Raw genomic sequence first — 65,080 nt, 5'->3', positions numbered from 1 at the left:
TATAATCGCTGTAGCAATCATCTTCAGTCAGCATGAGGATTTGCCCACTTTACAAACGAGCTCATTGCATACAAAACCGAAGCAACTTGACCAACGTCACACACTGGTAAATGACAGAATCTGCATAGAACCTACATAGACCAGCTTCTAGCCAGCCTTGGCTCTTTATCCCTCATTCTGTCTTGCTTATTTAAATACTTATAAACATGCATGCTCATACATACAAGATGAGGATTTTTATTCTTGCAAAAGCAGTGTCCCTTTCTCTACCTTGGCAACAGTGGATGCTCCTCCTCCTCCTCCACAGTTGGGGACTAACAAGTCTTGGGTTTTCCTCTTCCTCTCTGGTCACGCCCCTTTGCATACCTCATTTGTGTTTCATTTCTTCAGACTTTGTAGGCTGGTTGTGTTCTCTTGGTAGTGACCATTCTATTTTGCAAGCAAAAAGTAGTTAAAAAAAAAAACCTTTGTCCTTCAGGGCTGTGGCCCCTAGAGGTTGCATACCACCAACAGGGCACCTTTGACATTGGCTATGCTACTATGAGACTCTGGTCCTCTTAAAACCCATCAGCGACCTTCTCTACTGTAACAAATAGCTATAAAATCTATTAGTTAAATGGGTTTGAATAGTTTTCTCCTACAGAGGAGCTGCTCCCAATCCCATTCTCCAATGCCCATAACAAACCTAAATTTCCATCTCTGGCCTTTAGGATCACATTTCCAACCCATGGGGTATGAAGACTGTAATTCCCATCCCTTGATGGGAAACTCCCGATGTGTTCTGTTGTGCTCATTCATTTTCCCGTTGGCTGGGATTCAGGCACATGGCTACATCTTGGAGCTAAAGACAAACCAGCTTTATTGGAGTGACTGGGTACACAAGAGAAAGCTACTGAGACCCAAGAGGGGGAGGATGAATTTTGAGAATCAAGCAGAAGTCACCAACAGCTGGAGCTACCCAGGAGAAAACAGAGGGATGTGACCTGGATTTGAGGGAAAAGAAAGCCATCACGAGAAAGTGACATTAGGCTGAGATCTGAAACAGAGCCGGAGATGACCAGGGGAGTTCTGCAGAGACCTTTCTTCATAGGAAGAACCAGGGTCACATGACAAATAGACTGCAGAGATGAGTTGGGGGGGTGGGTAAGGCAGAGGGTGGGATGGGCAGATGATATCAGTGCCTCCCACTAAACATTGGAAAGTTTTTAATTCAAAGCAATCTGGTAAAAGATGTTTAGGAGGCGGGGTGTGCTTCTGAGGAGCTCACATGGCTTCTGCAGGCAGGGTGTTCGCTGACTGTGATACAGTTGGAAAGTATTCAGTGGTAAGAAGAAAGGTTCACAGAGGCATGGTCTGCAGAGCGAGTGGAAGGATGGGGAGGGTTCATAGACTCGTGGTCTACAGAGTTAGTGGAAGGATGGGGAGGGTTCATAGACTTGTGGTCTACAGAGTTAGTGGAAGGATGGGGAGGGTTCATAGACTCGTGGTCTACAGAGCTAGTGGAAGGATGGAGAGAGTTCATAGACTCGTGGTCTGCAGAGCGAGTGGAAGGATGGAGAGGGTTCATAGACTCGTGGTCTACAGAGTTAGTGGAAGGATGGGGAGGGTTCATAGACTCGTGGTCTACAGAGTTAGTGGAAGGATGGGGAGGGTTCATAGACTCGTGGTCTACAGAGTTAGTGGAAGGATGGGGAGGGTTCATAGACTCGTGGTCTACAGAGTTAGTGGAAGGATGGGGAGGGTTCATAGACTCGTGGTCTACAGAGTTAGTGGAAGGATGGGGAGGGTTCATAGACTCGTGGTCTACAGAGTTAGTGGAAGGATGGAGAGAGTTCATAGACTCGTGGTCTGCAGAGTTAGTGGAAGGATGGAGAGAATTCATAGACTCGTGGTCTGCAGAGCGAGTGGAAGGATGGAGAGAGTTCATAGACTCGTGGTCTGCAGAGTTAGTGGAAGGATGGAGAGGGTTCATAGACTCCTGGTCTACAGAGTTAGTGGAAGGATGGGGAGGGTTCATAGACTCGTGGTCTATAGAGTTAGTGGAAGGATGGGGAGGGTTCATAGACTTGTGGTCTACAGAGTTAGTGGAAGGATGGGGAGGGTTCATAGACTCGTGGTCTACAGAGCTAGTGGAAGGATGGAGAGAGTTCATAGACTCGTGGTCTGCAGAGCAAGTGGAAGGATGGAGAGGGTTCATAGACTCGTGGTCTACAGAGTTAGTGGAAGGATGGGGAGGGTTCATAGACTCGTGGTCTACAGAGTTAGTGGAAGGATGGGGAGGGTTCATAGACTCGTGGTCTACAGAGTTAGTGGAAGGATGGGGAGGGTTCATAGACTCGTGGTCTACAGAGTTAGTGGAAGGATGGGGAGGGTTCATAGACTCGTGGTCTACAGAGTTAGTGGAAGGATGGGGAGGGTTCATAGACTCGTGGTCTACAGAGTTAGTGGAAGGATGGGGAGGGTTCATAGACTCGTGGTCTACAGAGTTAGTGGAAGGATGGGGAGGGTTCATAGACTCGTGGTCTACAGAGTTAGTGGAAGGATGGAGAGAGTTCATAGACTCGTGGTCTGCAGAGTTAGTGGAAGGATGGAGAGAATTCATAGACTCGTGGTCTGCAGAGTTAGTAGAAGGATGGAGAGAGTTCATAGACTCGTGGTCTACAGAGTTAGTGGAAGGATGGAGAGAGTTCATAGACTCGTGGTCTACAGAGTTAGTGGAAGGATGGGGAGGGTTCATAGACTCGTGGTCTACAGAGTTAGTGGAAGGATGGGGAGGGTTCATAGACTCGTGGTCTACAGAGTTAGTGGAAGGATGGAGAGAGTTCATAGACTCGTGGTCTGCAGAGCGAGTGGAAGGATGGGGAGGGTTCATAGACTTATGGTCTACAGTGTAGTGGAGGAATAGAGAGGGGTTCTCGTGGTCTACAGAGCAAGTGGAGGGTTTGAGAGAGGTTCATAGACACATGCTCTACAGAGCCAGCACAGGAATGGAGAGAAGGCGTTGGATCTGAGACCTGCTGTCTCCGGAGTCCATGGACAGGCTTGGTGACAAACCGGGTGTGGGAGGTGTGAGGTATGACTCAAGTTTCTGGCTGGAACGACTGCATAGATGATGATAACCTTTACTGTGAGAGAAACTCACAGTTGACACAAGCAGTTTGACATGCAGGTGGAGCAGGGAAGTAGGAAATGAACCAGGAGTCCAGAGCTCAGAAGAGAGGGCTAGACTTGGCTGTCATTGGTGCTGAGGTGCCATTCACAACGGTGAAGAGAAGCATTTAGAGAGACTGTATTAGGAGAGCTTGAGGAAGGTCAGCATTCATCAGCTGGCACAGAAGAAGAAACCAAAAATAATCAGTCAGGAAGCAGGAGGACACTTGGAGGGGATGTTGCCGTGGAAGCCTGGAGAAGAGGTACTTTGAGAACTGGTGCTTCTCAGTCCGTGCCCAGATGACGTGTGACACTCATTCCCCTTGTTGTTCCTCGGTGGCGTCATCTGCTTTGCGTTCTCAGTCTCGTGGCTCATGTCAAAGGTCATGTTGTAATAACTTCACTTCCATGCTGAACTGTGAGCAATTCAAAGTTGTTCAACATTTTCAGTTAGCCCAGTAGAGCTTGCTTACAGGGGATTAGTTAGGATAAAAGAATACTTCTCCTTCACATGAAATTAGAGGTAAGTAGATGGTACAGTGGCGTTGGGAACCAAGGGATTTATGCTGCTTTAGTGAATCTTTAGTGTAATGTTTCCATCTCAAAATCACCATCATATCCCTGAAACCCAGGAGCCAACTGATATCACTGGTCGCCTGTTCCTGACGTGTTCAGGGAGTGTGGGAAGAGCATGAGCAAATGTTGTGTAATTGCTGGTTTAAATTCCAAGGCTTTGTTGTATGGTCACATCTACGGTGTGGGACAAATCCGTATTCTGTCAATTTTGTTTTAAATAAACGCTGATTGGCCAGTAGCCAGGCAGAAAGTATAGGCAGAACACCAGACAGGAAGTAGAGGTGGGACAATGAGAACAGAAGTATGCTGGGAAGAAGGAAGCTCTTTCCACAGTCCTGTCCAGACACCAAAGAAGCAGGATGTGACCTGCCCCGCCGGAAAAGGTACTGAGCCATGTGGCTAACATAGATAAGAATAATGGGTTAATATAAGTTATAAGAGCTAATATGAAGCCTGAGCTAATGGGCCAATCAATTTATAACTTATGTAGACCTCTGTGTGATTTTTCTTTGGGATTTACTGGCTGTGGGAACTGGGCAGGACAGAAACCCCCAACAAGCAGGACCTCATGTTACACATCTATCTGCAAGGAAGATGGCAAAATAAAGCTTTTAAGTGAGTAGCCATGAACAGGGCTAAGACTCCTGTACCATGAAAGGAGAGGGGAACAGGCACTAGGTGTGGTGAGCACCCCGTGTGCACTGGATTGCAAGTGTGACTGGGGCTCTCTGGCTTCACAGTGTTTGGCTTCAGAGTCTGAGTGTTGGAGTGTGCTTCTATAGCTGCATAGAAGGGTATGGACAGACAAACAGCAAACTCAGGACACTGGTTGCTTTTGGAGGGAGGAGCTGGGGGGCATGGTGGCAGATATACGAGCATCTGCTGAGTGATGGGTAAATAAATTCATAAATCTAGTGACTGATAAATGAGGCTGTTCCCTGTGGCTCCAGAGTGTGTGCTGCATCCTCCTCACCACTGGCTTCGGGGACTTTGATGGATTCTAAAGACAATGTTAGGTGTGAACAGGAGGGGAAAAGCTAATTTGTCTAAATCTTTTATTCCGATTTATTTTTTTGCTTCGTTGTATTGAGTCTCTAGAAAGACGGTTGTATCACGGAACAGAAAATAACTTGGTACTTCTCAATACTTGTATATGTTTTAGGAAGTCTTATTAAATTAAAAAATCCATTGTAAACTTTCATGACAGTCAGCACTTACTCCTTGTCCCTTGTCATTGTTGATGTGTCCTTTACCACTGCCTATAAGACTGGTGATTGCTTTGACATAGAGAGTTTTCATTGGGCTAATAAAATACCTTGTGTGTAGGTTTAATAAGAGATTTTAAAATGAATAACAGGTTGATGGTATAACTCTCTTTATATATTTTCTAGAACATTTTTCTTATTTACTTCTAATCCGTTTCCATATCACATGGCACTTATTGTCTTCCCTCCATGGTCTTCATAAGTCATAATATCTACTGTAATGGGGTAGAGGGTTAACCATGAAGACAGAAGGAAATATAAAATAATGTTACTTCTCTAAACAGGTTTGTCACTTACAACCGGGGAACATGACTGTCACTAAGTCAATTCTAACTAATATGTGTGTACATATCTCAGCATATGCTACACACATCCACTTCTCAGCTCTTCCAGCACTTTCTTCTCCTTCCTACGAAAAGCTATTAGACCCTTGCGGCTAGAACATGATGTATAAAATCGTTAACCATGTTCAGGGTTTGCTCTTGCTCATCCATACATACACAAATATGCATCCATCTGGCTCCGGGCCCAATGCAACCCTCTTCATGATGGCTACCTTATTTCCAGTCTTACATTTATCCAATGCAGAACAAGACAAGAAAAGTAGATCTTTTTTAAAAAGAGAGAAAGAGAAAGGGAAAAGAAGAGGGGCTGAAGAGACGATTCACCCGGTAGGTTGATAGCCACAAGAATGAGGGCCTGAATTCAAATCTCCAGAACACATGCTAAATGCTGGGCATGATGTCACATAACTGTAACCCAGTTCTGGGGGAGACAGAGCATGGTGTCACACAACCGTAACCTGGTCCTGAGGGAGATAGAAGAACCCCGAAGCATAGTGGCCAGCCAGACTAGCTAAATCAATGAGCTTCAGGTTCAGTGAGAAACACTAAAAAAAAAAAAATGGGGTACAGTAATGGATTAAAGGTACTTGAAGGTGATCTTGGACTTCTAAGTGCATGTATACTCCCATGTGTATTGTATGTACATGTGTGCTCATATATATATACATGTGCTCTCACGTATGTTCACGTGTGTGATCACATGTGTATTGTATGTACGTGTGTGCTCTCATGTATGTGGACAGATATGCTCTTATGTATGTACACGTGTGTAGTCTCATGTATATACACAGCTATGTTCTAATGTATATTCACAGGTATACACACAAAACAAAACTAAAGACAACCAGAAATATTTCAGCTACATTTTTAATTTATTTACATTTGATATCTCTATTGTATATGAATATATTAGTATATATTCATGTCATTTAATATGTAGTTTATATTGATTTCTTTAAAATTTTATTAGATTCTAGAAAGCTTTCAGGAAAGCAGAGATAAGAGTACAATTCAGCCAGGCGCCTTTAATCCCGGCACTCCTGAGGCAGAGGTAGGCGGATCTCTGTGAGTTCGAGGCCAGCCTGGTCTACAAGAGCTAGTTCCAGCACAGCTAGGACTGTTATGCAGGGAAACCCTGTCTCAAACAAACAAACAAACAAACAAACAAAAGAGTACAGTTCAGGGAGCTATAATAAAATACCATGCATGCCACAATAGCAAAAGAGCTAACATTATCAGCATCCAAAACCATCCCTTTGGGGCTGTTCCAAGACAACAATCATCCTGATTTCAAACCTCACGGATCTGTCCTGCTGCTGTGGGAGCACTGTATAAACGGAATCAAAGAATATGAACACTTTTGAGTCCTTAAGGCTCTCTCTCTCTCTCTCTCTCTCTCCTCTCTCTCTCTCTCTCTCTCTCTCTCTCTCTCTCTCTCGGGTGTGTTTTCTTTTAGTTCCCAATACACACTCTTGCATTTTCTGTTGATGAATGCTTAGGTTATTTTCATTTTTTGGCAATCACAAATAATATTGCTGTGAATCCTTGTCTGTATCTTTTGTACCTGTATATAAATTTGTATCACATATACCTGCAAGTATATTTACTATAGTTATATACTATATACATATACTATAAATATACTATATACTATATATAGTATATCCTGTAAGTATACTATATATTATATATAAATATACTATATACAGTATATACTATAAATATACTATGTCAGTATATTTAGTATATTTACTAAATTAGCAGTATATTTACTGTAGTTATATACTATATATATACTATAAATGCACTATATACTATATATAAATATACTATATACAGAGTATACTATAAATACATATCAGTATGTTTAGTATATTTACTGAATTATCAGACATGCATGTTTGCAGCATTATGAGTAAGTACCAAGCAATATCCAACCTGTCTTTGAGAATGAATGCAACCCTCAGACAGACCCATTTGAATGCACAGGATTGTCCTCCAGCATGCTTCCACATGGCACTGCAGCGTCCCTAGTCAGCAACCTGCAGCAGCGCCCCAGTTGTCCCCGACTTTTGTAGCCTTAGATTCATAAAACACCCTGGACAGGCAGCTTGGAGCGTGACCCTTAATTCAAGTTAAACGCTGCTTCTCACTGGTAAGTGGAGGCCATGTCACAAATTGGATGTGTTATTATCAGGGATAGGCACTTCGAGTACCCTACTGTTTTCAGTCTTAATCTCGATCCCCAGGTTAAGCGTCTGTGACCCAAGTGTGTCCACTGTAGTCACAACCACACTTTGAATGCTTTGTGTCTCTTCCCCAATGTCATGTTGAAACAATCCTCAAAGCAACAGCATTAAGAGAAGGCGTTCTAGTGGGTGACGAAGCAAACTGGGGCTCCACCGTCCTGCGCGTGATTGTATCTTACAAGAGGGCTCCTCTCACCCCTCCTGCTTCTCTGCTGTGCAAAGGCTACCTTTCACAGGGTGCCGCCAAACTACTCTCTCCGAGGGAGGCATCCCTTGCCAACCCCCACCCCTGGCAATCAACTGCTGGCATTTGGTTTCAGTAGGTCGTCTTTTCCAGAAAGACACATAAATGGACTCAAGCAAAACGGGTGTGACTGTCTTCACTTACCATCATCTGTTTATGACTTATGGGCACGGCTGTATGTATTACATGTCATAATATTGTAGGACTCAGCCCTCATTCCTCTTTATTGGTCAATAATACTCTTTTGTGGAAATAGAGTCCATTTCTCCATGGCTTCATTTGACGAAGGGCATCTGTGTTTCACCATCGCTTAAACTTCTGGAAACATTTGCAATTGAGAAAAACAAGTTTTCCATTCACGTGGGTAGACGCCTAACGACAGCACTGATGAAGAAGAGGACAGGCAGTGATCTATGTTTAACTCGTGGGAAACACTGAAACGCTCTCAAATGGCTGTAGGGTTTTTGTTATCATTGTTTGGTTGGTTGATTGGTTGGTTGGTTGGTTGGTTGGTTGGTTGATTGATTTTGTTTTGGTTTGCTTTGTTTTGTTTTGTTTTGGGTTTTTTTTTCAGGGTTTTCTCTAAACATTCCTGGAACTCACTTTGTAGACCACTAGCCTTTAACTCACAGAGATCCACCTGCCTCTACCTCCTGAATGCTGGCTTTAAAGGTGTGCACCACTACCACCTGGCAAAATGACCGTAGTATTTTTATCCTTCCGGGAACCTATGGCACTTCCAGTTCCCACCTTTGGCAGCGCTTGTGACACACTGTGCTCTAACTCTGGCACTTTGAGTGGACAGCGTGGCTTATCCTTGTGGCTTTAATTGCTTTTCCCTAAGGACTAAAAACACTGAGCATCTGTCATATATGTTATCTGACACAAATTTCTTTAGTAATGTGTCTGTTAAGATATCTATTCATCTTATGTGGTTGTTTGTTTGTTTGTCTATCCTGGTTTTTCAAGACAGAGTTTTCTCTGTAGCTTTGGAGCCTGTCCTGGGACTAGCTCTTGTAAAACCAGGCTGGCCTCGAACTCACAGAGATCCGCCTGCCTTTGCCTCCTGAGTGCTAGGATTAAAGGCATGCGCCACCACTGCCCAGCTTGGTTGTTTGTGTTTTTATTGTTGCTGAGAGGTGTTTGGACATTCTGGATGTGATTCCTCTTCTAGTCATGTGGTTTCAGCTGCCCCGCGAAGTTCATGGCTTTCCTCCATGTTTCCATGTTGCCTATGCTGTTCAGGTTGGCCTAAGAGTCACAATTCTCCTGCCTCAGTCATTCAGGTGTCTGTTCCCACGTTGCACCCCACATTTTCATGCTCTTAAAAGAGGCACTTTAACAGAGAAAAGGTGTTTCAGTTTTAAAGTTTTTAGTTTGTGTATTTGCCTACATGCACCACATGCAGGTCTGGTGCCTGCAGAGACCGGAAGAGGGAGTAGACTGGAGTGACAGACAGTTATGAGCTGCCATGAGGGGGTTCAGAATGAAATGTGGGTCCTCTGGAAGAGCAGCCAGTGCTCTTAACTATGGAACCATCTCTTTAGTCCAAGTTATTTAATTTATATAAAATTTATCCAAACTTTAAAAATACATGGATTATGCTTTTGATATCACATAATTTTTTGCCAAGTCAATCAAGTTAGAGGCTGTTGCTGTGGGAGAATGCTCTTGTGCCCTGTGAAGATTTGTCACTCATATCGGTTTAATAAAATGCCGATTGGCCAGTAGTCAGGCAGGAAGTATAGGTGGGGCAATCAGTCTAGGAGAATTCTGGGAAGAGGAGAGGCTCAGTCTGCAGTCGCCACCCAGATATAGGGAAGCAAGATGAAAATGCTGCACCGAGAAAAGGTACCAAGCCATGTGGCTAAACATAGACAAGGATTATGGGTTGATTTAAATTGCAAGAGCTAGTTAATAATAAGCCTGAGCTAATAGGCCAAGCAGTTTATACTTAATATAAGCCTCTGTGTGTTTCTTTGGGACTGAACAGCTGCAGGACCAGACAGACAGAAACATCCACTTACAGGCTGTATTTTGAAAAGATTAATAAACCTGGCAAGCCCCTACTTAGATTAGACAGGGAACAGAGAAACTGTCAATAGAAATAAAGGAGAATATCTCTGCCGATCCTCTGGAAGAACATAAGAAGTACATGGATAATTTGGCGGAACTAACTTTATCAAACTAGGTATAATGAGCACATTTTTCTCAGGGATGTAAACCATAAGGGGAAGCTACTGTAACAACATGGAACATCACAAAGGCAGGTGTGTTTCTTAATGAGGTTGTGTTCCCATAAACCTTTGCTCCCCAGGACACCGAGCCCACACGCTCTCCCTGCCAAGTTCTACTCTACTCAGCTATGAAATAATGCCACTTCCTGACACTTGAGAAGGAGGGGCACTTCCAAATTTAGATCTTGCTTCCAGCATTGTTACCCCAGTTCCCAAGCCCAGTGAAGCTATCCTAAGTAAAGAAAATCTTAAGCCAATATCCACAGCATAGATACAAATTATAAACCATTTTTAAGGAAAATATACTTTGCCAATGCATTTAAAAGCACAACACTCGATGGCCTACTGTGTTTGTGCCGCAAATGCAAGTTTGGTTTATCACGAACAATAAGCTGGGTATGGATACACACACACACACACACACACACACACACACACACACACACATGTAATCTGAGCAGTTAGGGTGCAAAAACAAGAGAAATGTAAGAGTTTGGTCTGAACAGGGTATGGCACCCGTGTCTTTAATCCCAGCAGTAAGGAGACAGAGGCAGATGGGTCTCTGAGAGCTTGAGGACAACCTAAACAATACAGTGAATTCCAGGCCAGACAAAGATACACGGCAAGAGAAGAAAGAAAAAGACAGAGAAAGTCAACATAATTCACTAAATGCAGCTTATTGCTTCATCCGATTTCTGTCGCTAAAACGAAATGCTTGAAGCTGGGTTCTTTGTGTAAAAGAAGGCCATGGAACTCACCATTGTAGGGCTAGGAGTATAAACAGCATGGTGCTGATAAAGACCTCACAATGACAGAGTGGGTGTGGAGAGATTACCTGGGAAGACAGGGAGTAAAACAGGGTAGGGACTGATCTTGGTCTTCTATTGCAATCGGCAGTCATGCGGGCTAACTAGGTTTCCCTAAGAGTGGCATTCATCCTGCAGAAGGCAACACCCTCAGTGACTATTACCTCCTATTAGGTCCCATCTCTTAAAGGTCATGCTACTTCCCACATTTACACACTAGGGACCAATCGTCCAATCCACAGATCTGTTCTGAAAACAAAGGAGAAACTTCTCAAGATAGGTGCTGACCTACTGGACAGCCACGTTTAAAAGTGAAATTTGATTACATCTCATATTGTCTACAATTTACTCAAAGTTAGTCCCAATATAGCAACTTGTAGAAAAACATTTTAAACTGATGCATTTTCTTCTTGTTTATTTGTTTGTTGAGATGGTCTCTCTCCATAGCTTTGGCTGTCTGAGAACTCACTATATAGACCAGGCTAGCCTACAGTGCACAGAGATCCACCCGCCTCCTGCCTTCCACATGCTGAGATCAAAGGCATGGACCACCATGCCCAGTGCGGTAAATTTTCTTAAATAGGTTGTAAAAATATAGAACACAGAAGAAAATAATAAACCAGGCCATTAAAAAAGCAAAAAGTTTTGCATTTCAAAACAAAATGGTATAAAAATGAAGAGGCAAGATTGGAGAAAGGATTTTCAACACAGTTCCAGCTTATGGCTTGTACCTAAAATATGATAAGAGCATTTATAATTCAACAGCAAATATAGATTATTGTGTTGGCATTGTTGAAACCTGCCTGGGATGCTAATATTTTTCTATGGAGTAGCACATAGAAAGTATGAAAAAAACCTTTATTCTGTCCTCAGTCAGCAGGATTGGAAAACAGCTCTCTACTGAATTTAGGATCACTAGGGGGCCGGGCTTTAGAGGAAAATAAAACAGAAACAAAGATTTCACCGTTAAATACCAAGCTATCTTTTCATTATTGACGATGAATAAATGATGAAATATCAATAACTGAGTAATTATTTAGGTAATATTTGTTGGTGCTGAGAGTTCTGGTACATCCCTTTAGAAAGAGCGTTGTCACGGGACACGGAAGAAATGGACCATTGTTATCGTCTGCGTCACATCCGGGATCTCCTGGCCAGCCGTATTCAGGCAGAATGCTTAGTCATCCCAGGTGTTAGCATTTCCAGGGTCCCACAGCCACGCATGCGCCATCAGCATTCAGGCAAACTGCCTAGTCACCCTAGGGCCTTATGCCCTATGCAAACTATGTGCATGTAATCTATACACATGCGTGGTGTGGCTGTGTAAGCCCCTATATGAATGTATTTTTAAACGCGGACACACCCGCCCCAATCCCTCTCTCCAGACACATTTCTTCCAGACAGGCCTGTGCACCCCTCCTTTCCCTTCCCCCACCCTTAAAATTGGGCTTCGTTGTATATCTTGTGGTCCATTCTCATGCGTGGTAATACTAACCATGATGGATTGGTTGTGGTAGTTAGGAACTTATACTCTCAACTCTTACAGGTGCAGTTCAGGAACCTACTTGAAGAGAAGTACTTGGCCACATTCACACAGTCCTCTTTAAAATATTCTGCCATAATTTCACACACAATAAGTCTTTGGAGAGAATTAGATATGGAAACAAGATTTAGGTCTTAATGTTTCTATCAAATACTTTGGGATAGGACTCATTTGTTCACTGACTGATTTTCTCATTCAGTCACTCACTCATTCAACCAATACAGAATTTATCAAGCACCTGTTTTTATAACTCACATAGTATGTGTCAGTCACGTCTCTGCTGCTATGATGGAACGCTGTGACCAAGGCAAGAAAGCATTTCTCATGGCTTATGGTTTCCGGGAAAGAAGCATCCATGGTGGCTTGGAAGTGTGGCAGCAAGCAGCAGAGATGGTAGCGGAACAAGAAGCTGAGAACTCACATCTTAACCTGCAAACACAAAGGAGAGAGAGAGAGAACTGAAAATGGCCATGAAACTTTGATCCCTTGAAGCCTGCCCCAAAGGATGCACTTCCTCTAAATCCTGCCCCCCCAGTGATGTACTTCCTCCAAAACCTGCCCTCCAGTGATGCACTTCCTCTAAAACCTGCTCCCCAGTGATGTACTTCCTCCAAAACCTGCCCCCCCCAGTGATGTACTTCCTCTAAAGCTTGCCCCCCAGTGATGCACTTCCTCCAGCAAAGCGACACCTCCCTTAACCTCCTCAAGCAGCACCACCAGCTGGAGATCAAGTGTTCAAAGGCCTGCACCTGTTGGGGGACACTTCTCATTCAAACCACCACAATGGTCTAGGTGCAGGAAACACAGCTGTGTATCAAATAGGCAAAGTCTCCACTCTCATCTGATTCTATCCAGAGGATATGTGTAACTGTAGCCCAAATATTATTACATTTAATGAAATGTTTATCAACTCTCATGTTACTATATTCCCTAGCCATAAAAGTAATTCCTTTTTTAAATGTTTAATACCTTTGATTATGTATGTATACACACACACACACGGATGTTTGCACAGTTGTCTGTGGAGGCAAGAGGAGGGTATCAGATCCCCTGAAGATGGAGTTACAGGTTGTCATGAAGAAGGTCACCCAATGTAGATTCTAGGAACCAAACTCAGGTCCATTACAAGCGCAGTATACCTACATCTTTAACTGCCAGTAATCTCTTCAACTTAGATTATTGATAACAAAAACGATACAACAATGAAGATATCTTTGTAATCCTAACTGTTGGTATATTTACTATGGTAGACATAATTTTAAAGATATTTACTTTTAAAATAATTTAAATTGGATTGTTCCTTGCTTTTTTTCACTTAGCAATACTGTGTACCATGAGAACCTTTTCCTGCCAATGCATTTAGATCCAATTCTTCCCTTGTACTGGTTATAGAATATGCCATTATATGTGGATTACAATTTACTTATTCTTGTGGTGGTCTGTTGCCATACAAAGGAGTTCCACACTAGCCCAGAATGGAGTATAGCAAAAGATTCATTTATCAGGGGGTAAACACACAGAGAGAGTAGTGATCTGCAGTTCTCTGTGTGCACAGGGACCTAGAACCGAATCCAGCAGCCAAAATGGGTAAGGCAGTGATTGGCAGCTCCCGAGGCTGCTGTGTCAGCCATAGGCTCTGGGTCATGCCCACCAACGGTCACATATCCGCAGCTACAGAGCCGGAGCCTGACCCCAAAACTTAAATTTCCCTGAGCCACTATGGGAAAATCCTGGAGGCCTGGATGCCTGTGAGTGGTCAGAACTGGCCGCTGGGGTGTTAGAAGGATGAGTCTAGTGGAAGACAGGAAGTGGAGAGAACTCAAGAATGAGGAGCAAGCTCCAGAGTGCCCTTCCCTCCTAGGAAAGAAAACCTCCAACCAGAAAACTATAAATACTAGAAGAGGCTAATGAAGGGTGGGGGCAGGGACAGGAGAGGAGGATAATGGGGGGGCAGGAACAGGAGAGGAGGGTAATGGGGGGACAGGGACAGGAGAGGAGGCTCTGGGGGAGCAGGGACAGGAGAGGAGGCTCTGGGGGCAGGCAGGGACAGGAGAGGAGGCTCTGGGGGAGCAAGGACAGAAGAGGAGGCTCTGGGGGCAGCCAGGGACAGGAGAGGAGGGTAATGGAGGGTGGGGGCAGGGACAGGAGAAGAGGCTCTGGGGGAGCAGGGACAGGAGAGGAGGCTCTGGGGGCAGGCAGGGACAGGAGAGGAGGCTCTGGGGGAGCAGGGACAGGAGAGGAGGCTAACGGGGGTGGTGTGGAGCAGGGTCAGGAGAAGGAAGATGTTTCCTTTAGGGCCTGTTTAGGCATCCAAGTAGAAATGCCCTGCAGGTAACTGAGACTTTGCCAGCTGAAGAAGGAAACTCAGCAGAGAAAATCTGATTCACCACAACACTAACGGTGGTGGCCGGAGCCCAGAAAGGGCCGTCTGGCTCTTCCCCTTCTCTATGGCTGCAGGACTGATGTGGTTAGAAGGTGCAGTTCTTCCCATATCCCAACAGCTTTTGGAATGGACTTCAAACTTACTTCTCTATCACTTTGTGCAACTGAGTCTACCATAAAAACATGTATCGATTCTGGCCAATAAGACAGCGCGATCCAAGGAACACGTGGGTCTCCCTACTTACCAAGGAGTCCCAGGAGCATGCATCTCGGTCAGAAGAGCAATCGAACGGGACACCAAGCTGGCCTTTCTTTGTCGTGGAAGTAAATGTGTGATGATTCATAAAGGAAGTGGGAAAAGAGGCTCTCAGTTCCTGTCTTCTCTTAGTGACGTCATCTTCCTTTTCTGCTGCTGTCAATAAACGCCCCAGACTTCCACTTCTAAACACCTGAAGTTACAGAGAAGGGTTCAGATACTCATGCATACTCCTCAGGCATACCTGTTACCATATGTCTTTTTTTTTTTTTTAATTTGTAGGGTTGAGGGTAGACTCTACACCAGGTAAGCACCACGCCCCTGAGTTAAAGCTTCAGTTTCTCTCCACCCCTCTGTCATGTTACTTTAAGACAGAGTCTCATTAACTTGCCCAAGCTAGCTTTGAACTTGCAATTCTCCTGCACCCTGCCTCCCAAGAAGCCGAGATGACAGGTCTAGGCCACCCGGCCTGGCTTTATTATGACATTTTAATTGAAATAAAACAATTTGCGTAAAATACATTAAGTGTGAAAACATGCAGCCATTTTTACGAAAGGAATGGTTTACCCTTGCCGTCGAGGAATTTGCAAACACTGCTCTGGCTTTGCAATCTAGGCTCTTAACAACACTAAGATTACTGTGCAATTTAACCTAACAATTAAAAAATACCCGCATTATGGGCAGGAAGATTGACACAGTGGGAATTCTGGCACACACATCTTTTGGTATGTATTTTTGCTATATATTAAGAAGAATAGCATAGAATATGCATATATTCAGCTTTATTAACTACTAACCCCCACTTTCCTAAAGTAGTTGCACAAATCTAGACTCCCACCATCAGTATAAATAGATTTAATCTGATTTATGTATAGTTCTGTGAGACAAGATCTCTCTATGTGGCCAGGCTGGCTCAGCACTCACTTTATAGCCCAGGCTCTCCTGGAACTCACAGCAATGCCTCTGTCTCTGCGTCTTCTATGCTGTGGACAGAGGTGCAGGTTACCATGTCCGACTTTAGTCTTTCTGAATTCTCCTGGTACTCACTGTTACTGAATTTTAGCCCCTCTGGTGAATGATGTCTTTGTGCAGTTGGTGCACTTTGCCCTTTCACGTATTCATTGGCCATTTAAATATTCTCTTTTACGAGGACCTCGAGGCCCTTTTCACTTGGCCTTCTATTTGGCCAAGCGATTTTATTGTGGAAGGTCTTTGTTGCTTGTATGTACCCGACCATCCTTAGTCAGATATATCCTGCAAATGTCTCCTCTGTGACTTAAATTCGTATTCCCTTATGTAGGGGAGGAAAAAACTCTACCAATGAACTTCAGTGTGAAGCAGTAGTCAAATCTCTACGTTGGGGTTTCCATTTTATCTTCCCCCAGCGTCCGGCTCTTAAAGGAGCATCTATTGAATGGTTTAAAACCGTGAAAGGTGTGAGTTGGTTAAGAAACGTGTTTCTTTAAAACACCGGGAAGTGATTACAAAGTATCCAGCCAGAACGGGTTAGCAGAGACAAGAAAACGTCGCCATGATTTGACTTGAAGCAGCATTTGCTCCTACAAAGAGGCTGGCGCCCCCTGGTGAGCAGTGTGAAGTTTACAGCAAATGCTGAAACCATCATCGTCTCCGTTTTCAAATAACTGAGAAGAGCTTTCAGTAGAAAGTAAACCTAAGCTCTCCTGGTTGGGTTCGGGCCAGACTAGTACGTATAACATAATGACAACATCCAGTAAACTCAGAAGGGGAAATGACTCTCAGAGCTAAATTAATCCCTCCGTGGGGGCAACACACGGGGGTGGGGTAGCTTCAAAAGCAGGGACAGGTGTCATTGAAGTACAAATATAAGACTATTTCCTTTTCTTCCACAGCGTGTTTGTTGCTCATCAAGGTTTGCTGCTTCTGCTGCTATTTAGCCTCATTCTGGGGAAAGAATAAGCAATTTTTTTTTTTCGAGACAAGGTTTCTCTGTGGCTTTGGAGCCTGTCCTGGAACTAGCTCTTGTAGACCAGGCTGGTCTCGAACTCACAGAGATCCGCCTGCCTCTGCCTCCCGAGTGCTGGGATTAAAGGCATGCGCCACCACCGCCCGGCAGAATAAGCTATTATTAACCACTCATCTTTATATTGGGTTAACACCAGTTTTCAATGCAGGTGTGAGTATTTAACTCATATGTGAAACCATCAAAATCCCTCATTTTTTTTTTCTTTTGAGACAGGGTCTTTCTACATAAACCAGGCTGGGCTTTGAACTCACAGAGACCCGCCTACTTCTGCCTCCCAAGTGCTGGGATTAAAGATAATAGGCACCACCATGCCCAGCTTGCCTTAATTCATTTTTCATGGCTCATGCTATGCACCTCATGGTTGCTAGAACACCGTAAACGGTGCAGGATACTAACCCAATGGTTTTTTCTTTCTTTTTTTTTAATTTATTTATTTATTAAAGATTTCTGTCTCTTCCCAGCCACCGCCTCCCATTTCCCTCCCCCTCCCCTAATTAAGTCCCCCCCCCCTCAGCCCGAAAAGCAATCAGGGTTCCCTGTCCTGTGGGAAGTCCAAGGAACCCCCCACCTCCATCCAGGTCTAGTAAGTTGAGCATCCAAACTGCCTAGGCTCCCACAAAGCCAGTACGTGCAGTAGGATCAGAAACCCAGTGCCATTGTTCTTGAGTTCTCAGTAGTCCTCATTGTCCGTTATGTTCAGAGAGTCCGGTTTTATCCCAGGCTTTTCCAGACCCAGGCCAGCTGGTCTTGGTGAGTTCCCAGTAGAACATCCCCATTGTCTCAGTGTGTGGGTGCACCCCTCATGGTCCTGAGTTCCTTGCTCGTGCTCTCTCTCCTTCTGCTCCTGATTTGGACCTTGAGAATTCAGTCCTGTGCTCCAATGTGGGTCTCTGTCTCTGTCTCCTTTCATCGCTTGCTGAAGGTTAATATTCAGGAGGATGCCTATATGTTTTTCTTTGGGTTCTCCTTATTTAGCTTCTCTAGGATCACTAATTATAGGCTCAATGTCCTTGGTTTATGGCTAGAAACCAAATATGAGTGAGTACATCCCATGTTCCTCTTTTTGTGTCTGGCTTACCTCACTCAGGATAGTGTTTTCTATTTCCATCCATTTGTATGCAAAATTCAAGAAGTCCTTGTTTCTTACTGCTGAATAATACTCTAATATGTATATACTCCATACTTTCTTCATCCATTCTTCCATTGAAGGGCATCTAGGTTGTTTCCAGGTTCTGGCTATGACAAACAGTGCTGCTATGAACATAGTAGAGCATATACTTTTGTTGTATGATAAGGCCTCTCTTGGGTATATTCCCAAGAGTGGTATTGCGGGGTCCAGGGGTAAGTTGATCCCAAATTTCCTGAGAAACCGCCACACTGCTTTCCAAAGTGGTTGCACAAGTTTGCATTCCCACCAGCAATGGATGAGTGTACCCCTTTCTCCACAACCTCTCCAACAAAGGCTATCATTGGTGTTTTTGATTTTCGCCATTCTGACAGGTGTAAGATGGTATCTTAAAGTTGTCTTGATTTGCATTTCCCTGATCGCTAAGGAAGTTGAGCATGACCTTAAGTGTCTTTTGGCCATTTGAAGTTCTTCTGTTGAGAATTCTCTGTTCAGCTCAATGCCCCATTTTATAATTGGGTTGGTTAGCCTTTTACAGTCTAGTTTCTTGAGTTCTTTATATATTTTGGAGATCAGACCTTTGTCAGTTGCGGGGTTGGTGAAGATTTTCTCCCAGTTAGTGGGTTGCCTTTGTGTCTTAGTGACAGTGTCCTTTGCTTTACAGAAGCTTCTCAGTCTCAGGAGGTCCCCCATTTATTCAATGAGGTCCTTAATGTCTGTGCTGCTGGGGTTGTATGTAAGAAGTGGTCTCCTGTGCCCATGTGTTGTAGAGTACTTCCCACTTTCTCTTCTATCAGGTTTAGTGTGTTCAGACTGATATTGAGGTCTTTAATCCATTTGGACTTGAGTTTTGTGCATGGTGATAGATATGGATCTATTTTCATTCTTCTACAGGTTGACATCCAGTTTTGCCAGCACAATTTGTTGAAGATGCTCTCTTTTTTCCATTGTATACTTTTAGCTCCTTTATCAAAAATCAGGTGTTCATAGGTTTGTGGGTTAATGTCAGGGTCTTCTATTCGATTCCATTGGTCGACTTCTCTGTTTTTATGCCAATACCAAGCTGTTTTCAATACTGTAGCTCTGTAGTAGAGTTTGAAGTCAGGGATGGTAATGCCTCCAGATGCTCCTTTGTTGTATAAGATTGTTTTGGCTATCCTGGGTTTTTTGTTTTTCCATATAAAGTTGATTATTGTCTTCTCCAGATCTGTGAAGAATTTTGATGGGATCTTGATGGGGATTGCATTGAATCTATAGATTGCTTTTGGTAGAATTGCCATTTTTACTATGTTGATCCTCCCAATCCAGGAGCAAGGAAGATCTTTCCATTTTCTGGTGTCCTCTTCAATTTCTTTCTTCAAAGACTTAAAGTTCTTGTCAAATAGATCTTTCACATCCTTGGTCAGAGTTACTCCAAGATATTTTATGCTATTTGTGGCTATCGTGAAAGGTGATGCTTCTCTAATTTCCCTCTCTGTTTCCTTATCCTTAGTGTATAGGAAGGCCACTGATTTTTTGGAGTTGATCTTGTATCCTGCCACATTACTAAAGGTGTTTATCAGCTGTAGGAGTTCTTCGGTAGTTTTTGGGGTCGCTTATGTATACTATCATATCATCTGCAAATAACGAGAGCTTAACTTCTTCTTTTCCGATACGAATCCCCTTGATCCCTTTATGTTGTCTTATTGCTATTGCTAGAACTTCAAGCACTATATTGAAGAGGTATGGAGAGAGTGGACAGCCTTGTCGTGTTCCTGATTTTAGTGGGATGGCTTTGAGTTTTTCTCCATTTAATTTAATGTTAGCTGACGGCTTGCTGTAAATAGCTTTTATTATATTTAGGTATGACCCTTGTATCCCTAATCTCTCCAAGACTTTTATCATAAAGGGGTGTTGAATTTTGTCAAATGCTTTTTCAGCATCTAATGAAATGATCATATGGTTTTTTTCTTTCAGTTGATTTATATGCTGGATTACATTGATAGATTTGCGTATGTTGAACCAGCCCTGCATCTCTGGGATGAAGCCTACTTGATCATAATGGATAATTTTTCTAATGTGTTCTTGGATTCGGTTTGCCAGAATTTTATTGAGAATTTTTGCGTCGATATTCATGAGTGAGATAGGCCGGTAATTTTCTTTCTTGGTTGGGTCTTTGTGTGGTTTTGGTATCAGGGTAACTGTAGCTTCATAAAAGGAATTTGGCAATGACTCTTCTGTTTCTAGTTTGTGAAATACATTAAGGAGTATAGGTATTAGCTCTTCTTGGAAGTTCTGGTAGAATTCTGCATTGAAACCATCTGGTCCTGGGCTTTTTTTGGAAGGTAGATTTTTGATAACGGTTTCTAGTTCTTTGCGACTAACAGGTCTATTTAGATCATTCACCTGGTTTTGGTTTAGCTTTGGTATGTGGCACTTATCTAAAAACATGTCCATTTCTTTTGCATTTTCTAGTTTTGCGGCATACAGGCTTTTGTAGTAAGAGCTAATGAGTCTCTGAATTTCCTCTGTGTCTGTGGTTATGTCCCCCTTTTCATTTCTGATCTTATTTATTTGCGTGTTCTCTCTCTGTCGTTTAATTAGTTTGGATAGGGGTTTGTCGATCTTGTTGATTTTCTCCAAGAACCAACTTTTTGTTTCATTGATTCTTTGGACTGTTTTCTGCGTTTCTATTTTGTTGATTTCCGCCCTCAGTTTGATTATTTCCAGTCTTCTGCTCCTCCTGGGCGTGTCTGCTTCTTTTTTTTCTAATGCTTTCAGGTGTGCTGGTAAGTCTCCGATGTATGCTTTCTCTGTTTTCTTTAAGTGGGCACTTAGTGCTATGAACTTTCCTCTTAGCACTGCTTTCATAGTGTCCCATAGGTTTGAGTATGTTGTTTCTCTATTTTCATTGAATTCCAGGAAGACTTTAATTTCCTTCTTGATTTCTTCCTTAACCCAGGTGTGGTTCAGTAGTTGACTGTTCAGTTTCCATGAGTTTGTCGGCTTTCTGGAGGTAGGATTGTTGTTGAATTCTAACTTTAATCCGTGGTGATCTGATAAGACGCAGGTGGACACTGATATTTTTTTGTATCTGTGGAGGTTTCCTTTGTTTCCGAGTATGTGGTCAATTTTCGAGAAGGTTCCATGGGCTGCAGAGAAGAAGGTATATTCTTTCCTATTTGGGTGGAATGTTCTATAGATGTCTGTTAAGTCCATTTGCTTCATTACCTCCAGTAGTTCTCTTACTTCTCTATTAGGTTTCTGTCTGATTGACCTGTCCATTGCTGAGAGAGGTGTATTGAAGTCTCCTACTACTAGTGTGTGTGGTTTGATATCTGCCTTGAGTTTTAGTAATATTTCTTTTACATACATGGGTGCTTTTATATTAGGGGCATAAATATTCAGGATTGAGACATCATCCTGACAAATTGTTCCTGTTATGAGTATAAAGTGTCCATCTCGATCTCTTCTGATTGATTTTAGTTTGAAGTCAGTTTTGTTAGAAATTAATATGGCCACACCTGCTTTTTTCTTAGGACCATTTGCTTGAAAGACCTTTTCCCAACCCTTTACTCTGAGTAGATGCCTGTCTTTGTGGTTGAGATGTGTTTCTTGCAAACAGCAGAATGTTGGATCCTGTTTTCATATCCAATCTCTTAGCCTGTGCCTTTTTATAGGTGAGTTGAGACCATTAATATTAAGTGATATTAATGACCAGTGGTTGTTCATGCCGGATATTCTTGTTGTTTTTGGAAGTAGAATTTGTGTGTCTCCCTTCTTTGAGTTGTGCTAGTGCAGGGTCGCTAGATGCCTGAGTTATTGTAGGCAGTGTTGGCAATGTTGGATTCCTTGGGTTGCGGTTTTCCTTCTATTACTTTCTGTAGGGCTGGATTCGTGGCTACGTATTGCTTAAATTTGTTCTTATCCTGGAATGTCTTGGTTTCTCCATTTATAGTGAACGAAAGCTTGGCTGGGTATAGTAGTCTGGGCTTGCATCCATGGTCTCTTAGCTTCTGCAGTACTTCTATCCAGGACCTTCTGGCTTTCATTGTTTCCATAGAGAAATCAGGTGTAAGTCTGATCGGTTTACCTTTATAAGTTACTTGGCCTTTTTCCTTTGCAGCTCTTAGTATTCTTTCTTTAACCTGTATATTTTGTGTTTTGATTATTAGATGGCGAGGGGATGTTTTCCTTTGATCCAGTCTGTTTGGTGTTCTGTATGCTTCTTGAATATTCAAAGGAATATCTTTCTTTAAGTTGGGAAAGTTTTCTTCCATAATTTTGTTCAAAATATTTTCTGGGCCTTTGAGCTGTGACTCTTCTCCTTCTTCTATTCCTATTATTCTTATATTTGGTCTTTTTATTGTGTCCCATAATTCCTGAATGTTTTGTGATGAGAATTTGTTGACTTTGCAGTTTTCTTTGATCAGAGTGTTTATTTTCTCTTTGGTGTCCTCAGAATCTGAGATTCTTTCTTCTATTTCTTGTATTCTATTGATTATGCTTGTTTCTGTAGGCTGTGCTCGTTGACCTAGATTTTCCATATCCAGCTGGTCCTCAGTTTGTGTTTTCTTCCTTGCTTCCATTTCAGTTTTCAATTCTTGAACTGTTTCCATTACCTGTTTGATCGTTCTTTCTTGGTTTCCCAGGGTATTATGTACATATTTACTCATTTCTTCAAATTTTTGGTTATACTTCTCATCCATTTCTATAAGGGCATTTTTCACATGTTGTTTAAGGGACTCTACTGCTTTCAAAAAGTCAATTTTTTCCACTTCTTCTGTGTTAGGGTGTTGGAGACCTTCTGTTGTAAGATCATTGGGTTCTGGTGTTTTCATGCTGATTTTCAGATTATTGGGTGAATTCTTTCCTTGACGCCTGCCCATCTCCTCCTATCGATGCTATCTAAGGGGTCTGTTAAAACTGGTTCAGGTTTCCCTGCTGGCCAGGGGCTCCTCTTACAAAATGCCCTTGCTCTGTTTCCTGGTTCCTGCCGGGGGGGCCAAGATCCCTCTCACCCCTCAGAAGGGTCTTCAAGAATAGGACCGGGCTCCTCCTCTGCCAGGGACCTCCCCAACCGAATGCCTACCTCTTTGGTTTAATTGTAGTGGGGCGATCTGTTCTCGGTGTTTCGCGCGGTCCCTGCAGCCTGCTTCTGCTGCTGGGATGGTTCCCGCCACCAGCAGCCTGTGTCCTCTGCTGCCGCTCTGGTCCCCGCCGGTTCCAGCCTGTCCCAGTTGGTCCCCGCCGGCTGTGCTGGGCGTCCTCCGGCCGCCTTCCGCCGCCCGGTGTTCCTAACCCAATGGTTTTGATTTCACTTCTTCATATCTGCTCATTCTACCACTTTCCTCTGCATCGAGGCTTACACGTGAGCAATCACTGATAAGAAAAGGACCTGGGTGACCCTCTCTCTCCCTCTCTTTCCATACCACCTGGCAAAAAAATTATAAGTGATTCGCTGATACAGGGAAATAAAACAAATCATGCCAGCTGTAGTAGGGTAACCGCCTACTCTGTCTTTCCTGGAACGCCATTGCCTTCTTCATGCACCCCAAGCAAGCTATGGTTCCTGAGGGCTGGTGGTAATAGTAATACACCTGTGTCAAGGGCTTGCTTTGCATCTCCTGGAATGCTGGGATCAGGGACGCTGTGACACTGTCATCTGACAGCTAAAAGATGACACACACCGAGATACCCAACAGATCTCCTATCTTGTACGGGTACAGAAAAGAGATAGTCCAAGTATAATTTCCCAAGTTAAATCCAAGAGAATGCTCTAGTTCCGCGTTCAAATGGCAGGAACACACTGAATAAAAAAAAAAATCCCCCCTGAGAGGGGAGGTACATGAACCGCAAGGGGACTTCTGATTTTGTCCAGCACCCAGTGACCAAAGCCTGCTTGTTCTGCTACAACACAGGCAATCTCTGGATATAGGGCAAATGTCTCTTAGACTTTGCAAGGTCACTAGATGGCAGCAAACGGTGAGGTGTCAGGCTGGCTCTTTCAGAGACCGGCTGGCACGCCTCAGGGCGTCCTTACACAACTCTCCATCAGTGGATTTGGATGTGTTTGGGGTTTGAAGGTGTTTCAGAGCCCAGTGGTGGAGACCATTAATTCACTGCTGGGGTCTGATGCGGTGCAATGTCACACTCTCACCAGCGGGGGCGCTATGCCTTGGCTTTTCATCATAGCAGAAGGGATCAGGAAAGGTGTTTGAAATTATCTCAAAAGTACATAACCCTCCATCATGAATATGGCCTTGTCAGCCTAACGGAAGGTGAGTGAAGGCAAATTTTCTGAGAAATTCAAGCATAGCAGCCACAGAGCAGTGACCGAGCTTTGAGAACTGAGTGAGGAAACTCGTGAAGCCTGCACGGGTCTGAGACAGGCCAGAGCGCTGGCTTCTCGGTAAAAATTAAAACACGAAAAAGGAATGATGTAAACGTAAAGATGTAAACACATGGTTACATCATCTTAGTGATGAAAACGCATCTAACGCATAGCGCATTTAGGATGGGCATTGCAAACGCAGTCTAGAAAAAGGTGTCATTTAGCATCACGGGGCCTTTAGTAGAACCAGAATTCTAGCAAGCTGAGCCCGAGCGGAAGAAACAAACCAACAAAATCTTTAGAGTCCTGGTGGCGCAGAGGCAGGCCACCAGGACGCTATCTCACAGGGAACATTTTAAAACTAAATTTGAAAGCCGGGCGGCGGTGGCGCACGTCTTTAATCCCAGCACTTGGGAAGCAGAGGCAAGTGGATCTCTGTGAGTTCGAGGCCAACCTGATCTACAGAACTAGTTCCAGGACAGTCAGGGCTGTTACACAGAGAAACCCTGTCTCAAACAAACAAACAAACAAAATAAATAAGGAAACCAACTAAATTTGAAAGTGGGCTAGCAAATCCTGTGCTCCAAAGAAAAAGACAAAAAGATCAAAAGACCCCAATGAGCATGCGTGCACGTGTGTGTGTGTGTGTGTGTGTGTAAAAACAATGACCATTCTGTTTCAGCCATCTGAGGACCAAGCTATCACTTGATGTTGATTTTTAATTTGTTGCACCCAACGGAGCGATAAGATCTAGGATGCCGGAGCCAAAGGCTCTGAAGGGCTGTTTACCTAGGCTTTCTGTGGGAAGGGACCACACCACCACCATCTTATCGTCATCTACGGGGTGTGTCTGCCTTGGTCAAACCCATACAGAAGAGCCAGCCTCCACACCCAGCTCTGGGGCCGGGGCTGAACCCTGGATTGTGCACAAAAGCCTACAGTCATTGTTATTTGACTCTATCTTGACTATGCAAAGCTGGGGCAGTACCACATGTTACTAACAAAAGCAATGATGTTTTAAAAAAAGAAAGAAGGAAGGAGAGGACACACAGAAGAAAAGAAAGAGGAGAGGGGAAGAGAGCGAGAGAGCAAGGTACTTCGTGAGACTGTCTTCAAAGCTGTTTTTTTAATGCCAGGCTTTGGGTCCACCTAGGAAAAGATCTACTGTAGCTTAGGTTTCCTTTATGGGCATGTTTTTCACCCTGTCAAGCCAGACTTCAGTGGCACTATTAACCATGAATGAGAAAGGCTACACTCTCCTCTCTCTCTCTCTCTCTCTCTCTCTCCTTTCCTTCTCTTCTTCTTCTTCTTCTTCTTCTTCCTCTTCCTCTTCCTCCTCCTCTTCCTCCTCCTCCTCTCTCCCTCCCTTCCTCCTTCCTTCCCTCCCCCCTTTTTCTTTCTTATATTTAGAAGTCATAGAACACATATGCAGACAAGACTGGGGACAAGATACACATGTTGGAAATGTTTGTTGGAGGCAAATGTGCATGTTTGGAGTTTATCCCTCCCTTCCATGCAGTGCCTTGGGAGAGGTGGTGGGGTGGGAGGGGCCCTATTTAAGGATGCTTAGGGTAGCTGGCTCTAGCTGTGGGTACAGGATGCAGATGCAAACCAGCTGCAGTGAGTGGGGTCAAGCAGCCAGACTTCCTAAATGGGATGACTCAGCAAGCTCTCTTAGTCAGAGACTGATGGCAATTTGTCTGCCTTCTGAGTAGGGGATGTACACCTCGGAAGTATAGCTTGACACAAGGAGACCAGAGGCCTCCAAGAAAATAACCAGGGCTGAGAATCTCTGAGATTTCTTGGCGCCATAGGAGAGGCGTGTCTGAGCTTGCATGTGTCTGTCTCCCTTGGTTCTTGCTGCAGGAAGTCTGTCTGTCTACTTACTGTCTTGATGGATGGCTCTGTTTGTAGCACTTTTTATTCTTTGGAGGACAAAGTGGACACATGTCCTGTAAGTTAGTGAGTGGGGGTGGCTGAGGATCGGCTTCTGACTGTGAGGATCATGATATCTCCATGGTAACACGGATGCGTGATGGGGTATCAGGCTGAGGCCAAAGCTGGGCAGCTCAAGTTCCCGAGAGATAGAGTAGTAACCACCCTCCTATACCTGTTTCCAGTCTTCTAGATGGCAAGATTCTTGGGTTTTGGTTGCCCAGAAACGAAACTATCTTTGTAGTTGACTGTGGTCAGGTGACTTGGTTATAGCCAATGGCAAATCACGCTGCTGTTATCTTTCCTTTCATCCGCTTGTGGGAAATGCAGACCCAGTGACACTGAGAGGGGGGCATCAGTGTGGGGGTGGGGGGGATGAAAGAGGTGTGAATCCCTGAAGACATTAGGACGGGGCCACCCCTTCTGCTATGGACCACACCGCTCCGCTTCAGTGAGAAACTGCTTCGGTCTTTGTACAGCTGTCTGGGCATTCCCGCCACCTGCAGTGAATGTTAATGCTTACTGATCGCAAGCGCATGACTTAGACGTCAGCTCGGGAGTCCTCTGGACAGGAGGCCCACTGCACAGTCTTAGGTTCAGCGCTGTGTTTATACTCCCGTCTTCATGGCACTTCAGAGACTGTATAAGCCATGACAAACGCTGAAGGTACCTTTCGGAAGTCCCTTCCATCGGCACCTACTGGTCTCCCAGGGAGTGGGTGTGGTGTGCACACAGGCACAAGCGGTAACAACCGGAGTCTGAAGTCCATGCGGAAGACCGACAATATGCAAGTGTATGAAAAATCCGGACAAGGGGACAAAAGTGGTAACGTTCTTTTTTTTTTTTTTGAAAAAAGATTTATTTATTTATTATTTGTACAATATTCTTTCTGCATGTATGCCTGCAGGCCAGAAGAGGGCACCACACCTCATTATAGATGACTGTGAGCCACCATGTGGTTGCTGGGCATTGAACTCAGGACCTTTGGAAGAGCAGGCAATCCTCTTAACTGCTGAGTCATCTCTCCAGGCTGGTGGTAACGTTCTTGTGCAAGAACAAGTATGTGTGTTCAGATTCCCATAGCCCACGTAAGAAGGCTGGCGTGGTTGTCTGCGTCTGTGACCCCAGTGCTGGAGTCACAGACTGGCTGGCACACAGAAAGAGAATCTTGGAGGCTTCTCGGCCAGTCGGTCTATTTAAAGGAGTGAACTCTAGTTTCAGTGAGAAACTGTGTTTGCAAAACTAGAGAAGTGATTGGGAAATAAACCCAATTGTGATGTCAGTATGCTTAAGCACACACACACACACACACACACACACACACACACACACACACGGCGCCTCGAATGCTAATGATCACCAGGCTCCTACCGATGGACATGGAGCCATTGGTAGCAAGACGGAGAGACAAAGGTGTGATAAGGGGAAGCTGATGGCTGGGAAAGAGAATGACAAGCGAAAGGTCTGGGTGGAAGGTATATTAAAAAGTGAATATTGGCAGGCGGTGGGGGCGCATGCCTTTAATCCCAGCACTTTAGTCCCATGAGGCAGAGGCAGGTGAATCTCTCTGAATTCGAGGCCAGCCTGGTCTACAAAGCAAGTTCCAGGACAGTCAAAGTTGTCACCCAGAGAAAGCCTGTCTCCAAAAGCAAAGAAACAGTGTATATTGATCTCTCATCAACTTACGGAACTAGAAATTGTGTATCCCCTTCGGCATCGTCGCTGGACCACGGCAACCAAATGAAGTTCAGTCCCTCCCTTTGTGACTTCTGACTGAAGCAAGAAGCACAAACCACCTTCCAGGGCTCTGTTACGCCCCGATCCGTGGAGTCCCCCAAAAACCAACATAGAGACCAAGTATGGTATGTAAAAGCAAAGCACCTTTATTCTTACTCAAGTTTGAACTTGGACTCTCCGTGTGTCCAACATATTGGCGTGATCAGGGAGCCCTGAGCAAAGTTGGGGTGGTATTTTTTTTTAGAATGGCAGAGGGATTTGTAAGGTTCAAGACCCCAATTGGCTGACATTTGTCTAGGGGTCCCCTGGTGAAAAGGGGATGGGTGTGTGCTGGGCTAAGGGACAACAGATGATCCTATCTACAATAATTGAAACATTAGGAACTTCCTTTGGATGGTCTGTTCCTGGGTGGTACCTGGGTGGTCTCAGTCACTTAGTGACTCCGTACCTAGGTAGGATTGCATGGTAAGAGATGAATAAACTAATTGGTGGCTGTGATGTGGGAAACAGGATAGACAAAACAGCATTGCTCTGTTGCTCCTGCGTGCTAATTGTGCTTATTAGTGAAGAAAGCGCTTCCGTTTGAGTAGTCAGCGTTGCAGATGAGACCACAGACACTGAGATACGGAGATGACTAACAACCGGCAAGCAGTGCTGGGAGGAAGCAGCTGATTGGCTGATACCGTCAGGTTGCTAGGAGACGGCTTCGTTCGTGCGTCTTTCCTTCCTTGGTCACTTGTTCTGGGACCTTCTCAGTCTGTGGCTCTGTGACCCTGAAGTCAGCAAGGATTCCTGTGGATGTGCAGAGGCGTCCACGCTAGGGACGCCAGTGCTTCAGCCCCCTCGGAACGGCAAAGCCTTCTTTGGGTCCGGGTGAGAAAGTTGACAGCGTTTGCAGAAAAACCGCCCACGACAGCTTTCCCCCTCCACCATGTTTACATCCTGCCGATTGGGTCCCTGCAGAGTCTGCTCCTACCGAGATTAACGAAGCCTGTTTCCCGGGTCAGCTTTATATACTAAGCCTGCCTCCTGATGTATCTACGTGCAATAGCTCCCCTTTCCTGTTCAGTTGCATATAATAAACACGTGGAACCGGAGGGGCAGAGTGGTCTGCGGTTTCTCCAGTCAAGAGCTCCGTACACCTGACCCCACCCCCGCCCGCCTCTTTGTGCGCCCCCTTTTCACTCCCACATTGCCTCTAGTCAGGGTTCAGGAATCCAGGCTGTGTGAGGATGAGGCACTTCCTCCCTACTCATCTCAAAGAAGACAGTCCTTCCTCTTCACATGTTAATCCACTACACCTGGCTGGGTTTTCACCAAACCAAAAAGTTTCTGAACTAGCATTCACCTTCATGTCTGTTGGTTGCAGAGGAATTGGCCAAAGAGCAATTTATGCCCAGGTCAGGGGATAGGCACTTGATTTTGATTTGGCAGAGAGGTGCCCAAATTTTGTATGAGAAAAAGATGCTCCGTATGGAATATTCCTTTATGCTATGTGAACATGTGTTTCTGTGATTGTTTTAATTAAGAAGCTGCCTGGCCAATAGCGGAACAGGATAAGGTTAGGCAGGAGAGCCAAACTGAGAATCCTGGGAGGAAGAAGGACAGAAAAGGGAGTCTCAGGTCAGACATAGAGAAAGCAAGATGTGTACAAAATGAGGTAACAAGCCATGAGCTACGTGGCAAAGCATAGATAAGAAATACGGATTATATTAAATGTAAGAGTTAGCTAGTAATTAGCCTGAGCTATTGGCCAAGCCTTTATAATTAATACTAAGCTTTTGTGTGGGTTACTCGAGAGTGGCATGACAGAAACTTCTGCCTACAACTCCAGATAATATTTATTAGATGATTTGTGTGTAGGGGTTGTGTGTATGTGTGCATACATTTGTGTGCACACCCTAGTACAGGTGCTTGCTTATGTGGAAACTGGAGGCTAACATCATAGTATCTGCTGTTGTTGCTCTTTGTGATGGCTCATCTCGGTGGCCAACTCAACTACATCTGGAAATAACTACAAGGCAAGCAACTGGGCACACCTGTGAGGAATTCTTCTTGATTGGATTGTTGGTGGTGGGGAGACCCACCCCAAATCTGGGCCATGCCTTCTGTTGGCAGCCTACGTAAAAAGACTTGGAGGAAGGAAACATTTGCCTGCTTGCCCTCCTTCTTGCTGGCAAGGTCACCTGCCCTCTACTGAGGCAGTCCTTTATCTTGAACCTACTCCTTTGGGATAAACTGAAGATGATTGAAACCTCCAGCCTCGTGGACCAGATAACTATTGGATTCTTGGGCTCTCCACTGGGAAGCAGCCACTGTTGGACTAGCTGGACCACTGCCTGTCAGCCATTCTAATAAATTCCCTTTATATATAAGTGTTGTTCATTCTAGTAGCTCTGTTCCTCTAGAAAGCCTTGACTAATACGCTCTCCATAATATTTTTCTGAGGCAAGGTCTCTCGCTGAATGTCCTAGCACAATTTCTGTTGCTGTGATAAACCCCACAACTCAAAGCAATCTGAGGAGGAAATGGGTTTATTTCATCTTAGAGGTTACAAATTACTGAAGGGAGTCCTGGCAGGAACTCGAGCAAAAGCCATGAAGAAAAGCTGCCTACTGTTTTCTCTAGCATCTGCCCGGCTTATATAGCTCAGGCTTATCTGTTGAGGGATGGTACCACCCGCACTGGACTGGGGTCCCTTACATCAAGTAGCAATTAAGAAAATATCCACTGGGCGGTGGTGGCGCACACCTTTAATCCCAGCACTCAGGAGGCAGAGGCAGGCGGATCTCTGTGAGTTCAAGGCCAGCCTGAGCTAGTTCCGGGACAGGCTCCAAAGCCACAGAGAAAGCCTGTCTTGAAAAAACAAAACAAAGAACAAAAAAAAAGAAAGAAAAGAAAATATCCCTACAGGTATTCCCTAGGCCAATCTGATCAAGGCAATCCCCCAGCTGAGACGCTCCCTGTCGCTAACTAGGAGACTGAACTTAAAGCTCAACTGTGTTTGGCTAGGCTATCTGGTCAACCTCCATGGCCTATCTTGTTTCACTCACTCCAGCCCTGGAGTCAGGGCTATGCAAGCTGCCACGCTTGGCTCCTGTGTCGTGCGGAGATGCAAATTCAGATTTTCATATTTAGAACTGTATCCACTGAGCCATCCTCTCCCCAGCCCTTACTATACTATTTTAAGGACATATTTAGAATAATTTTTGATAGTGGTGATCATTTGACACCTATAAAAGCATAATTCTAGGAATAGATGTACATAAATTATCAGAAATGCTCGCAAAAATATTCAGTGATCACGAGCTTTGTTTTCAGAAAAAGTTATTTCTGCTTCCCCCAGCTCAGCATAGCATTTTAATTTTTGCTTCTGTGATCAAGTATTATACAATCCTCCATACCTTCAATTGTGATTAGTGATTTGTCTCTACATGACTGCAATTGAAATATACATTACTGCATATAGAAACTATTATCCAATATTTGGGAATTTGTTGTTCATAACAGCTTTGCGTACAGCCACCAAAGACAGAAATAAGGGGAAAAAATGAAAAGATAAACAAAAACGGCAGAACACAGGCCATGGAATAACACTCAGCCTTAACAAGGGGGAAATGCTGACATACATGTACATGAATGAAGCTAACATGCCAAGTGAAATTAGCTATTCACAAAATAGACACAAAAATTTGACTCCGATTAACTAAGGTAATTTGAAGTAGCCCCGCCCATAGAGACAGGGAGTGGAATGGTGTTTGCTGAGGGCTGGGGAGGGGACGGAGTTTAATTAGGCCACACCCCTGAAGAACCCCCTAGGCAACTATGAGCAGCTGCGCAACAGAAGAATCCTCTTCCCTCTTCCGCCACGGTCCATTATTTTCTTTTTGCGTAACCTCCGTGGGGAACCTTCTAAAATTTCCATGAAGTCACATGAGCTTCTCTGCCCCTCCCACGAGGAGGTGCCAACACGCCAGAGAGTTTATGGGACTCATGTGTGTGATCGCAATGGAAAGGAAGAAGAACGAACCGAGGTCAGGGCTTCTGTTCTGTACAGGGTCTAACTGTCTCAACTTTATTATCGTATGCGGGTGCACACGTGCCCGCGTGGAGATCCGAGGACAGCTTTGTGGAGTCTGTTCTTCCGTTCCTCCTTGAAGTACGCCCCATGTTTATTATAGTATTGACCACAGCAGTCAGGATTCTGGAATCATCCAGTGTTTGTCACAGGTCCTGCAAGGCCGACTGATTTGAGCTTTGCCGTTACAGAGCTGGATTCTCTCTGCAGTCTAAAAAACAAACTCAGGAGCGAGGAGTAGAATGTCGTCGACTTAGAGCTGAGGCAGGGGGGGAGTTAGGAAGAGACATTGGTAAAGGGGGATGAAATTTCAGTTAGAATGTTCAAGAGATCTACCATCCAACATGGCGACTGTAGTTAACAGTGGGGCATATCCTGGAAGATTACTATTAATATTTGTCGGTCTCCTCACCACAAAGGGTGAGCTATTGGCTCCATGTAGCATGCGCACTTCAAAGAATCACAAGTGTACAACATAAAAATACATACATTATTTGTCAACTCATTTCTCGAGTTTAAGAATAACGGAAGAAACAAACAGGTCTGACTTTCTCCCAGTAACTTGGGTATTATTCCTCCCAGTAACATGGGATTGTAATATTAACGTAGAAACAGCCATCAGTACCCAGAGAGCACGGAGGGACTGCAGCCGGCTGAAGGTTTGCTTGATCCCTCCAGTGGACATCACCAGGGTGACCTGGGCTGCGGAAGGACACTGCACAGCTCTAAGACTCGTTAGTGTGGCAAAACAGAGGGTCACACTGGGGTTACAGTAGAGAGTAAATAGCTATGCAAAACAGAGAGAGCTCTTTGCCCCACCTCTTCTGCTTGGCTTATGGTAGGAGGTTAGCTATCACTCACTTGCATATACATTTACACACACACACACACACACACACACATGCACACACACCTCTTCTGCTTGACCTATGGTAGGAAGTTAGCTATCACTTGACTGCATATCTCTCTCTCTCTCTCTCTCTCTCTCTCTCTCTCTCTCTCTCTCTCTCCATGCTTTCTCCAGTCTCTGTATATCTCTTCTTTTTGTTTCCTGATTTCCAATTCCCTCCCTGCCTCCGCATCGAGCTTTTACTTATTTATTTTAAAGGAGAAACACAAACTATTGAAAGCCTATGCACTTGGCTCCATTATTCAGATCCACAGTTCTGAATCTCCTGCCTCAGGCCCGAACCACAGATTTCTTCTCCAGGATGAGAAATAAAACCCAGCTCCAGCCTGGCTCCATTCAGCCATTCTACTCCAGCCGGGCAATTTCACTCCTCCCTTGGAATTTTATTGAAGAGTTCCAAGCAACATTAACAGAACAAGGTTCCCTGTAAGAATATCATATACCAACTTAGTTGTGACATGAATGTCATTAATTTACAGAAATTAACATTATGAACACATAACGGGAAAATGTCCCTGAAAAGAGACAAGGGAACATTAACAGACAGCACAAAGGGGTTCCGTTCAGCTTTAGGGCAAGTTGAGGTCAGGGCCCTATGTCTGTGTCTTCAAAGGTCCGAGGTTTTGGATGAGGCAGCTCAGGAAAGTGTCCAGCCGATGCCTGGACCTATAGGCTATCAGTCCTCCCTTGTTGGCCCAGAGATCCACTCCGGAAGCACCTTTGTTTTCCGTGTGATACAGCAATTGTGGTAAGTCCAGCCCCGGTTCGGGATTTCGCGCCAAGCACTCTTTCATGTCTACAATGCCCCCACCCATGGCCCTCAGAATGGCGTGGGCGGCACAGGAGTCCCACTTGAATGTGGTGTCCTCTGAGAAGATGTAAATGTCAACCAGGCCTTGGACTACACAGAGGCTCTTGTAGCCTGCCCCCGCTGCCGGGAAGACGCCGCCTCTGCACACTCGCGACAGCGCCGCTTTGATGGTCTCGTTCTCGCTGGTACTGATGACTGCGGAAAGGGGGCGGGAGAGCTCCCCGTCTGAGTTTTCAGTCCGGGTTTCACCGCCGGTCCCTTTAGAGAGGGCGATCTGCGGGGAATGGATGTTGGTCCCCATGTAGGAGAGGCCCCAGTAGTACTGCCCCGTCCACCTGCAGGAAACAGGTTTAGCTGGTGATTAGCACGCTGGTTGACGCAGGCGCCTTTCAAATATAACGATATGAAAAAATGCACACTGCCTCAGAGCAAATTGAGTTTTAATGATCCTGAGCCTATAAATGGACATCAAGCTACTAATTAATTCTAAGCTGACTGCAAGCAAGCGCCTGTGTTTCTGTGAGAGAAACACGGACTCTTTACCTCGCCTCAAACCCAGCTGGGTTAACACTAAGCCTGCTAGGATCTCTGACCTCTAGGAACAAAGCCAAAACTCAATCCCGCTTTTGTTATTCAAAGTCCTAGAGGGAAAGAGACAGGTCTAAGTCTTCTTGTAAATCTCCTCCTCTTTATTCTGAGTCTCTAAGCTTCACTTTGACATCAAACACCAAGTAAGATGGCCTCCTGTGGTTATTGTTGGCAATAACAGTAATAACAGTTTTGTCTACCCACCTCCCCTCCTGTCCAGGGCTCTGTTTACAGATGAGAGGCTACCTTTAGAGAAAGCAAGTAACTTGCTAAAGTGGCCTGGATCCTTAAGTGGAGAAACCTGAAATCAAATCTGGTTCACCCCTGAATCTGAGGCCCTCCAAAGCTGGCTTTGGAGTCCTCTTGTGTCTATGGAGTGCTGGGCTTACAGGGTCCCTAATGTTTTAATGACCTTTTAAAACATTATCAAAATAGTTTGAAAAAAAAAATGGAGTAGAGGAAAATTCCAGAGGCTTAAACTTTTAAATCTTAAAGAACAAAGGATTCTTATCTGAAGCAACCCGAAGATGAATGAACACAGGCAGTCCTGTTTTTTTCAATGAGAAGGAAAAGGGTCTGCCGCCTCTGCTCAGACTCTGCTATGCCCAGGAGTCAGCCCCCAACACAGAAGCCTGGCCACTATCCAGGCTGTGAGAGGGGATTAGTGGAAAGGTGGGGGCGGCAGAGGACAGCTTCCACACTGATGCTGGCAGTATTTGGAAGGAATTCGAGTCAACCCTGGCCATATCTGACAAAAATTCCCCTAAATACTTTCCATGTTTGATTCTGCATTTCTTCCACCATAATACAGAAATTCACCTGGCCACATAGTGGTGGCATCTACCGTGTTCCAATGAATCAGAGGACAGCATTGAGCATTAATCTACATGTGTGGTTTTGAGTGGATTTTAGAAACAGGAATAGGGTTGCTATATCTCAAATGCAAAGCCGTGGTTTCTCTGAGACCGAATTAATTTCTTTTAAAGCACCAACGTGCACTTACACCCAAGCAAAACCCTGCCAAATCCAGGACTGAAGAGAGGAGGCATCCTAATTTAGCCCTGTGGACTCACAGTGGGAAACCCCATAGAACCCAGTCGTGAGAAGGCCATGTGAAGTGACCATACTAACAAGCAAGGCTGAAGCTGGGCGACCAAAACCGGAAATGTCTTTTACCTTAGAGTAGTTAGATTCTGAGACACAAAAGGCTGGTTGATGACTCCCATCAGGGGCACGCCTGTCTGTATATCATAGACACCAATCAAAATCGTCACACACTGAAGCCCACTGGGGAAGACTCCCTGGTTGGATTTCACATCGGCAGAACCTTTAATATACTGATAGGTGGAATCTGAAAAATGAAACAAACATACAGGCACAGATGGGTTATTAGATCATGGTGGATCGATCGAGGATTTTTTTTTATCCTGTATAAATTCCCCTTCTAATTTAGTAATCTATCAGATTTCATCATTGGGCGCTGCCTGACCTGAATCATTTGTATTCTTATATATCATTGCTTCTATTGCATTCAGTGTATGGGAAGTTTAGGGAAAAATGTGTTGTCTTGAGACAGGGTCTCTGTGCAGCACGGGCGGGTCTCCAGCTGGAGATCTTCCCGCCTCTGCCCTGTAAGTCTGAGAACTCTTTAAGGGGGAGAACATGGCCACAGTCCTGAGGAATCTAATACAGCACCTTGCATATAACAAGGCCTCTAAGGCAGCTAGGGCTGGGAAGACAACTCAGTGGGTAAAGCATCGAAGGCATGAGGTCTTGAGTTGGGATTCCCGGCACCCACACAAGATGTCAGGCAAAGCAGGTCCCTCTTCAAAAGCCCAGTGCAGGGGAGGAGGCGGAGACAAGAGGTTCTCTGGGGATTGCTGAACTGCCAGTCTAATAGAATGGGTGAGTTTCAGATCAGGCAAAAAAGGAATGAGAACGACACACTACAATCTGTGCTGTGCTGTGTGCACAGGAGCGCGTGCACACACCATTAAAAACACACTGAAAAGGCCAACAGCTCCTGATAGCTGGCAGGATGTTTTGTTTTTATTTTTGTTTTTTAAGAACTGTTACTCATCAGAGGACTGGAACAATCTGAGATGGAAAAGCTTCTAGGGATCTGTCAGATACAGAATGGCCTCTCATTGTCTTCATTCATCTCTCCAAGCTGCAAGGAAGGAGATGATGAAGCCGGCCTAACAGGGAAGAGGGCCGGCATCACAGTGCTTGTGAGGGTTGATCTCGGTTGTCAGCCTGATCGGATCTGGGATCAACTAAGAGGTATGGATCTGGGTGTGTCTGGAGGTATTATCTGGAAGCACTGTGGAGGGGGCACAATCCTCTCTCAGAGTGGGCAGTGCCTTCCAGCAGCCCGGCTGTAAAGACGCATGAGGCAAAGTGGTGCTGATTTTTCCTTCTTGCTTTTCTTCTTGCTGGTGCAAGCACCTACTCTTCAGCTGCTGCTGCTGCTGCTGCTGCTGCTGCTGGCGTCCTTCACTGACATAAACACATTAGCATCTCTGAACTTTCAACATGGACAGACGACCAGTAGTCTCCAGGGATTCCCCAGGCCTCAGGACCAACTGGCACTGCTAAGGCTTCCAGTATGGCAGACTGAGCAGCTACTGGCCTCATCAGCATGCGACAGGCGTTGGTGCAGTACCAAGTCCCCTGAGTCAGCACACAGTGAAGACCGTGCCCAGCCAAAGACCCAGGGACACAGACAAACACCTATTCAGGGTGGAACTAAGACAAAGGAGATGGCTTTCCTCAGAACTGTAAAAACATCAATTTACCCTGACATGACCAGAGGCTTGGGTGGAAATTTTAATGCTCATAGCCAATGCACTGATTGCATGTTATGCAGCTATCTGATGTAAGACAAGCCGCCGTGTTGTGTTGTGCGTAGCACAGGATGCTGAGAAAGGATAATGTTCGCCACTAGTTGTGTCAAGCAGAATCGATGGGGAAGATGGGAAAGTTGGGAGACGTTAAGTCTTGGGACCTTGTAGAGACAGCGCTGTTTCAGAAGCATGCACTCTAGTGACAATTCTACCACAACAAGGACTAAGGCTTGGGAGGTTTGACGCCGGCTTGCCGGTCACCTAAGCCCCATTCGGCCGTTTCGCTTGACTACGGTTTTGACTGTTGCCTAACTGAATGAGTAGCCCACGATTTAAAGCTCACAACTCTCCCTAAAAGCACCAGTTTGGGCTTAGTGTTTTAAAATCTGGAGATCCAGCCTGTACTAGCAGACGGTAAGAATCTGTTAGGACGGTACTCTCTCTCGGAGAGGTGCTCATCGTGGTCACTTCACATTCTCACAGATTTACCAGGCATTTACAGATCCATTAGTGGGCTGGAGAGATGGCTCAGCGGTTAAGAGCACTGGCTGCTCTTCCAAAGGTCCTGAGTTCAATTTCCAGCAACCACATGGTGGCTCACAACCACCTGTAATGAGATCTGTGCCCTCTTCTGGCCTGCAGGCAGAGTACTGAGAATACTGTATACATAAATAAATAAATAAATCTTTAAAAAAAATAATGATAACGAATGTTCCAGGAGATCTAGACTATTTAGTTCTAATGGTTTCTATTTCCTGGAGCCGCCCTGACCCCTCAAGAACACTGGGCACAAATGAGTAGCAGTCCCGCACTTACCTATGGGGTCCACCCAAATCCCCAGAATTTCCTGTGGGACCCTGATCTCCAGGGACTCCAGAGTGGGGTCACTTAGGTCCACATCCTGATGCACCACCTTCGCCAGCGCTTCAGACGCCGGCACGTTGCCATCCAGGACTCTGCTGAGAAGCTCTGCTGTCTCCGCCTCTGTGGACCGCAGCTCCACGGTGATCTTTTCCCCTAGAATGAAGAAAAATTAGAGCCACGGCTCCTTGAGAGATTCAGGGAGAAGACCGGACCGCGGGAGGCAGAGGGGCAGCGAGGAGAGTGGGCAGCTGAGCTGAGCTCTTGGGTTAGGTGGGTGCGGTATGTCCACAGCGCTGGTTCGGAAACCCTGCCAGGATCCCCTGGGCTCTTTATAAAGCGGTGGACGCTAATGGCTCTGTGGCGTCCTCTTGATGGAGAGGTTAGGCTCCAGGACTCAGCCTGCTCCCCCAGAAAAGGAACTACAAGGGCAAAGGTTTGCATTCAAGGAACTCCACACAAAAGTTGAAATTCTTCAGCTTCAATAATTATTCTGTTACTTAGTTTTGTCTTTTGACTTTTCTCTGTCCATGTTGGAATGTTACTGAAAAAGACCATAGGTCTTATCCACATATGGAAATACTTCTTGCTTTTTCCTGTAATGCTGCTTTTAACAAAAATATTGTTTATACTCAGGAGTATCAGATGAAACATTAAATTAACTGTTTATGAAACAGCCATGAAAATGTAGGACTGTAAATTAGGACGTACTGTGTGATACTCATAACAGTTACTTTTAACTTTTGGAAGTGTGAATAAGATTTCTGTCTTCTTTCTTGGAGTCATAGGAATGTATAGAAACTTTTAGACACATAGAAATGTATATAAAAAGCCAGGGGAGAGGTTCATGCCTGTGGTCTCAGCTACTCTGGGAGTTGAGGTGAGAAATGACTAGAACCAAGAATTTGAGACCAGTTATAACCCAGCAAGGTCCCACCTCCAACAGAACAACAACAAAATAAAATTAAAAGATTGGTACGGAATGGTGGGGTAGGAGGTCCTTCTGTTTATGTGTTGCTTTCATTGGTTGATGAATAAAGAAACTGCCTTGGCCTTTTGATAGGGCAGGACTTAGGTAGGCGGGGAAAACAGAAATGAATGCTGGGAGGAAGAAGGGCCCAGTCAGGAGAAGCCATGGATCCTCTGTCTGAGATGGACAGAGCCGGTTAGAATCTTTCCCAGTAAGCCACTGCCATGTGGCAATATACAGATAAACAGAAATGGGTTTAATCAAGATGTGAGAGTTAGGCAATAAGAGGCTAGACATAATGGGCCAAGCAGTGATTTAATTAATACAATTTCTGTGTGGTTAATTCGGGGGTTAAGCTGGCCGGGCAGCCCAGATGAACAAGTGGGCCCTCTTCCCTGAAACAGAATGGAAACTTCAGCTACCTTTACAGAGGTTCTGAGATGAAATGCAGAGGGTACTGGGGCAACATCATACATTACTTCAGGACTGAGGGATCTGCTACACACTTAGCCCAGAGCTGTAGAGTCCAGGCTGTCCCCAAATGGGTTTAAATCCCTGCTCAGGCACTGTCCACTCAACTGTGTAGACAAACACCTTTCTGGGGCATCAATCATCCCATTAGGTTTTCAAAAGGCTATAGAATTTTCCCAAAGGCTAGGTCGCGATGGCTAAAATGCTGATAAATTATTCCAAGACCAAGAAACCACCTCACCTCTCTCTAACTCAAATGCCATCCTATTCTGAGGTAGCGCCTATATAAAGCTTTACATTTAAGCATGTGATGCTGTTTATACCCAAAGTTTTCTAGCATTCATTTATTTTATGTTCCAAGTTAGAAACTAGAATACTATGATTAAGTTATAAAACACATTAAGGTTCTTCTACTTACCCAAATCATTTGTAAATTCATTGGATTCTTCTCCAAAAATTTTTTTCCCCAAGCCTGGAAACTGAATAAGTCAAAGTTTGAAAAACAAACCAACAACCCCCAGCCCCACAAATCAGTTCTGAAGAGAGTTCCATAAGTTAGATTTGAAACTCCAAACTTTCATAGTCGGAGTCAGCCTGAGCGTGGAAAAAGAAGCCAGCTTCGTTCTGGGCTAATATTGGTTCTGTCTAATATTTTCCTATTCCTTTGCCAGTCTAGAACATGTAATCCATGACTGAGATCAGGCTCCTTATGTGCTGTGAGCCTTTTGCTGGAGTGCCACAGGGCTGGACGGCCACAGGACTGGGATGCCACAGGGCTGGATGGCCACAGGGCTGGACGGCCACAGGGCTGGGATGCCACAGGGCTGGATGGCCACAGGACTGGACGGCCACAGGGCTGGGATGCCACAGGGCTGGATGGCCACAGGACTGGACGGCCACAGGGCTGGGATGCCACAGGGCTGGATGGCCACAGGACTGGATGGTCACAGGGCTGGATGGCCACGTGACTGACCGGTTACAGGGCTGGGATGCCACAGGACTGGGGACATTTATTAACCTTGCTCCTAAACACCAGCCTGTGAAAACTCATGTTATTGGCTAATGTCCTTAAAATAATTTCATTAAAAATTTTTTTTATAATTTATTTTTGCATTTTAGGTATATGGGTACTTTTCATATATGTCTGCACATCAGAGGAGGGAATCAGATACATCATAAATGGTTGTGATCTGCCATACGGCTTCTTGAAATCCAACTCATGTCCTCTGAAGAACAGTCAGTGCTCTTAACCACTGAGCCATCTCTCCAGTCCCTAAGAGAATTTCTAAAGGTAGAAAAAGACTAGAAGGTAATCTTAGGTTTTATTTTCATTTCAGATAACATCTCTGCACCCATCGGTGTGCCAAAGGAAAAAAAGAAAGGAGGAAAAGAAAGAGAAAAAGAAAGAAACCCAGCACTGTAGGGACCTATGACGTAAGCATGGGTATAGCGTGAACTGGGATTGAGTGAGACTTTCCTCAAATGTCCATGTTAGTGTTCACATGAACACATTTCACTCCTGGCCCTCGGAAGATACTTTTTCTCAAAATACGTGCTGACTCCCATATTCCTGCTATTTTCAGGGAAGGGACTGCCTCACACACTCGAACATTCCCAGATGCGCAAAACACAAGGGCCACAGCACCTGCTATTCTTTGTCTTTTGCAAAACAGAACCGGGCCTACAACCGGGCTGGCCATCTGCCAGTTCCCCCACACCTGTTTCCAGAGCTGTCTAGAGGAATGCAGGCAGAAGGGGTCTGAAATAAAAATATCTAAAGCAGCTCAGGTGGAAAGTATTTGTTTCATAAATTCCAGCAGTTGTTCATGAATAATTGCCTGGACTTGCTCTAATGCTGAAGGGGGGGGTCACATATTAACCCATAAAAGTAATGTTGATACGTATCCAATCCGGTTGCTCAACCGGCCCTTGTGTATAACTGTCTCCATCAGTAACAACAACAACAACAAAAAAAAAACTTCCTTCATTGAGCTTGCCAGAGCCAGGTAGAAAAGGGCATGAAGACGAAACAGTCTGTGGAGATTTTATATAACTTAGGTACTCTCTTCTCACGCCCATGGTCAAGATTTTACTTCATTCTAAAATGATCCTCAAATTTAAAAAAAATCATTAAAAATATGAAAGTAGTTTTTTTTTAAAAAAATTTTTTCTATCATAAAGCTCCATTCTTTTAAATTAGAAAAAAAAAAGAGGTGGGGAAGGGATGATATGAAAGCCAACGGGAACCCTAGTGGCCACACACTCAGAACCATTTCCTACGTTCAAGAGCTGTCACGCTGTGCTGTGTAATTTCGGATCACTTATCCAAGCTCCCTGTGACACCTGGATCACAGTGGAATAATAGTTCTTTGTACAAAACTGTCGCCGGGTTCACCAGCGAGAATTCGCGAAGCCAGAGACACATTTCCATGCGTCTGCTGGCATCACTGTTAGGATACTAGGACATTAGCTTCGCCTGGCCACTTCCACACTGAGAACCACAGTCACTGGCTGTCATGACCATATTTTTATAGGAGGATCAAGGGAGATTTTTACCCAATCCCAAGCCCGTAACCAAGGCCAACGTTACACAAATAGTGAAGGGACTAAGGAGTCAAAGCAAGTGAGACAGGTCGTGCAAACCCGCAAAGAGACGCCAGCAATCCCCAGCCGCAAGGAGAGTCTAACACTGGGCTTCGGAGGGACCTTAATTGTGTCCTGTCGCAGAGAACAGGAATTATTTATTAACAAGGAGCTCATCAATAAACCAAAGAGTCGACTCTATGAACTCATGTTAGAATTCTGAGTCCCCTCCATTTGTTCGCTTTTCGATCCTTCATTGATTTCCCGCAAAGACCATTTTCGTAATAGTGTAATGAAAAATAAGGGAAGACCAGAAGATGCTCGTTTGGCTCGGGGATATCCTGAGGATCAGTAAAAGACCCGCTGTTTTACTCAGAGAGAAGCAGAGTGGCAGAGGCAAGCGGCTCACAGCCACCTTGGCCCTGACCTCTCACCTTATTCTCCATGTTCTGCTTTACGACTTCCTGCACCAGCACGTCGGCCAGGGTCTTGAAGTCCGCCGCGAACTTCTTGTTCTTCTCCGCATCTTTCTTCTCCTGCACGAGCAGCTGGAAGAGGGCCTCCTGCTGCCGGCACGCCCGGGCGATGTTAGCAGCCTTCTCGGAGACACGGAGCAGCTCCCGGAGAATGTCTGACATTTCTAAAGGTTCCCCCGCCCTCTGGCTCCTCTGGCTCTTGGCTGGAAAAGCGCAAGAATGTGAAAGAGAAAGCGGTCAGAATCAGGGTGCCTCTCCCACTAATGCCCCACTTGGCAGCCACCTGTCAGCAGGGTTGAGCTGCCAGTGGACACCACATTTTCAGTGGGCTGACTATTGAAACTTAGTTCTCAAATCTTGTAAAAAAACAATTACATTCTCAAAAACAAAACAAAAACTATTACCCAAAGAACTGAATATTCAGGGAAAGAAAAAAAAACCTTTGAATAAGAGTCTATATTGCAAAGCCCTAGCAAGACGGAAGTACCAGGGCGTCGGAGGAAAGCCAGATTCTTCTAAGGACCCTAATCATAACACAGCCGTATCATGAAGATTAACACAGCACTCTCTGTGACAAGGACGAGGGTGACAGACAGTCACATTGCCACCTCCACGTGGTAAGCGGCAGAGCCCGCAGAGCTGCAAGCACTGTGCCCTGAGGCCACTCTTGGGTATGAAGCATCTCACGGGCAACTAGGGTAAAAAATGTTCCAGAGGCAAATGCCATTCTCCACCAAGTAGCAGCCATTGCACCTTGCCAGGACCAGAGAGCTCTGGATTCTCAGATTCATGTGGCATGCATAAATCTTTTTCTTCCTCTCCTCTCCCCCTCCTCCCCTCCTCTCCCCTCCCCTCCCCTTCCCTCCCCTCTCCTCTCCTCCCCTCCCTGCTCCCTCTCTGAAGCCTTGACTGCCCTGTAACTCTTCTCTGTAGCCCAGGCTAGACTTGAATTTAGAGCTCGCTCTGCCTCTGCCTCCCAAGGGCTGGGATTAGAAGCGTGCACCGCCACACCCAGCGGCGGAAGTCTTTCTACTGGGCCTCCCTGGACAGGCTTCCAATTAGCAATGGGACTCTTGTTCAAAGTGTGAACCGTTCTGCTTCCCTTCAGAGAGAACAGCCAGCCGTGAGGATTATCTGCCCTGCGCTGCGGTTCCGGAATGAAGCGTAGGGGGTTGAGTAACTTCTAAAGGGTTGCACAAGGCTGAGAGGCGGGGCTCAGGATCCCTTGCACACAACACTAGGTTTCTTCATCGTCTCAACTGTTTCCTCTATTAAAAGAAGCTTGAGGCTGGGAACCCACTCAGCCGAGAGATGCTGACGCAGGGGTGTGGCGAGCTGTTATAGCTACATTGTCTAAATCTGTTTTCCTTATGGCCCACTGCCTGAGGAAATACTTCCTCAACAGAAAGGAAGGAAAAGTGGGTAGAACAAGGAGATATCCCCCTCGTTCTTCTTTATCCCTGGTCGTCATCTCTGGAGGTCAGCAAGGGGACAGATGCTAACTCTGACGCTGGGCCCGGAAACACACAGGTTCCCAAGGAGCCGCTGGCATAATTGTACCAGTTCCCCCTCCACCTCTCTCATCAGTCGGTACTCTAAATCTTAGCTTAATCTGTAGTAAGAAAGTAAGAATTAAAATATTTTCGTACAAGGTAGACTAAAATTATTTAAAGAAAGGAAGACTTTGGGACGACATTTTTTTTTCTGAGGCAGGTTCGGTTATCACGCTGTCCAGGCTGCGTTACACTCGCTCTGTACCTGAGTGTTGATGCTCCAGCCTCCCCTTCCCATCTATGATGGCAGGTATGCACTAGTTTCTAGTCTACTTTCTATTGCTGGAATAATTGCCATGGCTAAACCAACTTGGAGAGGAAAGGGCGTATTTGGATTATACTTCCGGTCATAATCCATCCCTTGAGGACATTCAAGGCAGTAACTGAAGCAGGACCTATCGATGAGTGGTGTTTCATAACCTGTTCCTTGGCATCTGCCCAGCTAAGTTTTTCATAAAGCCTAGGACAGCACCACCCATGACAGGCTATGCCCTAGGTCAATTAGCAATGGAGAAAACGCCCCACAGACATGCCCATAGTCCAATCTGACAGAGGCAGCTCTTTAGCTGAGGTTCCCTCTTTCTAGACACACCAAATGGACAATAAAAACTAACCAGGGCCACCACATCTGGCCTAAAGATAATCTTTTTTTAATTAATTAATTAAATTTTTTTTTTTTATTTTTGAGACAGGGTTTCTCTGTAGTTTTTGGTGCCTGTCCTGGAACTAGCTCTTGTAGACCAGGCTGGCCTCGAACTCACAGAGATCCACCTGCCTCTGCCTCCCGAGTGCTGGGATTAAAGGTGTGCGCCACCACCGCCCGGCAAGATAATCTTGTGATATGAGCTTATGTACGCCAGGGAAGTTTCAAGGGTATATGGGTGAGGGTGTATGCACATGGGTGTGCATGAAGGTACAAGTGCCTGGAGGGTCGTGAACACATGGGTTTGCATGCGTGTGTAGATCCGGGCTTGCTATCTCGCGTCTTTCTTAAACACTTCCCCACGTCATATCTGAGACAGGGTATCTCATTTAACCTGAAATCTACAGGTTGATGAGACTGACTGGCCAGCCAGCAAGCCCCAGGGATTTACCTGCTTCTGTTTCCAAGTGCTGAGATCAGGAGGCATGTGGTCATCTGTTTCATATGTGGGCTGAGGAGCAAACTCAAGTCTTGAAATTTAAGGAGTCTTGTCATTGTAATGAAGTTTTTTGTTTTAGATTTTTAAAGGGGGGGTGTTGCATGTGTATGTGTCTGTGGTACATGCATGTGCAGTTGCATGTATGTGTGCACACATGAGAAAAATCAAAGGTCAACTTTGGGTGTGTTCAATTGCTCTGTACCTTGCTCTTTGAGTAGGGTCTCCCACTGAATCTTGAGCTCTGTTGCCGTGTGTGTCTGGCTGACCCTGAGTTCCAGGAATTCGCCTGTCCCTGCTGCTCACCCCAACCCCCCCAGCTAGGGTTACAGGTGTGCACTGTCGTCACCATGCTCAGCTTTCTGGGTCCTGAGAATCAAAACGCAGGTCCTTGCGGTTGTGTGACTTTCAGATATTTGAGACAGGTCTTGCGAACCTGACCATGCTGAACCTTCAACTGGATATATAGTTCAGCCTAACCTTGAACTTCTTCTGATCTCTTTTCACCTCAGACTTCCAAGTAGCTGGGGTTACAAGCCCAGCTAATAAATGGCATTTAAAAAAAAAAACAACTAAAATTGAATCTATAAGAATTCTAGGGCTCCTTGGAATGGTTCAAGCAAAATGTGGTAATAATAAAACTTTCGAGATCTATGGGATAACACAGTTAGAAGGCAAGCAACCACAACTTTGTAGAAGTCCTATATTCTAAGACTCAATCCTGCTAGAAGGTTCACTTTACTTTGATGTGGCCGAGTACATCAATAGAAGTAGCAACCCTACTAGAACTCAGAAATAATTTATAGCATCTAATATAAAAAATACTCACCACAAGTGATTTTATAAAACAGTACAAGCAGAGAGATGCATACATATCGTTACTATAACTCATGAGCCACCAGAGTATAAATCCAGGGACCACCACTATTATTAGCAAATAGTCTGCATTACTCTAAGAGCAAGGAGTCAACAAAGCAACAGTATCTGGGTTCTTTCTTATTTAGAAGCAACATGGGGGATGTAAAGCTCACTTTGAACTTGAGCAAGATACGTATCAACTGTTTATCACATTCAGTGGCTTCAAAAATTAATGTTTTATCTGAAAAGAAAAGACTACTCCGGTTCCACTGCTCTGCACCATTGCCTCTGGAGACCTGGAATTCCTCCATTCCACTCCTGGCTTATTCTAGTAGCAGCCCTTTTCCCTACCTGAGCAGATGTTTCTTAGCAGGTACAGGAACTTGGCCAAAAGGGGAAAACTTTCAGCTCTGAACTTGTGGCCGGTGATGACCGGGGTACGGGCTCTAGAAACTCATAGCGCTGCATGTGGGTTTTCAGGTCCTGAGGCGTCCTACGTCAATCTCAGCCTCTTTTTCTTCTGACCCAACACACCGCTCGCTCGTCCCATTTTGTCAGGCTCCACATGGTTCTGGGTTCCTTGGCCAGGGTCAGTGGAGACTTTCCCCAGATAGCCCAACCATCACAGTACTTCTCCAGCTCATTCCCTCTCTCTGGAGTCCCCGGTCGCAAACAAACCACCTCCTACAGCATGGATACCGAACTGTCTACGTTTCTGGCAGCTTTGCAAGTTTGTACGCCTTGTTTCTGGGAGACAGAGGCAGCTAAGCCCAGGGTGTTGAGGCCATCTGGGACAACACAGAAAGCCCTTTGTCTCAACGAACAACTTTTTATTTGGCTGGCGGACCTACTATACTTTCTGGTGGGAAATCTCATTTCTTCCCCCAAACTCCAATTGCCTGCCTTTATAAGCTCCACCCTTATCTCGCTCCACCCTTATCTCTGCCCATTTATCTTAGCTCATTCAGGCAGGTAAGAAAACAGCCAGGGCATATCACCCTTAATTGGAACCCTTGACGCAAGTCATTTCTGAAAAGAATAGGGGTGACATCAGCAAACAATCTCTCCAGTTTTCTATGGGAATTATCTTTCAAATTACCTTAGAAAGCTAATTGAATTTATACAACCATTAATTGCCTCACTGCTCTCTTTGGGGATGGTTGGCACCTGACGGTGAGAATCTTAATGAAGCCTTATAGGAAAGATGATTCATGCTCAGGGCTAGGCAGAGCTTGTTCTAAGTAGTGATTGTTTTTATTTGTAGGTCTCTGTGTGTGTGTGTGCGTGCGTGTGCACGCTCGGTGCTCCTTGAACTCAGTTTGGTCATATGTCACTATTTAATTGACAGCCGTTTTCCCTCCACTCTCAGAAAAACCCTTTTCTCATAAGCAAGTGAGCAAAGCCTGTGCTCACACGCATTGTAAGGCACGCCCTAGGTACTTGTTCACTGTCCAGCGATGTCCCTCTTAACCAAACGCATGACGCTGGCGATGGGGCTAGACAGGGGCCTCGATCGTGACGGGTACCCAGTTCTTCTTGTATTCATTTGCTCTTTAAGACTGGACAGCCTCCCGGTCAGAGACTGGCAACTCGTCAGTGTGTCCTCACCTGGCCTCTTGGTGGTGGCCATGTAACTCAGGCATGTCTCCCTCTTCTTAAGGATTCAGTCAGACTGGATTAAGACACACCCATGTTTTGGGCTGTGTTTTTACTTTTTTGGCTCTTTTGGAGGGCCTGCCAACCAGCTCTGAAATAAATCACATGGAGGCTTATTCTTACTTATGGATGCCTGACCTGAGCTTGGTTTGTCTCTAGCCAAGTTTTTCTTAAATTATCTTGTCTCTCTTTTGCCTCTGGGCTTTTACCTTTCTACATTTCTGTATTTCTTTCTTCTTATTCCATGGCTTGCTGTGGTGTGGTGATATTTCATTTGTATTTTAATAAATAAAGCTTGCCTGAAGATCAGAATACAAAACAGCCTCCTAGTCGGCCATCCAGGCCAGGTAGTGAGTGCACACATCTTTAATCCCAGAAGCCATACTAGTTAGCCATAGAGGCCCAGGTGCTGGTGGTGCACACCTTTAATCCCAGCACTAGAGAGGAATATAAGGTGTGACGAGACAGGAACTCACTCTTTCAGTCTGGAGATTTCATAGAGGTAAGAACTCTCTAGTGGCTTGGCTGCTTTGGTTTTCTGATCTTTAGGTTGAACCCCAATATCTGTCTCTGGGTTTTTATTATTCATGCTGCACTGGGTGGCTAGGTAGTTGACCCCTGAAGTCCCCCTTCTTCTCTCACTCCCAGATCTTCTCCTTTGAGATTTATTCTCTCTGCCTGCCAACCCTGCCTCTCCTTTTGCCTGCCTAGCTATTGGCTGTTCAGCTCTTTATTAGACCAATCAGGTGTTTTAGACAGGCACAGCAACACAGCTTCGCAGAGTTAAACAAATACAATGCATCTTTTCTTTCGTTTCTGCATTTAGGACACGATAGGGAAATGGTTGTGTGTGTTCAGCCCATACACATTTTGTCAACTATTTCCCACTCATGTTTGGTTGAACCCAGGCAGGAGGGTGGGTCAATGCATGGGACATCACAGTCATGGTCTGAGGGACGGGGGTCAAGGCTTCAATGCCGTCATGCCAGAGGAATGCAATCCTTACCTCCTCTCCAGAGAGAGGCCAGCACAATCCCCTCCCTTTGTCCTCCGTCTTCTGGCCAAATAGTAAAAGTGGGATAGGTTGTCCTTCTTGTGTGGTCAAGAAGTTTACTTCTATGAGACGGATGTTCCAGGTAGCTGATACTCTAGCAGCCAGCCTGGTGGGGACACGGTGAGCGTGGAAGCAGCTTCTTGGCAGCCTTGGTTTGTAATGAGCCACCAAGCCACTTTTCAGCAAAACAGACTTCGTTCCTCATCATCTCAGACTAAACCATGCATATATAATATACACACGTCTATCTATCTGTCTGTCTGTCTGTCTATCTATCTATGTATCCATCCTTCTATATGTGTGTGTGTATATATATATATATATATATCCATCTATCTTATTATCCTATCTATCTATACATACATATAAAGACAGACAGACATAAAACTGTGTCCTGATATCAGAGACTAGAGTCTCTGGCTTTGGGGAGCTTTTCAAATCTAATTGGAAAAATACTAAAAAAAAAATGAAGTAGGACAATGAAAAAATAACACAGCAAACCAACAACAACAAAAAAAATTACGCAGGGGATGTGAGGGGGAGGCCATGGTTCATTCTTTGAAGTGCTTACCACACCACTGCAAGGACCTGAGTTTTGATTCTCAGGACTCAGAAAGCTGAGCATGGTGACGGCAGTGCACACACCTGTAACCCTAGCTTGGGGGGTTGGGGTGGGCAGCAGCGACAGGTGAACTCAAGGTCACTGCAACAGAGCTTAAGATTCAGTGAGAGACCCTGCTCAAAGACTGAGCAACCAAACACACCCAAAGTTGACCTTCGGTTTTCTCATGTGTGCACACATACATCCACCTGCACACACACACACACACACACACACACACACACACACACACACACACGCAACACTCCCCTGAAAAACCCCAAACAAAAAAACCTCATTACAACAGGACTCATTAAATTTCTACCTATTCTCTTGTCTATGTGGGAGAGCAAGCCAGATCTAGCAGTAGACGGGCCTCTGGTCCCAGCAGTCAGGAGGAAGGAATAGAATGGGGAGGGGACAGTGTTCAAGGTGAGTTCAAGGCCTGGGCTATGTAAAACCCTGTCTGAAAAGAAAACCCAAACAGAAGTCTAAAATCAGCTCTGGGGCTAGGGCTATAGCTCAGATGGAGCGCCCTTGCCTAGCACGCGTGAGCTCTGAGTTTGACTCACAGGATGAAAAGAAAAACAATACATTCCGAATGGTTTACAGGTATTTTAAGAGGCAATGAGCAGTATAATATGAAAGGCACAGACCTTGCAATCAAACTGACCTAGATTCTACCCGTAGTTCAGCTGCGTGCTGAACGACTCAGGAAACCTGCTCAGCCTCTCTGAGCCTCTCCTCATCTGCAACTGGGGGCTAAAGCTTACCTTCCCTTGATGTCTGAAGTTCAAACGAGGTGTCCCGAAAGGCTCCAGTACCGAGTCTGCACACAGGAGCTAATAAACGGCAGCTCTGACTACAGAATAGGACCTCAAAGACACCCCAGTCATCCGTCCTTCTCTGAGAAAGTCTGAGGCCAGCAAGTTATGTGGGTCACTGAAACCTTTGCTGAAAATTTAGCAGTTCATTAAATCCCAAAGCCTGGGAACTATTTGTAACGCTGTGAACAACCCAGAAAAAGTCCCTTTATGTAGGCCAGATCTGATTGCTTCAGTTTCTGGGCGTATGGGTGGAAACTCTGGCTCCTGGAAGCTGTGCCATGACTCTGGCCTCACGTCAGACTGTCTGAAGGTGGCTCGGAGAGACACTTTTCTACGAAGGGGGTGTTTTGTCAGGAGACTCAGGCTTCTAAGGCCCAGGCCCGTTTTTTTCTGAGATGTGCAGCCGCCCTCCTGGTCACCTGACCCAGAGGAATGAGCAGGCAGCTTTACCAGAGACTTGCGATCCTGCGTTTACTGGAAGCTAAAATGTCTTCCTGGTTGAACTTCCTGCCATCTAGCCATCCAAGACGTCTCAGGAGCCAGCATTACGGAATGGGATTGCCTGCACTAGGACCTGGGTGACCATTGTCCCTATGTTACAGGCCCTCAGTCTTACCTTTCAGTCACTGAGTTCTGACTTCTTGCCCACTGTCTCTGTGCTCTGGGAACACGACACATTTCTGGGAGCTGTTCGTCCTGGCTCACCTGCTTCCCTCTGGGTTTTTACCACTCTTTTTCAAGGGCAATAAACTTGAGTAAGTACCTCATAAAAGATATCCAAACTCCTGACCACAAATGGTCAATAAACAGGTGAGAAAGTTTACCTTGCAGGTACTTAGGAAAATACAACTTCAAATCTCAACAGGATATCACTACGAGCCCAAGGGAACTGCTTCCATAAAAAAGACCAACATGTCTGCATCTGGATGAAGACACAGAGCAATCATCTTTTACATAGTGGAGGCCTGGACAAAGCTGGTGCCACTGCCTGAAAAACCACTGTGTGGTTGGTAGAATGTTCACTTTCTGCAACAGAAATGGTGATCCATGGTCGGGCAGTTTCCCTTGTTCACATATCCCAAATGATGTATGCGCACAGGCATCAAAATACGTCTTCAAGAGTGTGTGCATACATCATCCTTCCAGTGAGCTAACGCTGGCAGGAAGGCAAGTAACCATCCATAGTAAAATGAAGTCAACTCTAGCACATTTGCACAACAGTGGAGATGAATAATTGCAAGAGGACACAATACAGAAATAGCTCACGAAAACATTCTGTCATCAAAGAAGGCAGTAAATTGTATATGGATTTAATTCATTCCAACATCCAAGTATGTGCCTGCATGTGTGTGAGTGTGTGCGTGCGTGCATGCATGCATGTGTGCAGATGTGTGCAAGTTTGTGTGTGTGCCTGTGTGTGCACATGTGTGTATGAATGTGAGTGTGTAGGTGTGTGTAAGCGTGTGTGTGCATGCACGCATGCATGTGTGCAGATGTGTGCCAGTGTGTGTGTGTGCCTGTGTGTGCGCGCACGTGTGTGTATGCGTATGTGTGTATTTAACACATGGATGGAAAGAAAAAAGCCTCCAGCAGAGCCATTTCTGGATCCTTCAGCTCCGGTTCCTGGGCTGAGGGAGAACAGGAGAGAGCTATACGGCTAACCTGGGTCCCTAACACACTAAGCATTTGTTAATTAATCTGTGTTCTGTTTGGCAAGAGATTGAAAACATATCTGATTTCTTATAACTCTTGGAGCATACTCAGAGGGGTTCAACACACGCTGACGGATGAATTTCCCCTTGGCATCATAATCATAGAATCCACCCTTGTCTTGATACTTATTTTTAACAGATGTTTCAAGATACGGAAGAGAGCAATACAGAATTCCAAATGTAACATTTACCCTTAAAAGCAAAAAGACTGAAAAAGAGAATATGTATAATATGATTGATCTAAAAAGCTCAAAGCACTAAACAATATGTGCAGCTCCTTAAAATCACAGAGAAACCCTGTCTCAAAAAACCAAAAAAAAAAAGTCATAGAAATATCTAAACAGCCGGGTGGTGGTGGCACATGCCTTTAATCCCAGCACTTGGGAGGCAGAGGCAGGCGGATCTCTGTGTGTTCGAGACCAGCCTGGTCTACAAGAGCTAGTTCCAGGACAGGCTCCAAAACCACAGAGAAACCCTGTCTCAAAAAAAAAAAAAAAAAAAAAGAAAGAAATATCTAAACAGAGTACTCTTGCATTTCTGGTGATCTTTAACCATAAGCTGGTTAATATTTATCTTCCTGGTCTCCTTATTTTTATTTCCCCATTTTTCTGTTAATGAAGCTTATAATCGCTCATGTTTTTAAAAGAGGCTCGTAATCATTCCCAGAACAAACCGGGGTTGTGCACAAGTCCTGTAAATTCTGAGGAGCTGAGTAGGGGTGAGCTCTGAAATCGGGCAGTTCAAACCCTCATTGGAAAGGCTGCTAACAGGGCTGGGGAGATGGTCGGGAGAGATGGTTTGGCAGGTAAGAGCAGTGGCTGCTCTTCTAGAGAATCTGGTTTTAATCCGCAGCCCCCACTCGGCTCACAAATGTCTGTAACACGAGTTCCATGGGCTCTGACATTCTCACGTGGCCTCCCTGGGCACCAGACACGCACTGGTACATATATACACACGAAGGCAAATATTCATACACATACAAAAATTTAAAAACATGTAAGCTGCTAATAATGAAAAACCAGGGCATCCCCCCCCCCTTTTTTTTTAAACCAAGTTACGTTTTGGTCATTTTAATTTCCTCCTTTGGTATTAGTGTCATCCTCCTTTACACCAACGGGAAGCCTACCACTGTTACAGTGTAAAAGCACCCATTTAAATACCAACTGATAAAGTTACGTGAATTAATTTAAATTTAGATAATTAATTGAGGAGATCTAAAATATTTAGTCGTTTAAGGTTAAAACCCACTTTGCCTTTTTACTCACTAGGTTCTCCTGCCATTTGGTCTGGTCATGCTGGGAATCTACCAGCCACAGGTATGTTCTGTAGTGATAAATTACTTGTGTTTTAATAAATAAAGTTGGCCTGAAGATCAGAGTGCAAAGCAGCAACACTAGTCAGACATAGAGGCCTGGAAGTGGTGGCACACACCTTTTATCCCAGCAGCCACACTAGTTAGCCACAGAGGCCAGGTGGTGGTGCACGCCTTTGATCCCAGCACTAGAGAGGAATATAAGACAGGAGGACAAGGGTCTCAAGCTCAGTCTCAGTCTGAGGATGCCTAGAGGCAGGATTGCCATTTCAGTTTCAGTTAGGGGTAAGAGTCAATGGGTGGCCACTTTGGTTTTCTGGTCTTCAGCTTGAACCCCAATATCTGTCTCTGGGTTTTAATCATTTGTACTATATCTGGAGCCCAACATTTGGAATACAAATTCATGAAAGAAAAACCATTTGCCTGTGGCTTTACAGCCACTGGTACAGGTCAGAGGTACACGTGGCTGGAGTCACCACCCTACCGGCTAGGTTTTTCTTTCTTCTCTCCTGGTTGGCTTTCCCTGAGCCCCCTTCTTGGGCTGTTGCCAAACCACATAGCTGCCTTGAAATCCAGTAAAGCTTTTATTGTTCTACGTAGCAACAATAAATCTCACATCTTCAACAACATAGTGGGAAATTTGCTGAGAAAATTGGAAACCTTAAGGGAAGAATTAGTTAAAAGAGTTTTTTTTCTCACATTCAAAAATGGGAAACATTATTACAGTGGAAGGAGTGTTAGATCTCTGTAGGAAAATACACTGGACAATTTGAAAATGGAACAGTTAAATGAGAAGATAACTAATTTAGATAGGATTTATACAATGTCAGTTGTAAATATTATCATCATTTTGATCACTAAGAAAGTTGGTTACTCTGAGTGCTAAGACACAGGCCTTAGAAAAACTTAATAAAACAGATCACAGAGATATTCAAATTCAGGCAGAGGAATTTAATGGAGTATCAATTTCAACACTTCATTAAAAGGTTGGAGAGGAACAGCCTAAGGTTTTCAAACAGAAATTATCAAACGGCAGAGGCTCTGTCACAGATAACTGGACTCCTGTGCCACTGTCAGATTTAAGGAGATTCAATGAAGCAATAGTCTCATATGGCATGCATTCACTTTTTGTGAAGAAAATGTTAAACTTGTGGTCAGTTTGTAATAGTATTATCCCTAACGACTAGATAGAGTTGGTTAAAGCTGTTTTAAAGCCTGGTCACAATGACAACGAAGAGCCTGGTTCAGGGAAGACACTAAGATGATTGAACAACAAAGTAAAACCAGAGGTATGGAAATCTCCCAGGATCAACTTTTGGAGAAGGAGATTATGCTAATGTACAAATGTAATTCCTATATGATGGTCACATCCTGGCTTTATGCTGTGCAGCAGCTTTGAATGGTTGGAACAGAATTGAAGAAGGAGAGAAGATTGAATCATTTATTAAAGTCATACAGGGTCCAAAAGAAACCTTCATGGATTTCTTACAAAGATTGACATCAGCAGCAAGTAGAATGGTACCAAATTCAGAAGCTGGACAAATAATAATTGAACGTCTGGATTTTGAAGATGCTACTTCTCAATGCAAAAGGGTAATTAGGCCATTAGAGACAAGATCAGCACCCTTGGAAGATTGGATCTGAGATACAATTAACACTGAACTTCATAACCATAATGAAGTACGAATAGGAGAGGTGATTTACAGAGGTTTGAGAAAAAAATTGAAATGTCAAGTATTATAATTGTGGCAAACAAGGACACTTTAAAAGGTTTGTAAACATTCCTAGAAACAAGGTTTATTCTAAGCATAATTCAAACAAAATGCCACCCCATTATGGATTATGCAGAAGGTGTGGAAAACACAGGCATTGGACTAATGAATGTAGATCAACCAGAGACATTCAAGGCAATCCTTTGCCATTGGGTAACTCCAGACCTCTCACAGACCCCTATGCCAAATCCGGGTCAATCATTTCTTGCCATCATAGAGGAAATTCCTTCCCAGAACAATTAAAGAAACCAAGACCTATTATAAGAAATCGTACTGCTTTGGATGATAGAACAGCTATAGAAGAGAGAACAAAAAAAAAAAATCAGGAGACACCATAAAGCAAGTACTTTGGCAAGCTTCCATGAATAAACAAAGACCAAAATTAAAAATAGGAAAAAATTACGTTATCATTGAAGGTCTGGTAGACCCAGGTGCAGATGTAACAATAATCTCACCAGAATCTTGACATCCAAATTGGCCTCTTCGGGAGGTAAATGTTCAGTTTTTAGGGATTGAAACTTTATCTCAGGTAAAGCAGAGTGCAAGATCAGTTGAACGTATAGGGCTGGAAGGACAGAGAGGAAAATTAGAGCCATAGATTGCTAGCATAGCAATGAATTTGTGGGAACGTGATTTGTTGTAGCAATGCAATACTCACATTAACATTTCCCCAATCTTAGAAACAACCTATAGATTAATATATGCTTCTGGGGAAAATATTACAATACATCTTAAAGAACAGGTTGAACAGGAAGAGAACGCAACAGTTGCTAATCTTCCAAAGGCACCAACAGTTCTACCTTTAAAATGGTTGACAGACAACCCTGTATGGGTTGCACAATGGCCTTTAACAACAGAGAAAATGAAGGCTTTGGAACAGCTGGTACAGGAGCAATTAAATGCTCAGCATATTGAAGACTCAACCAGCCCTTGGAATTCTCTCGTATTTGTTCTTTTTGTTTTGTTTTGTTTTTTTCTCGTATTTGTTATTAAAAAGAACTCTGGAAAAAATGGAGATTTAAGAGCTGCTTATAAGGTAACTCAGCCAATGAATTCTCTACAGGCTGGAATTCTTTGCCTTCCCTATTACCTAAAGGATGGCCTCTTATAGTTATTGATTTTAAAAATTGATTCTTCACTATATCTTTACAAAAAATGCAGAGAAAATTTTGCCTTCACAATACCAACTTATAACAATTCTCAGCCTGCTAAAAGATATCAATAGGAGGTTCTCTCACAGGAAATGTTAAATAGCCCCACCCTGTGCCAATAGTTTGTATGGCAGTCATTGGAAATTATGCATAAGCAATTTCCTGAATCTATAATTTACCATTTCCTGGATGACAGTTTATTATCTGATTCTAATGTAGATACTTTAGAAAGAATTTTGAAGAAGTAAAGAAAAGTTTGCCTTGTTGGGGAATACAAATTGCTCCTGAAATTCAAAGAAGAGATTCTTTTAACTATTTAGGCTATAAAATAGGTTTACAAAACATGAGGCCCCAAAAGGTGCAAAATAGGAGGTTGTAGACTCTTAATGGCTTCCAAAGATTGCTAGGAGATATTTCCAATCTATGGCCCACTATTGGGATAAAACTTGATGAACCGATTAGTTTAAACAAAATCTTAGATGGTGACAAGGACTTAAATAGTTCCAGGAAATTATCAGCCAAAGCTGAGAGAGAATTGGCTTTGATAGAAGAGAAATTGCAGAAGGCACACGTGGATCCAATGTTTAATTGCATTGTGGTCACATTCTCCTACAGCATTCTCCTACAGGATTTTAATGCAGAGGGAAGATATTATCTTTGAATTGATCTTTTATTGCATAAACCAAGTAAAAAAATAAAAAATTTATGTGTAAAAGGTCTCTGAGTTAATTCTAAAAGGAAAATTGAGATTTCATTAATTAGCAGGAATAGACCCGGCAGAAAGTATAGTACCTTTTAAGAATGATGAAATTGACACATTATGGAAAGAAAGTGAACCTTGGTAAAGAGCTTGTAGTAATTTTTTGGGAGAGATTAACAACAACTATCCCCAAAAGCAAGAGAATTCAACTTATAAAGAGAACTAGTTGGATCCTTCCCCACATTATAGGGGACACACCAATAACTGATATAAATAATTAGGAAAGACAGATTAAAAATCAGAAAACTTAAGTGAATCAATGCCCTTATGGTTCTGTCCAAAAGTCACAATTATATGCTATGGTATGTTAAAGAACCTCTCAACAGAGTTACTGATTCACAATATGCAGAAAGAGTTGTAACCACGGAATTTATACCAGATGATACAGAATTGACTATTATTTATCCAGTTACAAGAAATAATCAGAAATACGAATCACTCCATATACATAACACACATCATGGGTCTGCCAGGTCTTGTAGCACAAGACAGTGCAGAAATCAATCATTGGTTGGAAATATGCTGAAGGTCTCAGAATTTCAGTTAAAAAAAAAAAAACCACACTGGTGTAGGAGTTCCTTCTGTTTGTGTGTTGCTTTCATTGGTTAATGACTAAAGAAATTACCTTGGCCTAGTTGATAGGGTGGAAATTAGGTAGGCGGGGAAAACAGAACTGAATGCTGGGAGGAAGAAGGGCAGAGTCAGAGAAGCCATGGATCCTCCGCCAGAGATGGACACGGGTTAGAATCTCCGGTAAACCACTGGTATGTGATGATACACAGATTAATGGAGGTGGGTTAAACTAATATGTAAGAGTTAGCCAATAAGAAGTTAGAGCTAGGGCTGAGAGAGGGCTCAGAGGTTAAGAGCACTGATTGTTCTTCCGGAGGACCTGAGTTCTATTCCCAGCAACCACAGGGTGGCTCACAACCATCTGTAGTGAGATCTGGTGCCCTCTTCTGGCCTGCAGGGATACATGCAGGTAGATGCTGTATAGTTAATAAATCTTTACAAAAAGAAAAATAGGCTGAATTTATACCAGATGATACAGAATTGACTATTATTTATTCAGTTACAAGAAATAATCAGAAATATGAATCACTCCATATACATAACACACATCATGTGTTAGTGGTCGACTAGACCACTTGTTGAAAGTTAAAAAAAAAAAAAAGGAGTTAGAGCAAATGGCCAAGCAGTGTTTTAATTAATACAATTTCTGTGTGGTTATTTCAGGTGTAAGCTAGCCGGGTGGCTGGGACAAACAAGCAGCCCCTCTCCCTTGCAACAACACACCATGTCAACAGCAGAAGTTTAAAAACAGACTTTTCCATCACGTGGCAACAAACTAAGGAAATTATAAGAAAATGTCCTACTTGTTCTTTATGTAATCAAACACCACTACCTGCAGGAAGTAACTCAAAGGAATGAAATCTTGCAGATGGATGTGTTCCATTTTGTAGAATTTGGAAAACTAGACTATGTACACCCCTGATCCCTATTCAGGTTTTCAATAGGAAAAACTTTTTTTTTAAATATTTATTTATTTATTATGTATTCAATATTCTGTCTGTGTGTATGCTGCAGGCCAGAAGAGGGCACCAAACCCCATTACAGATGATTGTGAGCCACCATGTGGTTGCTGGGAATTGAACTCAGGACCTTTGGAAGAGCAGGCAATGCTCTTAACCTCTGAGCCATCTCTCCAGCCCGAAAAACTTTTTTAATATGAAAAGACTTGATTAGCATTACATACATCATAATGGATATGGAGTTGCAAAAAATATGTTTAAGAACATACACTTGCAACAATATGTATTTGGTCAGCAGAAGAATTAGATGCACTGATTTCTTAAATGAGTAACATCGTTACGTAGATAAAACCTCAACTTTTATTAATGAACATTTTACACGGAAGACTTCTGAACGACCACACAGCTACCCACCTTTGCAACAATGAATTCATTCTCACTTGCAGATTTCAAGACTGCGTATTTTTTGGTATTGTTCATCCTTTCAAAAATTTGTCGTTGTTTTCTACTTTAAATTTATTTTTGAAATGATGACTTAGAAGTACTATGTTGTGAACTGAGGATGCAGCTCAGTCGGTGAAGTGCTCGCCAGACATGCCTGGGGCCCTAGGATCCATTTTCAGTATTAATAACCTGGTGTGGAGGCATATTCCTATAACACCAGCACTGCGGAGGTGGAAACAGGAAATCAAGGCTCTCCTCTACCTCAGAGAGATTGAGACCAGGCTGAGATACATCAGACCCTGTCTACCTTACTAACTAAACATTAGAATGGAGTTACCAAGTTGCATCCGAGTATCATTTCGTGCATGTGGTATATGTTTATGCGCACGTATGCATAGCATGATCCAATATTTGTAGATGCGGGTGTGTGTGTGTGCCTGTGGAAGCCCACAGTTGGACCTGGAGGTCCCCTTAGATCTTTCCAGTTCGCTGTAACAGTATCTCTCACTGAATCTGAAGCTTGCTCAGGCTGCTCTAGCTAGCCAGATTGTCCTGAGAATTCACCTCAAAGTACTGGAAGACGGCTATGCCTGCCTTTTGTATGAGTCCCGGGGTTATGCAGGGCTTTATGCGATAAACCCTTCACCCTACACACACACACACACACACACACACACACACCTTCTGCTATTATTGCCATTCCCTTACCTGCCCCCTAGCTCGGGTCATGCTAACTAAAAGGCATGCGTAGGGAACATGACTCCACGCTAATTGTGAGAAACAGAAAGCAAAACTTTTATTTCCAAATTACCCCGGGCAAAAAGCACGAACACTGAGTCCTGCTGACCTCGTTAGGTCACAGGCTGCATTTTAACAAGGATATTTACAAGGGCTCCTACCTGGAGAAAGTTCTCGTGTGTGCCATTTTTGCCTTTAAAGCCGAAGGTGTTTGCTTTTAATTGATTACATGTTTAACTTTTGAGCAGTTTCGGGGGTGACTTGAAATAGAATAAGACTTTTTTTTTCTAATTATTATTCAGGGTCGAAATAAAAGAGGAAATGTCTTTATAATGATTCACCCCGATTGCTTGTATTTTGTTGGCTTTTTTTGTTTCTAAAAAGAAATAAGCATTTTTTTCTCTCCCAGTGTGGTTTTACTCCAAGTATAGCTATAACTTAAATCAGTGATAATGAATTTCATACTACAGAGCTTGAATCTAGGCTACGGTTACCACACAAGCGGTGGCTGAGTTCAAAACTTGCCAAGAGGAGGTATTTATTCTATTCAAAACAGGTAGCTTTATTCATTTCGTATGACTTACGTCATGACTAGGAATTAACTTCAAAAGTAGCATGAAAGCCCTTAAAAATTAAGTTAATAAAGCAGAAAACGGGTAGGAGGCAGAGGCAGGCAGATCTCTGTGAGTTCGAGACCAGCCTGGTCTACAAGAGCTAGTTCCAGGACAGGCTCCAAAACCACTGAGAAACCCTGTCTCGAAAAACCAAAAAAAAAAAAAAAAAAAAAAAAACAAACAGAAAACGGGTTGAGCAGGGGTTAAAATGGGCTTTCCTGTTGTCTGCATTTTCCCTTATACTTTCATAGGCCTGGCTGAGGTCATTCAGTTAGTTCATCAGCCAAGAGTAGGGGTCTGTTTTCTGCCTTAGATTGTTAGGAGCGGACCCAAGCCTTACCAACTTATCGAAATTGGAAATTAAGGGCAAAGAGCCAAAAAAACGTTCCATTTCCCTCAAGTGGCCTGTCCGCAGGGCCTCAAGCCGCCGTGCTTTTTAAGCGAACACCCTCACCCAGTGGGCAAACTTCCACGCGTTCAGTGGTAGTTTTGAGGATGGAAATCTCCAAAGGACATGTTGTGCTCGCTCACGCGTTTCCCCTGGATTTTCTTCCTCACGTCTGACGGTCCGTGTGATTTCACCAAAGCCAGGTTACAGGTTTAGGTGACACCCGCCCATGCAGTCCACACCTGCTGCCTTAGGCATGTCTCACTCAACCAGACTTCAAAGTGTAGAAAGAATTACAAGGAAGGGACGGAGATTTGTCTAAATATAGTCCCGGTCTGTTTACTTTACATTCAAGAAGGGGTTTCTCGAGGCAGCCAACACAGACCCCTGCCAACGAGCATCTCTCAAACTGCTCCCTGGCTTCTTGGCAGCTACGCCATCAACCCGTGGGACCTGGGCCTCTGCTTTCGACCATCCTCAGGTCAGTCCATTCAACCTAGAGCCTAGTAGCAGAACCGAAAGGAACCAAGCAGGGGAAGAAAGTTGCTTGCTACTCATCTTCCCGCGCCGATCTCTTGCAGGCTGCTCCTGCAGAGCTAGGGGGGCTGCGGGACCGTCCCGGCTGGCGACTCGGGCTCTGTCCCCGTGGGCACGGCCAGGCCGGGGCGGCCTCGCTGCAGTGGCCCGGGACCTCGCAGGCCCAGCCTCGGAGGCCAGCAGCCTTCGGCCGGAGACCGACTCACCTGCCCTCCGCGGAGGCGATGGAGCGCGCGCCGCTCGCGGGGACCCAGATGCGCGGAGGAGGAGACGCTGGCGCGGGGACACCGGGGAGGGGTGGTGCAAGCAGGAAAGAGGATTACCTAAGCGGGGATGCGGAGCCCAGAAGGAGGCTGCAGACTTTCCCTCTGAAACGGAAGAGGCGGAGGAGGGGCGAGCGAGGAGGAGGAGGGGAGTGCCAACGCCAGGAGGTAGTCGCGCGGGGACCCGGCGCCGGCGTCCTGGGGCGGGCGCAGCCGGAGGGCGAGCGGCCTGGAGGACCGCGGAGGTCACCGCTGCGAAGCCGGGGAGGTGCCCTGCCTCTCTTGGCTGCGAGTCGGGCAGCCCAGTTGCTGCCAGGTCCCCGCCCCTTCTCTTTCCCCGGGCTGGTGGCGTGGAAAGGCACGGTGACGCCTGTGACTTCTGGGGCGGGTAAGGGCATCCCACGCCTGCTGGAGTCTGGCGTCCCCGACGTCACAAGCACAGTGAATTACATGGGTGGGCCAGGAAGCTCAGGGTCGTCTCATCCACTGTTCAAGGCGTGCGTGGTTTCTTCCGAACCCACCCACAGACTTTGGAGAATATTCTTCCCCCTTCATTCATGAGGACTCCGGTATTGTGGGTTTGGGTTTGACGAACCGGTTGGAAGCTGTGGCGCTGGACTTCCTGCTAGCGATGTTCGAGTCCCCTGTTCTAATAGAGATGTCTAAGTTTGCTGCATGTTCCTTTAGTCAAAGCAGTGTCTTCTGGGCATATGCCTTCTATTAGCTGGCCAAGAGCCGGCCAGGCAGGAAGACGACCTTGGATAGGGAACTTGTCTCCCACTGCATCTCTTTAAACTGGTACTCTGTGTGCCCTAAAGATAGCTGGGAATGGTAGGTGGAAATGGATGGTCTGTATGGGTGATGGACAGCAAGGGTGGGGCTTTTAAAAGGGCAACATAAAACTTTGGGTTCAAAGGCGCTCAGAGTCTCTGAGAGTGCAGTGGGCCTTCTAAGGCGGCGCTCTATAGCCTTTTTTACTTTATACAAGTTGGGCAGGACAGCACCGCAAAGCCCCGAAGAAACCTGGGGAAGAGGCAGCCCTCCCAGGAGGCAGCTGGAGCTGGACCATCTTCCACAGTTCTAGGGAGCAGGTTTTCTCGTGGACCTTCCCCGACACCGCCATTCATCTGTATCACTCAGACGGCAAAATCTCCAACAACTAGGAGCCGCTAGAACGGGAGCCTGGGGCAGCACTGTGAAAAAACACAGCCTGTGGTTTAAAATGGTCATCTCTCCAGGGTAACTAACTCAGCTGGCTCCTGTAGGGCGCACCCATTCCCAGCTTTCATTCCTTCCCAGCAGGCTGGGTGGATTCAGCCTTCTCTCTCAGATCATCTTTTTATTTTATTTTTACTTTCTCACATAGAGTCTCACTTTATAACCCCTGCCGGCCTCAAATTTGTGATCCTCCTGCTTCTGCCTTCTAGGTGTTGGGAGTACCCAGATGTGTGCCGCCCGGCCTAGATTCTCGGGGTGTCCTTTAGATCTATTCTCCTAAGTCCCTCCTTGCTGTTACTACTGCTATTAATTATGAAATCAGATCTATGACAGCAAAACCAATATATATATATGTATATATATATGTATATATATGTATATATATTAATTTTGTATTGGGGAGGGAGTAGAGTAGGAACCATGCATCCAGCCCACTTTACTGCTGTTGCGGGGACCACCATGCAACAACATCCCAGTGAGCCTATTGCTTGCTTAGAAGCCTTCATTAGGCTCTTTCCGTTCCCAGCGCAGCCATGGCTCGTGGTCCCAAGAAACATCTGAAGCGTGTAGCAGCTCCAAAGCATTGGATGCTGGATAAACTAACCGGCGTGTTTGCGCCTCGTCCGTCCACTGGCCCTCACAAGCTGAGGGAATGTCTGCCTCTGATCACTTTCCTGAGGAACAGGCTTAAGTATGCCCTGACTGGCGATGAAGTGAAGAAGATCTGCATGCAGCGCTTCATTAAGATTGATGGCAAAGTCAGGACCGATATAACCTACCCTGCTGGGTTTATGGATGTCATCAGCATTGACAAGACTGGAGAGAACTTCCGTCTGATCTATGACACCAAGGGTCGCTTTGCTGTTCATCGTATTACACCTGAGGAGGCCAAGTACAAGTTGTGCAAAGTGAGAAAGATCTTTGTGGGCACAAAAGGAATCCCACATCTGGTGACCCATGATGCTCGCACTATTCGCTACCCTGATCCCCTCATCAAGGTGAATGACACCATTCAGATTGATTTGGATACGGGCAAGATAACCGACTTCATCAAGTTTGACACTGGTAACCTGTGTATGGTGACTGGGGGTGCTAACTTGGGAAGAATTGGTGTGATCACCAACAGAGAGAGACATCCCAGCTCTTTTGATGTGGTCCATGTGAAAGATGCCAATGGCAACAGCTTTGCCACCCGGCTTTCCAACATTTTTGTTATTGGCAAGGGCAACAAACCATGGATTTCTCTTCCCCGAGGAAAAGGAATCCGCCTCACAATTGCTGAAGAGAGAGACAAGAGGCTAGCGGCCAAACAAAGCAGTGGGTGAACCGGTCTCTAAGAGACATGCTGGAGACGTATTTGTACTCTTGCTAACAAGCCTTTCTAGGCAACGTGCTAGATTAAACAGCAAGATGAAAAAAAAAAAAAAGAAGCCTTCATTAGCTTCTGATCTCTGGCAATGCTAGGTGCAAGTTCCCGGTGACCAAGTGTAGTAATAAGAGCGGCGGGGCTGCATCCCCAGCACCCTGGCAGCCTGGCTAGCTTATGCCCCGAAATAACAACACACAAACTGTATTCATTCAAACACTGCTTGGCCCTTTAGCTCTAGCCCTTACTGGCTAATTCTGATATCCCGATCAACCCAGCTCTAATAATCTGTGAGCACCGGTCTTACCGGGAAGATTCTAGCCTAGTCCATCCTGGGTCGGAGCTTCATGGCGTGTGTCTGCCTGGGAGCTGGGAGCATGGCGTCTCTCTGAGGCGTCTGCTAGTCTGAGCTCACTTCCTCTTCCTCCCAGCATTCTGTTCTGTTTACTCCACCCACCTATGTTCTAAGCTATGGGCCCAAGCAGTTTGTTTATTACTTAACCAATGAAATCAACAGATTGATATATGACACTCCCACATCAACCAAGGTCCATTGTCCCCTCTTATCTGTCAACTTTGCCACTCACATTTATTGACCCTTACACCAAACCCGGTTTAGATGTCAGTCCGTAAACATTTATAATTCCAGGTAAGCCATAACTGTCTGAGAAAGATACCAGGACGATGAATGTTCATGGCTGTAGCAATTAAGCCGTACAGGGGTTAATTTCGCTCGAGTATGTAGTCTTCCGTGAGGCTATTTGAAGCCGGGAACCTAGCTCCAGTGCTCACTGTGGTACCCACTTATCATTTTAATCCCTCT

The 65,080-nt window shown here is 44.8% G+C and overlaps 2 protein-coding genes across 5 annotated transcripts; one reads left to right on the top strand and one right to left on the bottom strand.

Annotated features, from left to right (window-relative positions):
• Positions 1–30,696: 30,696 nt before the first annotated feature.
• Positions 30,697–61,965, bottom strand: LOC121459145 (inositol polyphosphate 1-phosphatase-like). 4 transcript variants are annotated; one of them, XM_041668678.1, is made up of 6 exons: positions 61,617–61,965; positions 42,721–42,965; positions 40,122–40,182; positions 38,218–38,418; positions 35,732–35,906; positions 30,697–34,302 (listed from the first exon to the last, which is right to left on the bottom strand). In XM_041668678.1, the coding sequence occupies exons 2-6, from the start codon at positions 42,922–42,924 to the stop codon at positions 33,750–33,752; spliced, it is 1,194 nt and encodes a 397-aa protein (XP_041524612.1). In that variant the 5' UTR covers positions 42,925–42,965; positions 61,617–61,965; the 3' UTR covers positions 30,697–33,749. The 4 variants fall into 4 exon arrangements, with proteins under 4 accessions (XP_041524612.1, XP_041524614.1, XP_041524613.1 ...); XM_041668680.1 differs by having other exon boundaries at positions 61,734–61,965; XM_041668679.1 differs by lacking the exon at positions 61,617–61,965 and adding an exon at positions 50,397–50,522.
• Positions 61,966–63,406: 1,441 nt separating this feature from the next.
• LOC121458964 (40S ribosomal protein S4, X isoform-like) lies at positions 63,407–64,234 on the top strand. Its single transcript, XM_041668408.1, has one exon. It carries the CDS (start codon positions 63,425–63,427, stop codon positions 64,214–64,216), a length of 792 nt encoding a protein of 263 aa, XP_041524342.1. The 5' UTR covers positions 63,407–63,424; the 3' UTR covers positions 64,217–64,234.
• The last annotated feature ends 846 nt before the right edge of the window (positions 64,235–65,080 follow it).

Source organism: Microtus oregoni, unplaced genomic scaffold (genome assembly GCF_018167655.1).
Source record: "Microtus oregoni isolate MIOR12 unplaced genomic scaffold, Mior012 000018F_ref0000195, whole genome shotgun sequence".
Taxonomy (NCBI): domain Eukaryota; kingdom Metazoa; phylum Chordata; class Mammalia; order Rodentia; family Cricetidae; genus Microtus; species Microtus oregoni.
This window is presented reverse-complemented; position numbering and strand designations above follow the sequence as displayed.

What these genes read in the sequence shown, in the direction of transcription:
- LOC121459145 (XM_041668677.1), bottom strand. Translation starts at nt 47,942, where the DNA reads ATGGCCACCACCAAGAGGCCAG. An exon ending in AGCAGAACATGGAGAATAAG is followed by an intron (nt 40,183 to 42,720) that starts GTGAGAGGTCAG and finishes TGACTTATTCAG; the next exon opens with TTTCCAGGCTTGGGGAAAAA. An exon ending in GATTTGGGTGGACCCCATAG is followed by an intron (nt 35,907 to 38,217) that starts GTAAGTGCGGGA and finishes TTCATTTTTCAG; the next exon opens with ATTCCACCTATCAGTATATT.
- LOC121458964 (XM_041668408.1), top strand. Translation starts at nt 63,425, where the DNA reads ATGGCTCGTGGTCCCAAGAAACATCTGAAGCGTGTAGCAGCTCCAAAG.